This window comes from Pleurodeles waltl, chromosome 2_2, assembly GCF_031143425.1.
Source record: "Pleurodeles waltl isolate 20211129_DDA chromosome 2_2, aPleWal1.hap1.20221129, whole genome shotgun sequence".
Lineage (NCBI taxonomy): Eukaryota > Metazoa > Chordata > Amphibia > Caudata > Salamandridae > Pleurodeles > Pleurodeles waltl.
Window position 1 is genome coordinate 576,660,889 of NC_090439.1, and position 72,089 is coordinate 576,732,977.

A 72,089-nucleotide genomic window follows, 5' to 3' on the forward strand; every position below is an offset into this window, starting at 1 on the left:
GTTCTGACAGGGCATAGACACGACAGTTGGGAAGTATCGCACCTGGGGCTAGATCAATTTGACAGTCATAAGATCTATAAGGAGGAAGCGTCTCTGCTCCTTTCTCATCAAATACATCTTTGTAAGATGAATACTGTTTGGGCAGCTGAATTTCTTTCTCCGCGGCAGTAGCTATGTAAGAGTTACAAACTTTTGTTACTTGAATCTTTTGGAGACATTGTTTGTAACATAGAGCAGATGAGAACATTATTTTTCATTCTGCCCAATTGATCTCTGGATTGTGATGAATTAACCATGGCAAGCCGAGGATAATCCCATATTGGGGAGCATGGATCACGTCAAGAATGATTTTCTCTTTATGTTTCTTTCTTTGATTCTTATCTTCACAAATCATCGACAAGGGGATAGTCTGAAGAGTTACTGGACCTCCAGTCAAGAGTTTTCCATCGACTGCCTGGATGATTTCTGGGGTCTTCTTTTCAATACATGGGATCCCCCATGCACGAACCAATTGGACATCAACAAAGTTCCCATTAGCCCCAGAATCGACTAGAGCTTTTTTGAAATAGATCTTTTTCTTGACCTGAACTCTTATTTCCAGTTTAAGATGTCTAGATTGTGAAGGGTCCACTGTGACACCCAAGAGCAACCCTTCTCTGCATCTTGGGTGTTTTAGTTTTCCAACTCGACTGGTGCATTGGCTGCTACCTTCTGAACTGGACCTTGTTTTTTCTTTGGTTTGATTGGACAATCTTTGGCAAAATGACCCTTCCGCCCACAATAAAGACATTGTCCATTTTTTCTGCATAGGTCCTTTTCATATTTGGTCAAAGGTCTTCTGATGGTTCCAATTTCCATCGGTTCCGGCGTTCTCTCTTTCGGAGTTCTTGAGTCTCTGTTATCATGAACACGCCATGAATATTTTTCAATCTTGTTGCGCGTTCCTTTACGTTCTGCTAAACGATGATCAAGCCTCAAGACAAGGTTTATTCATTCTTGATATTTTGTAGGTTGTGGGTCGATTTGCGCTAAGATATCTTTTAGTTCCTCTTTGAGTCCCTTGTAAAACAAGACAGTTTTTTTTTCTTCAGGCCAGGATGTCTCTGCAACCAGCCGGTTAAAGTTGGCTAAATACGACACTAGGTCTTGATTCCCTTGGCGTAAATATAATAATTCACGATCTGCTGACTGTGTTACAGTTCTACGATCAAAAACTCTCTCAAACTCACGAGCAAAATTTCTCCAGTTGTACAACCAGGGACTATTTTTACGCACAAGAGGAATTGCCCAAGTAGCTTCATCCCCAGCCAAATATGATAACAAGAAAGCTACTTTGGACTGGGCATCGGGGAAAGTATGTGGTCTGCAGGTGAAGTGTAGTCCCACTTGAACCAGGAAAGATTGCGCTTTCAAAGGGTCACCTGAGAAACGTTCTGGGGGAGCTAAAGGAATTGCAGAAGGAACATTTAGGGAAATGTTTGTTGGATTACTTCTAGAAACCTAAGAAGAAGTACCAGGCCAGGACACACCTGTGGGACTTTGTTCCTTCTTCTCTACCTTATCTTGCAACTGACTCACTCTTTCAGCTAAGCTAGTTGTCAATTCTTTGGATGATACCACCTCTGCCTGGAGCTGGGTGAGAGCCTTGACTAACTCGTCCAGCATGGCCATGCTGAGAACATACACAAACCAGGAGGATAATAATTTGTGGGCTCACTATTCTGTCAGAGTCACCAGATCCTCGGGGTCTGCGCACGTTCCCAACACGTCCACCACTGAACAGCTCCAAGACTCTGATAGATAAATCACAGAGGCTAAGAGAGTTCAAGAGGGGAAGAGGGGATTAGGAAGGGAAACAGCTGGGAAGGAGACCTGTAGTAAGAAAAAGGTTAGAACACACAATATGAAAATGATATCTCCTGAAATCAATACTAGACTATGATTCTAAGCATAGTCATTCTGAAAACATGAACAATCTAAGAATTAAGTTTAAAATGACTAAGTTTCAAGATGGCCGAATACCTGTAAGGGAATCAAGATGGATTAAATGAAAACTTGCTTATTCAAGTACTTTCCTTTACATGAGGATCAGAAAAACTTTCTGACTAAATTTTAAACCAGTCATATAAATCCTTTTTTGAGAATGCATACTAGGACCATACAATATTTCATCTAGAAACTCTGATCTTCTGTGTACTCTTAAAATATTTCAACACAAATTGCGCATATTGTAGATTTATATATATACATATAGTAAACACCATAAAATGATTGTGCACCATGAATAACACAATATGGATTCAGGAAAAACAAATCACATAACTTGTCAACTCGAATATTACATGATAAATATCTTAGAATAGAATAGTGGCATACAATAAACAACATGAATTAATCTTGAGGAGAGAATCGTGCGTCTTGCCGATTCGAGTGTCACCATGTAAAAAGCCAAGAAATGGTAGTACGCAATGAATATCAAAGTCAAATCATCATTAAATGAATTGTGTGTCTTGCCGATTCGTAAAACACGATGTAAATGCCAAGAAATAACAGCTCACAATGAATAACAAGATCAAAGTACAATGAAACGAATCACGCGTCTTTTGCCGATTCTTAAGCCACCATGTAAATGTCAAGAAATGGTAGCGCGCAATGAACAACAAAGTTAAAACACCATAAAACGAATTGCGCGTCTTGCCGATTCTTAAGCCACCATGCAACTGTCACAAACAATCAAGCGCATATTTCACACGCGCAAAGTACTCTGTCAAATCATAAAAGAATTAGGCCCAAGAACATGAGAGTTCTCGATAACGTCGTCGGGAGGCCAGCCCAACCACCGTCTTACCGCCCAGAACAAGGATCTCCAAATGAAGAAGGAAAGTCAGATGTCTGGAAGATCAAATAGGCCACCGGGACAGGAGCTCAGGAAGTAGCTGCTGCTCTGCAACGGGACCTCTGAATAGTGAGCATTTGGAGCTGGGCTGGCTCCTTTTTATAGAGTCTTGGCCCAGCCCACAACCACACCCAGGCATGTTGCAGGGAAAGTCTCTAGAAGGCCCTGGAAAGGGACCACACCCTAACACACTCTGAAAGCCTGCAGCAATAAATTGCAAATGAACAGCATTTGTAAGCACATTAAAAATAAGTCTTCAGGATTGAACTCTGCAATGCACAAGGTTAAACAACAACATATCAGCACAATGCATAAATTACGTTGTTTTGAGAGTACTGTGTTTTTGCATTCTAGTCGTCAATAGAGCACGCACTGCCCTGATGTTGGCAAATCTGACTCATTTGAATCCAAAACACTCTTCCCCACTCCAGTTTGTCCCACTCCAATCCAAAACAATCTGCCCCTCTTCAATCCAAACCCATCTGCCCCACTCCAATAAAAACAATCTGCAACACTCCAATCCAAAACAATCTGCCCCACTCCATTCCAAAATAATCTGCCCCACTCCAATTTGCCACACTCCAATACAAGAAATCTGCTCCATTCCAATCTTCTCCACTCCAATTGAATCAGTTCCATTCCAATCTGCCCCACTCCAATACAAAACAGTCTGCCCTACTCCAGTCTGCCCCACTCCAATCTTCCCCACTACAATAGAAAACACTCTGCCCTACTCCAGTCTGCCCCACTCCAAACCAAAACGAGCTGCCCCACTCCATTCAAAAACAATCTGCCCCACTCCAATGTGCCCCACTCCATTCCAAACCCCACTGCCCTACTCCAGTCTGCCCCACTCCAATTCAAAACAATCTGCCCCACTCCAATCCAGAGCAATCTGCTCCACCCCAATCTGCCCCACTCCAATCCGCCCCACTCCCTTCTTCCTCACTCCAATCCACCCCACTCCAACCCACCCACTGTAATCCACCCACTACACCCCCACTCCAATCCACCCCACTCTAATCCAATCCACCTCACCCCAATCCAATCTGCCCTTCTACATTCCAATCCACTCCACTCCAGTACACCTCAATCTACCCCACTCCAACCCAAAACAATCTCCCCTCCTTTAATCCAAAACAATCTGCCCCACTCCAGTCCAAAACAATCTGCCCCACTCCAAAACAATCCACCCCACTCCAATCTAAAAAAATCTGCCCCACTACAATTCAAAAACATCTGCCCCACTCTAATATACAATAATCTGCCCCACTCCAATCCAAAACAATCTGCCCCCCCTGCAATCCTAAACAACCTGTGTGACTCCAAAACAATCTGCCCCACTCCAATCTAAACAAATCTGCTCCACTCCAATTTAACAAAATCTTCTCCAATCCAAAAATATATCCCACTCCAATCCCAACAATCTGCCACACTTCAGTCTACTCCACTCCAATCTAAACAGTCTACCCGACTCAAATCTGCCCCACCAGAATCCAAAACAATCTGCCCCACTCCAATCCAGAGCAATCTGCTCCACCCCAATCTGCCCCACTCCAATCCGCCCCACTCCCTTCTTCCTCACTCCAATCCACCCCACTCCAACCCACCCACTGTAATCCACCCACTACACCCCCACTCCAATCCACCCCACTCTAATCCAATCCACCTCACCCCAATCCAATCTGCCCTTCTCCATTCCAATCCACTCCAATACACCACAATCTACCCCACTCCAACCCAAAACAATCTCCCCACCTTTAATCCAAAACAATCTGCCCCACTCCAGTCCAAAACAATCTGCCCCACTCCAAAACAATCCACCCCACTCAAATCTAAAAAAATCTGCCCCACTACAATTCAAAAACATCTGCCCCACTCTAATACACAATAATCTGCCCCACTCCAATCCAAAACAATCTGCCCCCCCCCTGCAATCCTAAACAACCTGTGTGACTCCAAAACAATCTGCCCCACTCCAATCTAAACAAATCTGCTCCACTCCAATTTAACAAAATCTGCTCCAATCCAAAAATATATCCCACTCCAATCCCAACAATCTGCCACACTTCAGTCTACTCCACTCCAATCTAAACAGTCTACCCGACTCAAATCTGCCCCACCAGAATCCAAAACAATCTGCCCAACTCCAATTTTCCCTACTCCAAACCAAAACAATCTGCCACACTCTAATCTGCCCACTTGGATCCAAAACACTCTGCCCCACTCTACCTCACCCCACTCCAGTCAAAAGCAGTCTGTCCCACTCCATTCCACCTACTCCAATGCAATCCACTCCACACCAATCCAATCCACCCCATCCAATCTACCCCACTACTCCAATCCAATCTACACAACTACAATCCAATCCACCTCACAACCATCTAATACACTCACCCCACTCAACACCAATCCATCACAATCCACTCCAATCCAATCCACCCCACTCCAAACCAACCCACCCCACCCTACCCTACACGACTCCAACCAACTCTACTCCAAACCACCCTACTCCAGTTCAATCCAACGATTCAATCCAACCCACCCCACTACAGTCCAATCAACCCCCCACTCAAATCCATTCCACCCGACTCAATCCAATCCATCCCACTACAGTCTACCCCACTGTACTCAAGTCCAGTCTACCACAATCCACCCCCCTCAAATCCAGTCCACTCAAATCCAATCCACCCCACCCTAATCCAACCGAGCCCACTCCAATCCACCCCACCCAAGTCAATCTACCCCAATCCGACCCATCCCAAACCAATCCAGCCCAATTCACCTTACCCCAGCCCAACCCACCCCATACCACACCACCCCATCTCAATCCGCCCCACCTCACTTCAATCCACCCCACTCCACTGTACCACACAACTCCAATCTAATCTACTCCCGTCCACCCCACTATATCCCAACCCAATCCACCACAGTTCAGTCCACCCCACCCCAATGTAGTCCTCCCCATCCCACTCCAATCCACTCCAGTCCAATCCACCCTGATCTAATCCAATCCACATCACTCTATTCCAAACAACCACACTCCAGTCCAATCCATCCCATTTCAAACAAATAAATCCAATCCACCCCACTCCAATTCAATAAATACAATCCACCCCTGCTCCAGTTCAATCTAATCCACCTCACTCCACCCAACTCCAATTCACCCCATTCCACTCCACCCCACCTGATCAAATCCTCCCCAGTACTATCACTCTATTTCAGTCCACTCATCCCAATCCAATATAATCCACCCCACTCCATTTTACCTCACCTCATTTCAATCCACCCCACTCTACCCCAATCCAATCCACCCCACTCTACTCCAATCTAATCCAGCCCACTAACCCAATCCACTCCAACTCACTCCACCCTATTCCACCCCACTCCACTTCACTCTACACCACTCCACGACACTGCACTCTACGACAATGTCTGCCACTGAACCATTGTACTCTGCTCCCCTCTACAACACTCTACTCCCCTCTTCGGCACTGCTCCCACATTCCACTCTATGACACTCCATGCCACTAACTTTTAGCCATGCTGAACAGCAACCACACTGGTGTACTACATAGCAAAAACACATTGTCACGCCAATAACTCTTGTACAGGCAAACCTCTTGGCTTTGCCAATGCTTGTTTTTCATTGTTATTACTTACTGGATGTGGGACTGCTGACTGTCCAAGTCAGTCCCTTACAAGGGGCAGTTGCCCACTTCCACCATGCCTTAGAACAGATCTGATGAGGCGTCCGTCATCCTAGCTGTCCCATGGCACCAGAGGTGGTCAGGGCAGTGAGGCCCCTAGGAAGGGATGCTTGAAACGGAAGTGCAAGTAACCTATGCCTACAGTTGACCTACAGTTGGTTCGGACTAACACTATGGCCTTCATAAAAACGGAAGGGATGTTAACTTTTCTTAACTCTACATATGGCCACTCTTCTGTGCGAAAAGAGCTTTGAAATAATAAAGTTTGCAGAGCTGCGCTGTTCAAGAAAACGGAATGCATTTATTGAAAACCGGGATCATCTCTCATCTAGACCAAAAAAAAACATAATAAAAAACAGTATTCATTTACCCATAATGTGCCGCGTTTGGTTATTTGTAATATATCACGCGACTGTTCAAAAAATATAGAGAGGGTGTTTCTACATTTTTTTTTACTTCACTCCCAATCTCATCATATCTCTTCAGATAAGGGCGCAACAGGGGGATACAAGCAAATATTCTTATGGAAGCGTCTAGTAACATCTAGGAAAAAACGTGTCCCTATCTGACGTATTAGTGGCCCGTTTCTATCCATACCCCATTCTGGGAGAGGGCATTATTGAATGTATGAGATTGTCTGAAAATTCTATCAAATGTGCGCACTTTTTAAGATGGGGTATCAGTATATATTTGCTAGTATGATTATTTTACAAACAATAAACATATTTTTGAACTGAGAAGAATCTGTTATGTGCTGTAACACCCAGTATACTGACAAAGCCCAGTGCATGCCAGGCAGAGAAGTACAGCTGTTGCCACTTTGCTTGCCAGCTGACGCGGCAGAGCTGGAGGTACTTGAGGACAGGCTGGCTCCGAGGGCCAAGCCTGCTGGTTCAGCAGGAGTCTACGCTGGGGGCGGGGTTGCTGGGGGAGGCCCCGGCGCATTGGGCCCTGCTGGGCAGCTGGTTTCGGGTTTCACGTGCTTGTGTTTACAAAGCTGGCGGCCAAGCAGCTGCCGTTTCACAACAATAGCTCGCACTGCGCAGGACTCCGACCACCAGCAGAGGAGAGGGCAGCGGTGGCACCCAGCGAAAAGAGAGGAGGGCAACTCAGCAGCGACGATCACCCCCAGAGAGGGAGAGAAGGAGGCCAGCTGCGGCGAGAGATAAGAGAAGGGACCCGGGCACGGACAGTGCGGCCCCCTCCACTCCGCTGACACTGTGACCGGAAAGAGGGCAGAGGTCGGCCAGCGCTCGCCAGGAGATGGGCTCCATGATCGGCAGCGCGGCCCGGGAGAGAGAGGAGGCCGAACCCCCAGTCATCTCCTACCCGCAGCTGGGGGACTCCGGGGAGCCCGAGCTGTCCGCCTTCTACTGCTCCGTGTGCCTGGAAGTGCTGTGCCGACCCGTGAGGACCCGCTGCGGACACGTGTAAGTAACCCCTGCTATTGCGCCCTCGTGGCCACCCTCTGCCACCCCTTGGGTTCGTGCCCACACGTGTCTCCGCACCCAGAGCGCGAGGCTGATCACAAAAAGCTGCTATGCGGACTCCATCACTCCGAGTTTTCCACAATCCTCACTCGCTAACTTCTGTTTCCACTTCCCTTTCTCCCAAATCTAATGTTCTACAGTGCTTCCCCGGTCTTCCTTTGTGTGTCTCTTTTGATTGCAGTGCGTGTCTCTTGCTTCTTTCCTACACCTTTCAGTTTCCTTCTCGGGATATTCCATTGTGTATTTCTCCCTCCTCCTCTGCAGCTGGCAGCAGGCCCGGCCCTTTGGGATCGACTGTTGCCTTTGTGTCGAGGCCACGTGGTCACATTGTACAGTAACAGTCGGGATCCTCATCCGGGAGTTTTTAAACACCCTAACACGAAAAAACAAGCAGGCAAACTTTACTTCCTCGGAGTGCTTTAAAAGTGTCACTACTTCACCAAGTTCAGTAAGGTCATCCATTTTAATGCAAAGAATGTAACGTCTCCATGAAAGGGTAAAATTAAAACAGAGGAATGGTGGGGGTTGAGTAGTCCAGTGGCAGGCTTACTAACGCCTGCGCCTTCCCAAAACGCGATGCAGTGAAATAAATTAGAGCGGTACACGAAGGAGAACAAACGATCACTGAAGGTATAGTCTCACAACGTACTTTATATTTATTCGGTTTGGACATCTCCGTGCTGTTTGGTAGCATGATAGGATATGAGGATGACACCTTTATTTTTCTGGGTAAGAAATCATACTTCCACTCTTTTTTTCTAAAAACAAAAAGTATTTTTAGAGCGGGGCAGAAAGCTGTAGCGGCTCATGCCAGCCACCACTTTTTCATACAGCATGTTTAGTGATTATTAGAGTGACAGAGGAAGTTATGGCGGCACATGGTCGGTGCCATTTTGAAATTCCACCTGTTGTGCGTGGCCTTTGTGCGATGAACAAGGAGTCTGCCCATCTATGCTTCCCACAGCTATCACGTGACTGACAAAACAGCCATTATTTAATACGTGCAAAAGCATTTTGAAAACTTTCGACCTGTTAGGACTGAAATGACGAAACCTGCGCAGACCAAGAGGCATAAAACATAAAGGTAACATTTTGATAAAAGTCACTGCCCTAAAAAATTAGGACCAGTTGCAGCTCTTGTTAGACCACTGGCCTACATAGGTGGGACTTTCTGGTTGCGACTTATAATTAGAAAACATTTTGGGACCTATTCACATACTCCTTGTGTAGTACATTTAGTAGTAGTACTAACTTACCTAAAAAAAGCTATTTGGTATCCTACGTGCAGAGGTCTTCGCCTCTCGAATCTTTTTGAGGCCTGTCTTTAAAAGTTGGACATTGGACCTAGCACTACCTTAGTGGCGCAGAAGACGAAACATGTTTTCGTTAGAAACATATGGATTCTAAACAGTGCATGACGTAGAGGAGGTGCTCTGGTTTCTAATGCAAATAAGGTACCCTCCCCTCCCCCAGCTACCATCCCCTGTCTCGCTATTCTGTTTGGTACAAAAATGCATACATAATTGGGCTGCAGTGGGCCCCTCACACCCCTTGTGCTCCGGTGACATGTAAATATGCCTCTAATGGTTTAATTCAATCTGATAACTTGATAGCCAGGACATATTTAATTTGAAACAAAAACATATCTGTGCAACAAAGCGTTAAATACTGTCTCCCCCCCCCCTCGACAATTACATCACAGCTAATTTGCACAGGCATGCACTTTTATTTGTAATATGCAAGTCTTAACAAGATACAATGTTTAAAACTTGACCTGATGCATCCTGCGTGTTTCTTCATGACAGACATGCATCGTGAGCATGGGCCTTGCCTCATGTGCAGCGACTGCACTGAGAACCACGCATCCTGACGCATTCACGTGTTATGCGGTGCTTCCCTTTTTAATTTTCGTGGTGTTTTGTTTAAGTGAAAGTCACAATAGAGAGAAATATTCACCCCGTTCCCACACACTTACACCCAATTGCTGCTAGGGGTCGCAGCTAAATGTAATTAGAATAAAGACAACTTTCAACCCAAGTTTGTCTGTGAACAGCATACATTGTAACGTCATAAACGCCCCCACCCTTGCTGGCTGTGATGCGCTGCCAAGCACTCTGATCATGTGAAGCCATCCTCTTTGTTAAGTCCGTTTTATAAATTAGGAGAAAAGGCCATTTTGAAGCAGAAAGCACATTTATGTTTTTTTTTCTTTTTACAGAAAGCTATGTACAATGGCCCTTTGTGATGTCATTTTAGCACTGTACCGTAACAAAAAAAAGATTTCAGAAAGCAGCGTAACAAAGGGTCTCTCTTATTGTGCGCCGTATGGGCCAATTGCTTGAGAAAAAAACGTGGTTAACTCGTTGATAGGAGGGGAAAGGTGGTAGGCATAGACTCGGTCCCATACCCCATTGGCCTAACACATCTACTGGCACAATGGCTGCACCCTGCAGTCTAAACTCTGAGGTGCGGTACAGCTAACCCGGCCTCTCATCCTTCCTACGTCATTAAATCGACTACAGCTCAGGTGAATTATCGAAGTAACTGTCACCAAAAAGAGCTGCAGTCTAACAGTGCTATCGCAGCAAACACCTCCATACACAGCATAAATATTTTTTAAACAAAACATTTTATTAGCATTTTACAACCTATATAATACCAGAGCGCAGCAAAACGAGGAATGTATTATATTCACAGTTTATGACAACGAACGACAGGGAACAAATAAATATCCATAAATAGTTGTTGTGGCTTTGTTTTACAGCGCTTTACGCTGGGTATTAGCCTTTTTCTAAGCACTTCTAAATTTCTTCAGATGAAGCATTTGATCTGGGTGTGGCTGTCAGTCCTGCTTCCACAGCTGAGCTGTTATAACACGGTTTCGGCTTAAGGATTCACTATATTGGAGAGAAACGCATGTGAAAGTTACCTTTCGACCGTTTCCATGGAAACATCACGTATATGAGCTTTCATGCTGCTCGGATGAGCTGATGCTGGTTGGCGTGCAGCCCGCACTTACGGTCTGCCATTGCATTTTGTTTAATGGGCAACTCTAGGTGTACAAAAGCAACCTTTTCTCTGAACTTCGCTGTTCTCATTTTATGTCTGTTATTAGCCACGACCTTTTGGTTTTATTATTATAATGCATATACTTTTAGGGGCTCTCTTTGCCCATTGCGTTTTTTATCGAGTCGTTCACATTTGACTTCTTTTCTGCCATGGACGCAAATTTACCAAAATGACAGGGGTGGCGGAAGTGACATCACACGCCGTTTGACCTCCACTTTCACTCATACACAGATACACAAATTCACACTTCCACACACTCTCACCCGCAATCACGCACACAACACACATTTAAAGTATTTTTCACTTACCTCAGCTGCCATGGAAGGGCATATTCCAGCCAAATGTACTCAATTTCTATGAATAACTTATTATTATTCATTGTCAGTGTAATAAACCGTTGACAGAAAACAAAGGGAGTGGAGCCTTTTCTTGCATCCATAAGGACGAGCTGCCAGTGTTCCTAGCATTGAGTTTGCCACCTCTAATGCCAGGGGTGGCAAAGGGCAAGCCGGGGTCGCAGCTGCGATGTCTGGCGACCCCTAAATGACGTCCATTCCTACTGCAGCATAAAGCGTGGGGAAATAGCACAGCCCATTTCAGTAGTTGGGTGATTTCACTGCGAGTGATTCTGCATTCTGCCATTTCACAAGAAGTACAACCCCGAACAAAGTGGTGTTCACTTCATTGTCAGGGGCTACTATGGAAATGCACATTATTTTTGATTTTACCCAATTTTTTTATACCCAGTTTCTTCCCCAATAATAACGTTTTACAAAAAACCGTCAAAACAATAATTCGAAGACAAAAGACTGCCAGTCACAGCACAGGCCCATTGACGTTGACAATGCTTGTTTAGTCTTGGCTCTGTGAGCAACGTTCGCAACGTTCACATAGCAAGGCCTAACGAAGGCAATATGGGTTGTGATGCAGGATGGGGAATATCTGGCTTTGATTTATTCCACGGGGACGTTGGTTTCTGCTGTGAAATCGCGTAGGGAAATAGAGCAAAGTAAATTAACATATGTCAAAGTGTTATTTTAAAACACACCCATTGTAGTTGTTCAGAATGCGAGACACTGAAAGGGCAGTGTCAACTTTAAGACAGCAAAAAAGGAAAATTTTCAAAAATAGTTTTTTTTTTTTCGTGCATGCTTTTATGTAGCTGCCAAGTAGCCTATGGTGTGCGTGACACATATACTATTCTTGCTTTTTATCCAATTTAATTTTGCATTTTGGGGCTTTTAGTTTTCTGTTTACCATTAAAGGAACAAGTTTAAAAATCCGAGCTTACAAAATAATGCTGTCTAAAAAACCCAGAACTCATTGAAGGTGGCGAACACAGCAAGGGGTGCACCAACATATTCCCGCTATTATGCAACACAATTTTATCTCCTTACCCTGTACCTCCTTATGCACATCATCCATCCAGTGCTACATTGCCCAGTGCTTCCATTAGGAACATCACCCAGTGCTCCTTTGAAGCATATCACCCATTGCTCCAATGAGGCACGTCTCCCAGTGCTTCCATGAGACCTATCACCATGTGCTTGCATAAGGCCATGAGGCATGTCACCCAGTGAATGCTGCCTTGAGACACATTGCTTGGTGCTTCCACGAGGCCCACCACCCAGTACTCCCATGAAACCCAATGCTCCCATGATACACATCACCCTGTTTTCCTGTGGGACACATCCCCTCTTGCTTCCACGAGGCACATCACCCAGTGCTCCCAAAGCATATCTAGTCGCTTCTTGCAATAGGGAATAGGGGCAGTGCCTGGCGGGTGGGGCCCAAAAAAACAAAAATAAATAAAACTTTCCTTTTTTCCTGCATCGCTCCATCCTATCTGCTCCATCGTTGCAGGCACAGGCTCCAAGCTTGCCCTGCGGCCAATCCTGACGCTGCTCAAAGCAGCATTAGGATTGGCTTGGAACGCCCCGGCTGGGTGCTCCCTGGCATACAGGGAGTCGGTGTTGGCTCTCAGGTCGAGACGGCCGTCCAAACATACTTGTGCACTGAGGGGGAGTGCCATACACTCGCCCTCCGTTCACGTCACACCCGTGGCTCCGCCATCTTTTATAAAAACAACATAATAAACTGTGTTTATTATGTTTTTTCTATAAACGTTATGCATCTCCTGCTGTTGGCAGTGGGTGGGGGGAGGGGTGGAGGTGTGACGCTCCTCTGCTCTAGCGGAGGAGACGCCCCAAGCCTATCTACCAGCAATTCCATGACAGGAACATCACCGGGTGATTCCATGACTGCCATCACCGAGGGCTCTGAAGTGCACCACCCAAGGTTCTCCTAAGGTGCATCAACAGTCCTTTGGCAATCATCGTTCTGTTTGAACCTTGGAGTTCTCCACATCGCTGTTGCTTGATCATCTTAAAGTATTCCTACACTGAGTAGGTGTATCAAGATAATTATGAACTTCTTTAAAGTGTTCCTGATCTTGGACAGGAAAGGCGTTTTTGAAGGGGACAGGGATACTATACTCCCTGGTAGGTAGATATTACCAAAAGCTTTGCAGAGTGGCTTTGATAGCTGGAGTTGTTATCATGTCATAAAAGACAGAATATAATACCTCCCTTCCTACTGTATAACTATAGTTGCAGTTTAAGCAAAAAAAACAGCAACTGGCTTTCCTTCTTCTGATGTCCTTTTCTAAAAAGAAAAAGTGAACAGCAAAAAGGAGATATTAATGACTCGTGCTTACTTTTCGACATCATAAGTCACTGCAGGGAAAATAAAATCTGCATGTTTCACCACAATCTGAACTATAGCATTTTTATTTAACAAATATACTAACTGCTTTTTGGTGTTTTTATTTCACAGTACAGAGTCTGCTTTTCTTTTTCTTTTCTGCAATGAACATGAAAGAGAAAGACACCCAGGATTTAAGCAGTTTGTGGCAAGGGTGATGGTATCACCTTGTAGTATAAGGAATACATCCCTGTCATACATTATTAGGATACTGCAAGTCACCTTCTGCCTAGTTCCTCTGTATGGACATGAACTCCTCAGTGACTTGCAATATGCTTATAATATATGGCAGGATCACGTTATCCCATAAGCCACTGATGCCCTTCTGACTTTATTAGTGCCAATGGAAAACAAATAGCAACTCATTTGGGGGGATTTGCACAGTAGTTGAATGCCAAAGAGAAGCCATCAATGGAAGTGACCCTTGCACTTATTCTAAAGGTCTGATGTTAATCAGTTACATTCCTGATGCACAAAAACCAGCACGTCTGTTGATTGGTTACTCACTAGGCCTCCCGTTTCCAACTGCAGCCAGTGCAACTGTTGGAAGTTTCCTTTCCAGTATTCTTACCTCGCGCGCCACCTAGCCCTAAGTCTAGGAATTCACAGATCAGCGACAGCACTATAGACTGGGGTTTTGTCTTTTTTTAAAGACGTGTTATTTTTGGTGGTGTTGAACACATGACCGTGGAATATCTGTGTTTGTGGTGGAATGGAATCACGGTGAATATTTGGGGACGAGCAGCACATCCATCTGTCAAGGAACCCAATGTTCCCATTTGTGTGAGCACCAGCGACTGTCCAGTGTGTCAGTCAATGTCTGTATTTTCCGCGGAGTCAGTGACACGCAATTCTCTCTCCGTTTAGTGTGAAAAATCCATCTACCTTAACTGCGTGTATAATCTGACCAAACCACCCTTAAAACGCAATGAGTGCTCCACACTATAAGCTGTCTGCGGGGGCCGAGAAGACACGTGTGTGTCAGCTTCGTCGTTCCGTGTTTGACCCCTGGTTCACTAGTTCAAATCCTGATGGGTTCATTCAGCCTTTCACCCTTCAGAGGTTGATAATACGAGTGCCGTTGAATTGTGTAATAAGCGCCCATTGCCTCTCAAGAAGCCAATCTACCCCTGAGGATGACCTTGCGTTCTACAGCTGCGGCTAGGGTTTGTGGCGTGGTGTCGCTGTCAGAAGTACATGCGAAAGGACGGCCAAGTAGGCCAGGCGCAGAGGGAGGGCCGCTCAGCCTCTATAAGCCTCTGCAGCCAGCTCCACTGTGCGCAGAGTATGCGCTTCTCGCGTCTGGGTCGCCAGAGCCTCTAGACGGCGGATACAAAGCATCCAGGGCGTGGCGCGTGCAACTCGGCGCTACCTCAGCCTCGACTTTTGTTCCTAACGTTGAGTGCTTTGAAAGCACCGGCAGTGGCGACAGTGAGAGCCCACACCCTGCTTTCAAAGGGCAGGGCTGGTGTGGCAGGACCCTTTCCTTTCAATAACCTTCTTATATTGTGTTAAATAAAAACACTTCTCTTGTTTCTATGCTCTATAAAGAACGTGTTACTCCCACCCAGTCGGTGGCATTCATTGTACCTTCCCCGGAGGTATCGAAGACTGGGACTAGAACTCGTGATGTCCAGATCATCCATTTGTCAGCCGAGAGCTGTCTCCTCGGCAAGGAAGAATACAGTTTCTTCTCAATATGCAGCAGATACTTGTATCATGACACTGCTATCAGCAGACCCCAATACCTTTCATGAGACATCAGTGGCACTTAACCATCAGGACTCTGACTTTCTGTAAGAGACCATCACTGTCACTTCACGGAAGGGCTGCTACACCGGTGAACAGGCAGTACCCCAGCCATCCAAACGGGCCAGATGGATTTTAATGGAGTAGAAAATCGCTTGTCACTTTGGCTCAATGTCTGCACTTCTCTAGTGGGATTTTTTTTTTTTTTTACTAATAATTGATCAATACAGACATGTTTATGAAGGGTGCTGATTTTTAATTGGGCGTCAACAACACCTGTGTGTGAAGCTGTGCCCCTGTTAATGTGAGAGCAGGCACTTCTGAGCGAGATTCCCTTACTTTTAATTTTAACAAGACTGTAGTAAAACTTGTATGGTGCGTTACTATGGTTCGAATAGCACAGTACAGAACGATTTGATGCAGAACTCGTATTTTAATGTGGTGGTGCCACTTTGAATGAGAGGTTACCGCCATGGCTACTTTACCTTTACTGGGCTCGGTGGCAACCTTTTTCCACGTCTGTCGGGGCCTTTCTGGCCCTTGTCATCGGGCTACAACGTTTTTATTGAATTATTGCAGTTTGGGCTGGACTGTTTCCATTGGATTAGGGTCAGTACTGATTTGCATGTGGCAAAGTGTGCAAAATAATTCGGACTGGAATGCGGGCCGAGAAATTACAGATGGCTGAGTTTAATTCAAGCATTCATCCATCACTTTTTGTATACTCCAAAACTGGTTGATATTTGCTGAGGCGTTTCACTTTTATCAGCGCTTTTGCCAGCAGGGCCCTTATAATTGTAGCTAAAATGAGAGCATTGTTCTCATCAGAGCTCCAGTACTTGAAATGGGTCGGTACTGACATTTTGACACCTCCAGTCTCACAGTACTGGCACTTCTCATAAGGTCTCGGGTGTTTTAAGGAGCCATCAATGACAGTTTGTGGCAGAGCCCAGATACTTTGAATCAGGCAAGACCAGCACAAGTTAGGTTAGTATACCGTGAGCCCTTTATGGCACTTGTCAGCAGGCACTTCTTGCGCATAGTTGGAGCGTCCCAGCATTTTGCTGCAGGATTGCTATAATTTTATAAGTCTTTAGTGATTCTTCCAAGGAGGCCCTTCCATACTTCTGTTTGGACAACATGACCACTTCACTTCTTTGCAAAGATGCCTTGCCATCAAAGGGCCCTGCAGGGACCTCTAGGCTGGGTCATGGTTCAGTCAAAAAGGTAGTGGGGCTCTTCTCAGCAGGACCCGAACTTAAGTGGGACATCACCTGCACTTTTCTCCTGGGTTCCTGTGCCCTATAGCACCAGTAGCCTTCTCCAGGGTTACTCTATTTTTAAGGGACAACGGTGGCCCCTCCCACCAGACCCCCAATATTTAACATGGGACTGGACCAGCACTTCACATCAGGACCCACACACACTTAATGGCTAGGGACCTGCACTTTTTGGGGAGTTTACAAGAGCTACCTTTTCTAGCAGCACGATCTGCTCCTAACAGGACCTCTTTATTTTTTCCTACGAGGTCATCAAGGTCATCACTACATTCTGCTGGCCAGGATAGCAATGCCACTTCCCACCATGTGCCAGCGCTCCTAATTAAACGGTATTAGTGCTCCCTGGCATAGCGCTGATACACAATGCGACAGTTTAATCACTGTTCTGTATTGCTGTTTTGCTTTCAATGTGCGAGTCCAGTCGGTTCTCTGCAGGCCTGCTAAGCTTTTACTGGGCCAAGGCCAGCATTTATCTAGCAGCAGAAAGAGACGTGTGAAGATTGATAGAACCCCACCCTAAGCCCCCACAACTCAGACGAGAAAGAACAACACTGCAGTCAAAGCACTAACCGGGCTGGACAGGTCAGCACTTATTTGCGTGCCTCCAGACAGGCAACAAACAGCCCGGTGGCAGGTCGGTGTGTGGCTAAAGGAGAGGCCCACTTTGGTATGTTTTGTATACACTTGACTAACTCGTGGTTTAGGTGTAAGCAGCATCGAGGATGCACTGCGGTACACAAGAGCTTAAGTGGCAGCGACCCACAGCCTGTTGCCACCTTCGTGGTAAAAACCACAAACCCGTTTGTTTCTGCGCTCCTTTTGCTTGCATTTCCTTTCATTTATTGAAGTTAAACATCACGATCTTTTGCAAGATTTTTTTTTCATTAGAGAACACAGTATTGTTTTTCATGCATGTGTTTCGATTTAATTTGATTTCATATCCATGGACTATGCCATAAAAACAGCATCAATAGGAAGTTTAGTTTTCAGTTCATTTTTGTGAATTAAATAGGGCATTTTCCAGTGTTTTCGTATAATCTGAAAACCATTAAATATCTGCGGTTATTCGTCTAGGCGCCACACAAATTAGGCAGATAACGTCTCCTTGTTTAGCAAATACTTTCTCAGATAGCTTCGAGGGTGGATTAGCTAGTCCCTTCCTTAAAACGTCCCGCAAGAACTGGACAGTTCCACCAGGCACAGACAGAGAACATTTGTACTTTCCAGTTAGTATGTTTAAAGAAAGATGGTGGGCCTGGGGGGGGGTCCCCACTGGCAGCATGTAAGCCCTCCTTGGCGGAGGTGGTTGCTAAGCATCCTGCTTCCATCCCTCGGCACAACATGCCGACCTGCAGTCACTGCAAGGAGCAGGGAGGCAGGAGATGGGGGTGGGTGCTGTAGGGTAGTGGACCCACCTCCTTTGAGGAACTGCGCTTTGTCTCCAGTGCTGCTGCTGTGCTCACCCTTTCTTATTGGGTTTTACTTTCCCAATATCAATAAGCTGGCCACCGCACCTTTGGTTCACGTTATAAAGTTTGGGATGCACAACTCTTGCAGGGTGTTTTTTATTGTAATTCCTTTCCTTTCTTCAGACAGCCACCGACTCCTTCATCATATTAGGGGATTTTCAAGGAAATCTTAACATTAGTTTCCGTCTTGTTGGTTTTATGTAACAGCAGTGATATTCTTTCCATTTCAGATACTCCGGACTTGTTTTTTTTTGGTTATTCTTTCTCTCTTCTGAAAGTATTAAATATTTTTGTTACATTTCTTGGGAGTTTCTTTTGATCCTAATATATTCTTTGGTCGGGGCGTTGTATTTAACACTCCATGAATGAGTGTCTTAAGGGGTGGACTTTGCTGCATATTTTCCAGATTGATATTGTTATTTGGATTTCTTTCTGTTTGTAGGTCCTTATAATCCAAAACTTCCCCACTACTGTTATAGATTCAAAGTCAAGCTATTTTGATTCAGTTCCTGAACACCATCGCCTAATAGTTCTTCTCCCATCAAAAATGAGAATATTTATTTAGCCATATCCATGCAGTTCAGTTTTTATTGAGGATTTTTGTGAGATTTTCTCCCTGTTACTCCTCCCTGTATTCAGAAAAAGAGGCCCAGTGACAGTGTACTGCCCGTGCTGGATAACAGGATCAGACCATTATTTCAACACTTGTAGCATCCCTCATCCAGAGGTTAAGTTACACGTCACTAAGAGGACACTAAGTCACAACATGATATGCTGCTTTTCGCTAATGTTTATTTGTTGTCCTTGTGGACTTTATTTTTATAGCACTTTAAGCAGAGAAATCCAGGGGTTGGTTGAGGGGAGCGGAGGGGAAGGTAGGCCAAACAGGCGCTTTAGGGTTGAGTGCACAAGCACTCAGTCCCTGTTGTAATCTTTCTTTGGGCTTTTAACCACGCCCATGTCACACATGTCACTTTTATTGGTTTGTGGGCTTGCCTTTTAAAATCCGCTTGATTTCATTAGTGAAAGTCATGCCTTTTCCGGTGTTAAGCCCTCCTCAAGCACACCGGCCAACTACTGAAAACATATGAGGCTCCATGTTTTCAGTCTGGTTTCTGCACTACTTTATCTCTTTATTTTCTACGCAGAACGATCGTGCTGGGTTTTACACAGTGCGATCGCGCTGTTTTAAAAAAAATAATTATTTGTTCAATTTATGTGACAAGAAGAGTCCGGTTAGGAGTTTACAACGTTAATAGCACTAATTTGCGCAAATGTGAGATCCGTTGCATTGCAAATGGTTGCTTAGTATGCGAGGAATAGGGTGAAAGGACTGAAAGGTGGGGGTAAAGCACTTACAGAGTTTGGTTCCCCCATGTATTCTCTCCCGCCACACAACTGATACAGCTGATCATGGGAGTGGGGGCGGTGTCTATATATATAAAACACATAATTATAACCAGTACTCATGAGTTTTCTATCTCAGGATTCAAATAGACATCATAGACAACACTGATCTTTGCTCTTTCATTCATTTTTTTGAAAATGTTTTTAAAAAACATCACATTTCTCCACATATCACAGTTCATGCGGTGCATCCAAATTATACATAGTAGTGAGCAGGCTGTCTACGTTCCGCCATCAATATATGAGGGTGAGGCGTGTCAGGGAACGGGTACCTCCAATCTCCCCCCCTCCCCCCACCACCAACCTTCATGGTGGTTTGTCAGAGACCATGGCAGGGCAGGGCAAGGCAATGTTCCAAAGTAATACCATGGGCATCAACCTAGCCCTGCCAAATCTTGAAGTGCTTTTGGAACATCCGCATGCCAAGTATATGGGCTTCTCAAGAGCCATACAGTGGTCTATACCATTAGCCCACTGAGCAGTGCATTGGGCGGACATCGATTTCCTTCTGGGCAAAATCCCTTTTTGCCACCACCAGCCCAACCAGGATAGCGTTTTTTTGGTATCTATTTCCCCCTAGATCGTCCGCTACATGTAGAAGTATTAGTCCTTGGTCTCTTGGGATTGGCCAGCCCAATACCCCTCCCCCAATGTATTAAATATGTGTTCCCAATATGTCTTGCTCTTTCATTCTTAGAGGGGTTTGTATAGGTTTCCAGTTTATAGGCTAAAAACTGTAATCCGGGTAGTAAAACACATTTTCAAAAGAGCTACCAAAATGGTTGTGGGAGGGAGAGCTAGCAACTATCCTCTACCCTTTCTTTGTTTTATCCACAAATCTCATTATGAATGGATTTTTATGCTTTCTTTGCTTTGTTTTAAAGATTTTGCCGATCCTGTCTTGCTGCAAGTGTTCAAAGCAACTCTTACGCCTGTCCCTACTGCCGAACCCACTTGTCTGCTGAGGGAGCACCCGCCTCCGACATCATCAAGAAGATGAAGACTGTGTTCCAGAACTGCGAGGAGTGTAAACAAAAGGTAAGTTCTGTTAACTGTTTTGCTAGCAGGAACTAGGCGTGCTAAATTTGCATGATGAGACGTTTATCCATCTCAGATATATACCAAAGCTGATTTAGTTGTTGATTTGGTGCACGTGGCTTAAATGACGCCACACCAGTTACCTTCATTTAAACTCCCACATGTGTATATCAGTTACATAAGCCGTTCGGAGTGGGTGATGCAGTAAAATGGGACAGTCTGAATAATAAGTGATGAGTTTTTCAACGATCACAAGGTAATTGCATGAAAGCACGATCCAGGGTTTTTCTGCGTTGGATTACACCCAGCCTCTCCCTCAAAGAAAATGGTGCGATGCACAGACAGCAATCGCTATATGTACAGGCCAAGGTTGTCTAATCAAGTCATCCTACATGAATATGAAATAGAGTTGCAGAATTTTCCTAAATTGCACCTTAAGCTACCTAGATATTGCCACAACATGTGGGAAATGGTCATCTGCCTGTTTGCAAACGGGCGGGGTAAAATCTGTTCGGGCGGGCATGTGGTGGAAATGTGCGGTCGCACAACGGGTGATAATTTCCAGAGCCTGTACAAAGAAATGGAGAGCTGATCATATGGTACTGACGCATTATCTTTCGGAAGGAAATTGGAAGATCTGTCGACAAAAGGACACCAAATAATGCCCTTCGTTTCTACCTGGGATAGCCAATGTGTATCCAGGAGACCCAGATGTGTGCCATATTTTCACATTACTTACATAGGATAAATGTACATACAGTGGATCTGCAAAGAGCTCATTTACATAGCAGTTATCCTTAAAAACTTGGTTTGAATCTGGACCTGTGTTAAATTCTCATGCTTTAGACAGAATGAATTGCAGAGATGTCCCCTAGACAAACGCCTCTGAATTGCAGTCCCATAAAATGTTTTTGGCTTTTTTCGCATAGGTATGCCTGAGCGACATGAGGGACCATCTAAACATGTGTGAAGACTATTTAAAGAAGTATGGACCTCTCCGGGAGCTTGGGAACTGCCTAGCAAGGTATGGTGTCCTGTACCTAATAACAAAATCAACCAGTAAATCGTAACCTCTCCTCTGTCATGTCGCAAACAAAGTAGTCACACTTTACCACAACATGTGTTTACGCGCTCCAGTGGCACATTTTAAGGAGAAACTTGTAGAAGTACCTGTTTTATCTACATGCTTTATAGCTCCACAAAACATCCTGCACAAGTGCACATAACAATGAAAACAAGGCAGTGGGGTTAAAGTGCACCAGGAAGACATAGCCCAGCCAGAGACAACTCCAACATCAGAGGGACACTTGTGACTTCTGTTTTTTTAATTTTTCTCTAGTTCTTTCGATACTATTTTGATGCTGGTGGCAGAATATTTCATGCTGCATACCTGCGACTCGTAGGCCACCTTCCCCACTCACCTTTTACATGCTGCTGTTGCAGTGTTTCTCAAACAATTTCCCAGTGGCCTAAATACCCAATAGAGCATTTTCATCCCTTACATATTTTTAATATCGGACCCGCTTCACGGCGTGTTTGAATTATAACCTCCTGGAACGTTTTGGGGATGTCCCCCAGCATCACTTCTTTGAAATGTAGCCAATGGTTCTGTTGACAGCACAGTTTTCCACACACATTTGCCAAACGCAGAGAGTTTTTACAGGTTTTTTCAAAGAGAAGCTGGTGAAGTATTCCATTACAGCAGCTGGAGGAGCTCCCAGGAGTAATATTTCTTTGCTGTAGCATATATGTTCTTATAGAAAAGTTATGTACCTGTCGTTCAGGGTTGCATACCGGGTTAACAGGGGCGTGCCAGGCGCGTAAAGAAACTTGACCCCCCCTCACAGTACGTGGAGGCCCCCTCCCAGGACTCACTTAGAGGCTGTCAGGCCAGAGTGCAGTGCCGAGGAAGCCCCCTGGCGCTCTGCATCTCGCAATTAGGGATAACGCAGTAACGCTGAATGTTATATCTGTTCCCAGGTGGAAAACTAAGAAAAAGTGGAATTTTCCCTGAACAGTTTCCACCAGGCAAAACTTCTGTGGGGGAAAATGTATTGCTGCACAAGTAGTAATCCGGGTTTCAGTGCAAGTGTGCACCTGAATGATGATACCCGAAGGGCTCAGGATGAATCCCTTTATATTCACATTGTTCCAAGTACATATGGCTGCTTGTTCTGTCTTTTGGAACTTTTATTTCCTTCTCTGACTACGAGTCGTGTCAGCACCTTGGGTGGCGTGACTGACTGTGGGGTCAGACGACACTTACAAATGCGCGCACTATTGGATTCCTGAAATTGTAGTTTGAGAGTGAGGAAGCTACGTCTTGTTACTTTTCTTCTCATAAAATCAGCATTTTTTGAGAGAGGTGTTTTGCAATTGATGATAACAAAAAGTAAAAGCTGCTTGTGAGCTGTAATGCCTTGACATTACTCCCTAATTAGGAATATTTTATGACAAGTGTTTTACAATTCTTAATGCTCCTGGTTGTCATGTTTGCAAAAGTTTTGCCCAATTACTTTATATTTTGTCTGAATATGTCATCACAGTAGGGTTTGGGTCTCTGGCACTCTTATCATCCGAAGGAATATTGTTTCTTCGACAAATAGCTCAGGGCCCCTTCTTGTATGGATTGCTTTATACCAGGGTTAGTATCATAAAACAGATTTTCGACATATTTAAGATACAATGTTGGTGTTCTGGACTTCTCTTTATTCTCTTTCTGAATGTTCATTCTATAAGGACAGTGTCTGCTTTTCCCTTCATTACAACTGCTTGTGAAGTTGAACCTAAATTAACTATCCTTGGAATTCAAAATGGATAAGTCACAAAATGCAAACGTTAGGGGCTAGATGGACTAAAAGGTAAGTTGCAAAAAGTGGTGACCAATTATGCTGCAACTTTATGCAACATGACTTTAATTTTGCAATGTAACCTATGTACTACTAGGTTGCTCAGCAAAATCTACACTTGCAGAGAATTGCAGCACACCCTACCTAATAGATATTAATCAGGCAGGTCGCTATTTGTGGCTCTGTTTGGCTATAAATATAGGGATGTTGACCTGCAAGGAACAGCAGATAGTCATCACTGCCTTCCCATTCCCAAACGAGAAATATTTTTTTTTAAGTAGCCCATATTTCTTCAAGGGACTGGTGCTGATGTAAAAAAAAACCCATAATTTTTGGGAACACATCAGGGGGAGCTGGCAGTGGTCCACAGGATCACTGCCTGCTCCCTTACTACTCTCCTGAGATCACCCAACACGATTGACAAAGCACAGCTTCCTTCCTGCAAACCCCTGACCACCTCCTATGAGCAATCGGCAACTGTTCAGTGGTTTATGCTGCAACTGTTGTTTCAAACCATTACAGTTAGCATGGAACGCCTCTTTCATGCTCTGCCCTAATTGAGATTCCAAATGTGTTGGTAAACCCATTTTGTGAGTCAGAAAATGCTTTGCCATCTTGCAAAATGGGCTTTTGCTTTTTCGGTTCTTGTGATTTTGAGAGTCACTATGTTTGCAACTGCAAACTTGGTTTGTAAATCTAGCCCCTAAAGAGACAACCATCTTTTATTCTTCACACTGTTGTAATTATTGAGCTTTTTACTTTTCAGTCCTCCTTGCATGTCACTGTAACTGTAACTTGGTGGAACACTGGTTTCAAAGAGTGTTGAAAGATTTAATGTGCCTCTGTAAGGGCTCAGTTTGCCACCAACATTCAGAAACTAAACTCAACCCTCTCACTCTTCTGAGGTTTAATCAAGAACTATAGTGACAATGCTTAATTAAGAATCCGATTACCTAATGTTAACTACTTAAAATTGTATTCTCATAATTGAATCCAGTTAATAGAATGTTTTTTTACCCCTGTCTATTGGATCAAGGAAGCTGATGCAAAAAAATAGGGCCTTATTCACGAACTGCACTATAATTAAGTTTACAGTTTTTAGTAAGTTTACAACTTTTCAGTATTCACAAGCTGCATTTTTATAGTAATATACACTTTTGTAGTAAGCTACACATTGGTAGTAAGTCTAACACCATACCTGCCCAACCACTGGTACTCCTGCCACAGAAAATAATGGAGGTAGGGACTTAAAATAAAACCAATAGAAAATAAGTTTGAATTAAATTATTTTGAATAGATAAAATATTTTTAAAAATGCATTTAACTTATTGTTGCACTTTCCAACTTCAAAACATGCCATTACATATTTTATAATTGAATAATAAATGAGGACTATTTTATATTGTTAGCATTAAGTTATATTTATTTACATTTTAACTAATTTAAATAATGTAATTTAACATTATTTCCTATGGGTTTTTATTTTCTGTGCAATGTGTTGCAGTACCAGTGGTTGGCCATGTGTAGTGAAAAACTAACTACAAACATGCAAGTTACTTCAAAAGCATGAGTTACTACAAAAGTGCAGTTTGTGAATACCAGACAGTAGTAAGCTTCCTGAAGTGCAAACTTTCTCAAATACATAAGCATTGTTTAGGACACAAAAGGCAGTATTCTGACTAAATTATCATGGACCAAAGCCCCACAACATAATCATACATATGTTTTTATATATTTCGAAGAGTCATGTTTCACATTGCAGGTGTATCCTGGACTGAGAGAAAAATTCAGTGATGTTCCTCCCCTCAAACATCTAAAAGAATCACCTTTATAGGCTGAGTTCATAATAATGGTGTTGAAGCTTTCTTAAGACTGTTCATAAGACAGTGCTTTTAATCTGTGTTTCCCTGGTAGTTATCAGTGTGTGTATAAGTTTCGTACAACTTACAATGAGATGATAACCAATTTTCTTCAACAGACGGTACTCAGTGGTCTACTTTTGCTCTCTTGACCCATCAAATGTTGAACCATGCATCACTAAACCTATTCTTTTTGTCTGTAGTGAGTGTTTCTACGCGTGCCCCTACTGTCAGCCTGTGGTAGAGCTGGATGAAGATGGGCTGGTGCAGCACTGCCTCTCTTTTCATGGTACAGAAAGAAGACTTGTGGTAAGTGCCCTATCGTTGACTATTCAGCAGGGGTTAGGGGCGCCACCTGATTGCCCAACTAGTTAAATGTCACTGGAAACAGCCCTGTAGTGTAATTCCATATGTACAAATGGTACACATAGAATTATATTGTAGGACAAATGTTTGTTCATTTTTTTTACATGCTCCAAAGGCAGCGATTGATTTTCGTGTCAATGAAAGCCAAAGAAAGCTGCACATGTATCTTGCAGATTATTAAATTAGCTTGACAGATTCTTCATCTTGCAATACATTAATGCTAACCTGCATAGATGGGTGAGGAAAGGCGAGAGTGAGAAGAACAGAACAGATACTTTGACCGTACCCTTTTCCAAAACACATCCCTCTTGTTAGAACTTTGAATGCTTTCTGTGCCCTTGTTTGTATATGATACAGCATGCTCTTTAAAGTAAATACCACCTTCTTTCCATCGTGTTGGGAAACAATCAGATGCCACTTGACTGCACAAGGAACCTGTTAAGGCCAGTTTCTTTGGACAAGTGGAAAAGACTCCTAAAGTGAAGGCATTCAAAGAGCTGTTTTATGCACACAGAAAACAGCTGCTTTAAGTATGCAGGTGAAAAGTCCAAAACAAGAATAAATATAACCTGCTAATCAAATAATCGTGAGTGAGTCAAAAATGTATTTATCAACCTCGGCTGCCCAGGTGAGAAGGCATGACAAAAGGGCTCGAACATTTAGGTCCTGATTACGACCCTGGAGGATGGGAAACTCAGTCACAAAAGGGACGAATATCCCACCCGCCGTTTTACAAGTTCCATAGGATATAATGGAATTTGTACTAAAGCGGATAGGATATTTGTCACATTTTTACTGAATATCCCATTCGCCAAGGTCTTAATCAGGCCCTTAATGTCTATTTATGTAATGGTTTTAATCATATCAAGTGAAAGAAAGGATTTCTAGACGTATAGAAAATATTCAGACATCAAAGAGCTCTCACGAGTAAAGCAGACAAAAATGACCTTCAGTGTAAAAGCGAGCTAGAGGGAGAGGCGTCTTGGATGCTGAACCCTAGTAGTAATCAAGATGCTCTTTCACCTGCTGAGGTGCAAATGAGGTTAGTTTGGCTCCCAAAAAAGTTATTGCGTAATATTTATAAGTGAATTAGTGACTTTGTTGGGTCGCAAATGAACTCTACTCTCTTGGTATATGCAGCAAGCATGCAGAGATTTCTATTATTAAGGACTGCACCATTTCCAGAGGTTTTGTGCCAGATTCATTGAAAAATGGGTACATTTCTGGTTGCACGGATGAACACATACGCATTACACAGATTTACAATTGTTTTCACAATTCCAAACATTTATACCCTTAATGATGAGGACTTTCCTTGTGTGTGCATGCACCTCTGTTGTCTAAGAGTGGGCGAAGAGGAACGCATTCTTAACCTTTTTTCAACACTCACTGCTGGTTGTTTTGCATCTAAATTTACAATAGGGGCCAAGGCCGAAAGATTCTTTGTAAACGTTTATGAATAACCAAAAATTAAGTATTTACCACATCTGTAGTGACCACGATAATGACATACCGCAAGGCTTGCTAATTAATGTTCACATTCAAGACCACTTTCTACACATATGCACTGAAGCAGTGTTGACTCCAGTCATTATTGCTGGTTATTGGCCTTCAGATAAGTTACTGACACAAAGTGCTTGAGATGCATACAAGAAGAGTCAATTAAGATTACTAGATCTTAGGTCAATAATACTGTTTGCTCCTGAACGTTTTGGGGTTTCACAATTTCCTGTATTCCCCTCTTCCTGACAGGTTACCTTTTAACATAATTTTTTAATTCAAATTGGTCATATACATGTGCACATTAAATACAATATTATGAACGCTGTATAAAGTAAAGAACGCACAGAGCTAAGTAAAAGGATATGTGCAAGAAAGGGCTCACCTAATACAATCAGTAGGCCTACTGCCTAAAGCCTACTATGCTCAATACGCATTGTGAGAATTACAAAGTTTAATGACATAACTCTTATGTATTCCTGACAAGGCTGGGTCAGTTGATGATGAGGCAAAGGACAGAATGTACCAGCAAGGTAGGCTTCTTTTCTGCAGGGCAGTGAAAACTATAAGCCAATCATAGCACTCCTCAGAGTTTCCCCGCATGTCATGCAATGTGGCATTGGGTTCTCAATCTTGCATGGCCTTCTACAATGACAGCAAACCGCTGACAACATTTAGCCAGTCACAATACCTGACCTCAATGTCCAGAAGTAAAATATCTGTTCTTTCAAACTTTCTGCTGCCCAGTGATTTTCCCCAGCTCTCAGTGATTCATGATTGTTTTCACTTAAGGCTTTTAATTCTGGCTGCTGGCTCGATTTTATGACAGGGTTTTCTCTGAACGAACACCACAGCAGGAATATTAGCATTTTCAAAAGTGTGAGCCTAGTTGCATCTGCCTCATACCCCAAGCCTGATGTTGTGTAGGTTAGCTTAACAGGAAGGACATAGTGTGAGTGTCTTCAGCTAACGGAGATATGGGTTTGGAAGAGATTGAAAGTACTTTAGACATTCAGAAGGAGATGTTATTCTTCTGTTTCTTATCTCGGATTCTCTGTGCAATACTTGGTTTAGTCCAGCCTCCTAGCACGGGTTTCACTAAAGTAGGCAGAATCCTGCAGAGTAATTGTTCAAACAAATACATAAACCTTCGGCAATTGGTTGTGAGAGAAACGTACATCAAACTCTGTTAACATATTTAGTATTTGGCAAGAAATTCACTTACATTGTTGGCAAACAGCACATTCATTATTGTAACTGAATGCTAGTTTTTTTTTAATTTCCATGTGCAGTCTGTTCTGATAAATGGTCTTTTATGAAGAACTTCAGGGCTATACAGTCACTCGATTCAGCCCCTTGCCTCAAAACGTCTTACTCTTTTGCCCCCTCGTGCTCATAACCTTATTGCGAATAATTTGCTTGAACCATACAAATTTAAAAAGTCCTGAAATGGTAATGAGTTGATACTGCTGAAGGTGTAAACAGGATCCCTCTGGCACGATAATACTGAAATAACACTAGAGTGACAGTATCTGCTACTGGAGGTGAATGCACAAGGTAGAAAGCATAGTCTAAGCATACCTGGGTAATGAACCACCACTGGCCCTAGAAACACCATCTAGAAATGATTCGGAGACAGTGACATGCTGACAATTTCCTTTTACGTAGTAATTGATTCAGTGGCAGTAATGATGCTGTGACTGGATTATCCTGGCGCATGAGAAATTTACAAATTTACATATGTCAAGGATTTTCACCATTCCCCCTGAGAGAATTTGAGGTGTCCAGGGTATGTGTGGAAGGATGACCCTTTTCCCTTAAGGGACTAGTGTGGTGTAGTAGCAGAGCGACTCACTAATTCATTTATTTGGGACTTCAGGGCTGTATGTGAAGAGTTTTATGTGCTTGAATTGCTGTTTTTTGTTTCTGCTTGAAAAAGGGATCAGTTTCTTGCTGAAACCTAAGACTTAAGGGCTAAAGTAAGCCCGGTTCTGAGTTTTTGGGTCAAAAGACCTATTCAGAGGGTGCTGGGTCTCAGCAATAAATCCACCTGGTTTTGGGGCTTAGCAATAAAAGGAGTGTTTCATCATGTTGTGAAGTTTGGTACGCTGGCAGAGCATGTAAAGCAGTGTAAAGCACCTATGAGACGCTTCGTGTCTGGAGAGAAGTGCATGATTTGAAACAGGAGTAGGGAAGGGGCGGATTTCCAGAGCGCGCTGCCGCCGACTTCGATACCTGCCTTGGCTTTGCAACAGGACACTAACTGAGCTCGAGGAGGTGAGCAGAGGGGAGTGTAATGAAGATAGAAAGAGGAAGCATTGATTGAGTGCTATCCAACACTAGGGAGCACACCAAAACCCCGGCTGAGAACTGTAATAATATGGGGAAGGGTTGGGGGATTTCTGTTTAAACAATTTTAAAGTAGAGATTACTTTTGCAAGAGTCAACGAAGCAATTAACTAGTGGAAACAAAAAAAACAATCTACACAACTTACTAATGTAACACAACTGGTCCAAAAATGAGAGTGAAAAAACACCTTATGGAGTAAATAAATTAGGTTGAACATGTTGACTTAATAAATCAATGGGCCAGACTACCCATACAAGAAGTTAATGGGACTGGTCCAGAAAGGCCTTTTATTGATGCTTTGAGGGTGTCTGCTCCAGAAAACCTGAACACCTTCACTGAGAAATTAATTGTGACGTTTCCAGTGTTCTGGGGCGGAGTGTGATAGTGAAAAATCCGAGGTTGACATAACAAACACACAGCCAAGTATGCTGGGTCGTTTGATGGCTCACAGTCTGAGCCAGGACTGAAGGTATTGAGGTATGAATAGGAAGTAGGACAGCCAAAGAGAGAGGATGAGAAGAGGTAGAGGACTGAAGAACAAATTGAGGAATCAGAGAATGGGGAAGGAGAAAAACTAAGAAGAGAAAAAAGAGGAGAAGACAAAAAAAATACAGAATTGGCACATCAGTGAAACTTGAGAGGAAGAAGGATCTAAATAAAGGAAAAAGAATATTGGAGGCCTCAGTTGCCTATACGCTGTAGAATTGTAGCTTTCTCTGTTCACAGGGTGCATCATCTAGAGTGCTGTGTCCATAAATTGTAAAATTGTCATTAGCGTCTGTAAACTGGAGCACTGAATCCTCTTCCTGCCTGGGTCGTTGAAAGCGGTAGAAGTGGAAATTCCTTCACTCCACTCCCCCACACATACTGATTCGCCTACAAACTTGTATTTGCTCCTGAACTGGTATTATAAGTGGGATAAGTGGTAAGATAATAGCACACTGCAGTTTTCTGCTTCATATTTTTTGTGCCGGCAAACAACACATCTTCCAAATTTGCACACCTCAGAATTGGGAAAATATTCGGTAATACACCATTTCCCCTTGTAAATACACACCACAAGGTGTCTACATTTACTGGTTATAAAATAGCTGCAAATAGTATCAAGTAACTGAAGAAGAATCCTCCTGTGAATGCAGGTTATAGTAATAGGTCCCTGTGTCCACATCTTGTGGGGTGAGAGTCTTCAGTGGACTCTTGCTCACTCCTCCAGTTCCACTGGTAGAATCTTTGGTAGATGGAGCACTCAGGTGGATGTCTGAGCAATAGTGGGTCCCCCTGAGCCTGTAATTTGTAACTGACCTGGTCTCTCCCCTGTGCACTGTAAAACGACTGTCTCTTTTGAAGTGTTGCAAATAAAGGAAACAGCATTGTTGAGGTGCACCGTAGCCCCCCCTTATTAATTCTTTCTGCACCTTTGCATGAGTGTGACATCTGTGTATATGGTTCCATAATATAGAAAATTGTACAGGATTGTCCCGTATCTTTATTGAGAACGCTGTACCTACTTTAATCTTAACATTGTTTTCAGGTTTGTCCAATTTGCCAATTAATACCGGGTGGAGATCCAAGCTACATGAGCACCTTGGCCAAGCACCTGCACGACAGACATTCACTTTATTATGAGGATTACATAGTGAGTGTGCATCCTGACCATTTGTCTATGACTGTATTAACCAATACATTCATTTCAGGAACGAAAGGTCAATGATGGCTGCAACTGTTTTGTAGTTCCACAGTCTAAAACAAAAGAATGACCATGTTTAGGCACAGATTCAAATTATCTACAAATTCGCCGGGACCAACATGGGCAATAACTTTCCAACAAAAATACTGTACATACTAGTATTACTGTTTCCAAAGCACGTTTACCTAAGCTTTGAAGTTTCTGAGTCTATAAAAAAACAGTTTGACTGAAAGAATAGATACAAGTATTTTACATTTAAAACCAGCCTTTAGATGTGGTAGAAGGTAAACATAATAGAAATCACCAAGTGAAAGGGAGGTTAAGTGGGTAAGCACCAGAGACTTAAATACAGTAAAAGGAATTTGAGCTAATACTTGGGAGTTGGGAGATGTTCCTAGGCAAATTGTGAAGGGACAAGATGCACTGACAAGGTAACTTCTAGGGTTTAATGGAGCAAGAAAGAATAGCAATAGTTGTGAATTTGGAAGTCATGAAGAGCATTGTTTTGATGTGAAATAGACAAGGGAGAGGAAGTTATGCAACTGCCCTTGAAGAACATGATCTGTTTAGTTAAAAAAAATGTTCAGCTCTAGGTGAACTTCCCTTATATCGCAGTGACATGGCTGTTGCTGGGATTCAGTGTTTTACTGATGAAGAGATGATTATCATTAGTATACATGAGATGCTAAAACCAAAACTAAAATAACTCTAAAATACAGCTGTTGATATCATAAGGAGGTGCCACCATAGAACTTAAGGCCTCATTACGAGTATGGCTGAAGGTCTCCCTCCACCCCCTCCACATCCCTGGGCTCTATTACAATGTTTCCACAGGCTGACCGGTGAAAAACTTATATGTTAGGAGGTTTCCACCAGTCAGCCCGGTGGAAACAGTGCAGCAGCATTGGCCTCGACTCTAAAGGATCCGAGGCCAATGCTGTTGCACAGAGGGTGCCCCCCGCACCCTAGGAATGCGCATTGGCTGCAGTAGTAGACAGGGTGCATTCTGAGGGTGTTGGGCAGCGGGGAACCAGCACTGCCTTTCCACCAGCCTTTTCATGGTGGGGACCCCTCCATGAAAAGGCTACTGGAAAGGGAAGTTGTGCTAAGCACGCCGGTGCTGAACTCAGCGCCACTGTGGCTGACCACGACTTTGACAGCCACCAACCTGTTGGGATTAATGATCCTGGCGGTGATGGTGGTCCCCCTGGTGGTCCGGGTATACATATCAGTAGGTGAAGATGGGTGGTGCACTGCTGAAAAAAGTTGCAGAAACATCCAATGACATCATTAACTCGCCCTTGGGATCCTGTAGTAAGATGGCTGTCACAAATTCAGGAAGGATGGATGCCTCTTGAAAGGGTGAACAGGAGTATTGTTATTTTTTAATGGTGTATGATCTGCACAAATGTTGAGGTATCCAGGATAAGCAGTGTTTTAGTGTTCGAAAATACATCAGATGACTCATGATAAGGTGGCTAGAGAGCTGAAGTTTTCCAATGCAGCTTTGAGGTTGACTGTGGATGAAAAATATCTTTCAGAGATAGAGGCTAGACAGAAATCCACTGAGGTGGGGAGTTGGTAGTGAATTGACAGTAAAAGTATGCTGTGGAATAATATCAATCTAACTTTTAAAATTCTTGGTATGGGATTTGGTTGTAATCAAGAGTACTATGATGGCCTAGGTAAGACTGTAGCAGGAATTGAAAATGGCAGCTTTATTAAGTGTTGATAGTGTTTGCACGTTACATTTAATAGATTCTTTCATGGAAGAATGTTTTTTTCCATAGTCACTCAACAGTTCACACAGCTATGCATATTGGCAGATAAAGGGATGCAAAATTTGAGTTCAGGTGTATATGATGGGCATCTTTGCTAAAGGTCTAAGTTTGCCTGAAAAAGAACAGGGGTCTTCAAACTGGGGGGCGGACCACCCTAGAGGGTCCCCAAGTGATCCAAAGGTGGGTACCAGGGTGTGACCAAAAGAAGCATTATGCCATTAGGCTTTGTTTTGAGCTGAAAAAAATGAGCAGCAGCAAACTGCTCTGTAATGGGCTATTACTAACAAGTTTTGTCATTTATATCCAAGCTGGGTGTACATGTAAAAAAAGAAGCAACTCCAAATACTTTTCAAAACCCCCACTTCTGATAATCATGCTGTGGATATTTTTACACATTAGTAAGGCCTGCCTGTCCAGAATAGTATGCTCGGCATCATGTTTTTTAATGTATTTTTAAGAGCGTAACAATGTAACTTCAATGTTTTAATAAGTGTGGACATATTTAAACATTGACAATTTCATAGAATAACTGTGAGAAGTACATATGAGGGGCACCGAATGATTTTATAATTGTGAACATTACGTATGGGGGGGCTGATGATTTTGTTTCACTGGGGGTGGGGTGCGGTATTAAAAAGTTTGAAGACCACTGGTGTAGATGGAGCAAAGTTTTAAAACCTAGAGTAAGTAATGTTAAGAGCAGTTTCAGCTAGGTGTCCAGTGTCCAGAAGCTGGTGGAAGGGCTTAAAGGAGAAATGGTTTGGAGGTAGTGAATGGAAGAGTACAGTGTTTCAAGAGCAAATAATTGGTAGTGGTGAAGTGTGAGAGTGAAGTGTTTTATGAACTGAAGACAAAGTATGAGTATATTTCTTCTTTAGTGGGAGAAGAAGAATATTGATGATGTCTGACAGAACAGTTCAGGGCTGTTGATGTGGGATACACATTATAATAGTGACATTTGATAGAAATTAGAGCTAGAGTATCAAAAGAAAGAAAATAATAAGGAAGAATTCAGGACTGAAAGGGTTGCTGCCTTTCAACTGAGGTGAATTACTTTTACTGGAAGATGACGGGGTTAAAAATGATATTTATTTTGAAGAGTTTTTCAGTAGTACATAGGAGATCTGAATGCGAAATGGTGAACATTGTGAGCAGGAGTGAATTACATTGGTTTTGTACACCCCATAAAAGGCTATTTTGTTACAGCCATTGAAAACCTATTTTAGTTATTTATGATGAAAAGACCATTAAAATTGTTTTGGCCATACCTTTAGGCGGCTGACAGAATTGATTCGGTAGACATGACACCCATTTTAGAGGTGCAGTTTTACAAGGAAGCACTATGTAAGAAGAGTTTTTGGAGTAGCATGTAGTGTTAGGTAGGAGAGGAGTGAAGCAGGATGTGTTAGCCTGTGTTTGTGAGTGCAGTATGACCAAAGTGAAGCTTGAGAAGCATCCCATAAGAAATTGTAGAAACCTGCTTCAATAGTAGGACTAATTAACGAATGGCATTAAATGAGAATGCAGTAAAGCAAGACATGCAAGCAAAGAGGAAAGAAGAGTAAAACATGTAGAAGTGTGTGCAGATTTCATGTAACAAGGGTGCAAACTTGGTACCCAGGTGAATCAAGAGATCAGTGTAGTGTATGAAGTTAACAACTAGAGGCAGATGAAGAGAGGAATGGAGCACAAGAAAGCCAACAAGTACCGACCCCAGTAGAGTATTACTGATTTCAATCAAGCAAAATGCTAACCAGGTTTAATTTATAAAGCAAGCAATAGCAATAGTGATACCAATTTACAGAAAGATAGAGTTTATCTAATATATGTATCCAATAAGGATGGACTTGTGTTCAATGCTTGTGGCTAACTCCCAAGTAGATTATTAGTTTGAGCATATTAATTACTTAGCTGTCCGAGTATTAGGTTTTCCCTGGGCATACTTTTGTGGTAGTCTTGTTTGCCATTTCGTAGTGCAGGAGAATAATAGCTTCCATCATTTAATCTTTGTTACAAATGCAGAAATAACAAAAAGTAGCTGCTTTTTTCTTTTGATGCAGGAGAAGCTGCACGAGCTCAGTGCTTTTTACTTGTAGAACTGTTGTTTAGAAAGATTATAGCAAAACCAATCTATACATTGTAGGATAGGCCTTGACTGAATGGTTATGCAGAAAATGTGAGAAATGTGACAAGCACACCTGTAATTATCTTATGCAGTTGATAATTGGCAGGTTTTAGGAAATAGAACATTTTCTGTTTTTCATAACCAGTGAGACAACATTTGCATATGTGTTTTAATAGCAGGACAACAGCATCCTTATCTATCATTTTGTGCCTCATGCTTATTGGTTTATTGTCGGCTTGTCAAACCTCTGAGAAGCTCAGCATTAGCAAGCTGTGCTCAAAAGAGGATACAGGATTCAAGCCTTAGCTGTGCAAGCAGCATATTATTGAACTAGCTGGATAGAGATCACACCAGTCACTTAAGATCTGATCTGTTGACAGGACAACTCTTGTGAGATCCTTTAGGGCAATGGCAGAAGATCTAAAAGCACAACTGTTGCTTCTTTTAATTAGCACTGGTATATATAATACATAATCTGTCATCCTGCAACGCATATCAGTAGTCTGTGTTATGCCTTTCCAAACACTAAGGGCATGATTCACAAAGGTAATTTACACTTTTGGGTAAGTTTACTACTTTTCGGTATTCACAAATTCCATTTTTGTAATAACTTACATTTTAGTTGTAATTTACACTTTTGTAGTAAGTCCAGCACTACATATGGCAAACAAGTGGTACTGCAACACCCTCCCTTAGGAAATAACGAAGGTAGACACTTGCTACAAAAGTATAAGTTACTACAAAAGTGTAAGTAACCACAAAAGTGTAAGTTACTACCAGAGTGCAGTTTGTGAATACTGGAAAGAAGTAAACTTACTCAGAAGTGTAAGTTATTACAGAAGTGCAGTTTGTTAATCACACTTAGTTGTATGGTTTTGTAGCACTAATGTGGGGTTACAAAACATAGAACACAGTTCAGTTGTGAATCAATCAGTCTTTTTTAGACAGAGTCACGTTTGGTTTTGTGGAGTTGTGGGGCTAGTAGGATGAGTATGAGAGTGTTAATTGGTGGGTGAATGCTTCTTCCTTGTCAGTGTTACCCCTTATAGCTGCTCTTCTGGCTTTCAGTTCAGTCAGGATGTGGTTCTCTTCACCAAAGAATGGAGGAAAACTGCTGACAGATAGCAAACATGGATTTGGTGGAAGCCCAGTAGATGTCAGTTACGGAAACAGTGTTAAATATAAAAATGGTTAACATATTAAGATTACACTAATGTGATCTATGTTTTCCATGTATTTCTATTTTTGCAATAGATTCAAAGTAAAACAATGTTTAGAGCCTCCAGCATGACTTTTATCCCTTACTCAGCTGCTGTACAAAGGAGTAGAAACAATACTGAAATGTTATCTCAGAGATTTGATTTGAAATTAGTTTAATACCTTCAAATTTAGTGCTTTGAAATCACAGATGTCCCTCATCTATGTAATTGTCCATGTGAGGAGGCAGTAAACACCATAAACCAGACAGCCTTTGTCGCCCCCTTTTTACAGCTAGGGCTAACAGCGCAGCATGTTGTACTATTTGCATGATTTTTACAACCTTTTTTGAGCAGGTATTAATGTCTTGCTTTATTTAACCATGTTTCTATTTTCTGTCTGCTTCAGGATATTAGCATAGTGGAGGAAGCACTGATTGAAAGGGTTCTTGATCTTTCGCTGCTACAATACGCAAGACATACAAACAGACCCTACTCTGGCCAAACCGAGTGAAGGTGAAATGCCGGGGTTACAACCATACTCTGGACTTTTAGAAGCATGCACGTTTTTCATGAAACAGGAACAAGAGCTTAGATCCTTTTTTAATTAACTTAGCTTCTGCTCTATGGTTCATCCTGAACATCTGCATCCTGTTCCTTCTGATACCAGTGCAATACAAAAGTGTAGGAGGGCAACCCAGTCACTGCCTGCCCAATACATCATGAACATACCCAGGAGGAAAGGATTCAAGCACCACTGTTTTTTACAATTACTTTTGTAACAGACTTTGTATTTCAGTAATACATGCATGTTTCATAGAATAGAAAAACACTGAATAAATCAAAGTAGACCTAAGAGAATAGAAGAGTGATTTTTACCGTCAAAAATGTACTTGTTGCTGCTGAACCTTTGCTTTGTTTTTTAATCTAAATAACCCTGTGTACAGTTGCATTTTTTTAACTAATGTTTTAAAACTATGATGGAAATGTTTTTCATACTAAAGAGTGTCAAAATAAAATCATTGTATCTAAAATGCCTGATTTAACCAGTAGTCCTCTTATTAAATATTTTACTGTGAACCTGCAGGTCACTTCAACAGATCTTATTTGTATGTAGGAGAATAACACTGAAGTGCCATTATACCAAATGATGACTCAGATAAGGTGCTCAGTACAATGCAAAGTATTTTTAATACTTTGTTCTTCTTTTAGCAGTAAAAATATTGTAAAAATTCCAAGTGGAATAACGTGTGCTGTGAATAAACAAGACAGTCAACATGCTTTCATATTTCAGAATAGTTCTGTCATTATTTACTTTCCTATCACAGTCAGGCCAATAATTTTACTGAGTCGCTTTCACATAAATCCCACTTGGGTGTGCAAGGTACATAGCACATACGCAGGACCGTGGCCCGCAGAGAATATAAATAAAATATGCACAAATCACTTTTGATCAATTCTGTAGTGTCTTGTGAGTTAGTAATGAAGGGACCCTTTTGGTTCCTGATGGGCTCCTTAAAATTGTGATGTAAGTGGTAAGGTGTGTTGAATATATTTCATGTTCATGGCAGAGGAATAAAGACATGTAAGACCAAGCTCAGTGTGCGGGGTGTTCATTTATGAGTACCCAGGCTGGGGAGGATTCTACAGCTAGCAACAAAGTAGGGAATACATAACTCAAAGAACCAACATTACTCTCCCAGCAAGCTTGCTGTGGTCTCAGTCGAAGTGAACATCCTTGTTTGGCATATGTGGAGTCAAAGTGCCACTCCAGTGACAAGCTTTCTAAGAAGATGAAGGTCCTACAGAGAAATTTGTGTGACATTGGCCAGGAACCTGCTGGTCAGGCCCTGAAAGAGATACAGCAATGCAAAGCAACACAGAGCTATAAGATATAAGGAACGATAACGCAAAACGCAGCGATCACCAGGTACAGAAAATGTGCTAGAGGCAGCGATAGCTGAGTGCAAAGAAGCACTAAAAGTAGTGATAGCCCCATACAAATAAATGCTCAAGGCAGTGAAAACCAGGTACATAACATACAAAGCAAAGAGGCGAGAAGGATTAGGAACCCAGGCAAGAAACAAAGCTGCTACTCACCGCTAAAGAAAAAGATAGTGCTTCACAGCAAGAGAGCAGACATGATGACCCAGGTGGTAGCACGCAGCTAGTGCGTGGTGAAGGTGCCAATACAAACGGACAGTGCTGGAGAGAACCCTGCTTTCAACACCAATAAGTTGCCCAAATGGTTATAATGCTGCTTCCTTCTTAAAACCACCCCTTCGATTTGATACCACCAAAAAACAAAAAAATTGGTGACAGGTGCACTGCATGGATAGAAAATGTTTAGGATTTCATCAATACACTGGAAGAAACCGATAACAATAAGATTGTCAAACAACTCACGAATCTTGCCGGAGGAGTAAAAAATGTAATAAAGAAAATACCACATGCTGATGTATCATACTGTCAAATCAAAGAAGCGCTAAATGTCAAGTTCAATCCAATGCCGAATGTTGATTACGAAAGTTATATTTTCAGTCACGAAAGACAAAGAGCTGGTGAAACAAGGGGCAAATTTGTTGAGAGAATTGATTCACTCATCAAACATTGTAAGTTCAATTATTTCAATGATGAAGAAGCAATGCATTGCAAAGTTATAGATGGATGTTTGTCAGATTCATTCAGGCGAAGAATGCTTAGAGGAACACCTAGTCTGGAGGGTGTACTCATGGCTGCCAGAGTTGAGGAGAGTTCAGATCAAAAGGCTGCTGACATGAAGGCTGGAGGTGCCCACAGTGTGTCAGTCATGAACATGAAAAGTAAGCAAAAGCATAAGGCCGAAGAACACAAGGTGATGTCTCCAAAGAAAAAGAAACTACTTCAGGTGTGGATTTTCATTTCCACATGAAGGTAAATGTCCCACCATTGGACAAATATGCAAGGGCTGCGGAAAGGAGAACCATTTTGTAATGGTTTGCAAGGCGAAGGAAAAACTAAGTGTGTCATGTCAAACACAAAATAGAGGCCCCATCGTTCCAGAAGCGGCATTTTACTCAAGTCCACAAGGCCAAGTGGCAACATCAGCTGAGGCAAATCAACACTGAACAAAGCTCATCGTCATCTAAATCTTCGTCCAAGAGTCTTTAGTTTCAGAGTCTAGTGACAGTGAGGAAGATGGATGTGCAATGTCAATGTTTACTTCATGTTGGATTGGCCACATGCAATAAAAAATACGAGTTGAAAAAAAGTTGACGAAAAAAATCACAAAAGTCATTCAAACATTGTCCGAAAATTACACTAAAGATAAACGGCGGATCCATATCTTCGATTATTGACAGTGGTGCATCCAAAAACACACCTGAGGAGAAATACAATGAGCTATCTCTCTGGCCCCATTTCACACCGTTGAAGACCAAAGTACATACATGGGCTGCATCAATGCCATTAAAGAGTCTGGGTTCATTCGTAGCCACCATAAAGCACAAAAAGACAGACAAGGATACAAGCACTGATTCACGTACTTCAAAGTACTGCATCAAAAGCCTGTTTAACCAGTTTCAATACTGAGGATCGGACTGAGATCTGTGAACTACAACATCAAAGCTAATCACAAAATAATAAGTCAATTCCCTTAATTGTTTCTTGGATTGGGAATGCTTAAGACCATAAAAGTGAAACTGCATATTAATGGGGACGTTCGTCCTGATGCTCAAAGTCATAAATGGATTACATTTAATTTACAAGAAGCTGTTGAGAAGGAGCTAAACCATTCATTCACCCATAGTGGTAGTACCCAAAAAGGGAAGTGAATGAGCTGTACACATCAGTGTTAATAAGCATCAAGCTAACAAGGCAATTGAAGGAGAAGAACATCTTGGTCCACATATTGCAGACATGGTCACACAGTTAAATGGTGCCAAAGTCTTCTCTCTCCTTGATCTGAACAAAAGATATCATCAATGTGTCAGCAGCTGCAGAACTTTTTCAAGATGTGATTTGACGTATAAACCAGTCACAAATGCTTTCAACTACAGTGATGACATATTAGTCTTTAGGGCCACACAAAAAAAACCATGATAAAGCCCTTACACAAGTTTGTTGACTACGTGCTGATGCAAATCTGACCTTGAATGCAGAGAAGTGTGAGTTCCATAGAACAAAACTGAAATTCTTAGGCCATATCTTTTCTGACAGGGGTATGACGCCGGATCCAGCTAAAGTACATCCTTGTCAGCCACCAAGATGTTACCATGTTATGTTCATTCCTTGGCATGACCAGTTACTGTTGCAGATACATACATGACTTTGCCACAGTCGGTGCTCCCCTGATAGACTTAACAAAAATAAATGTTCCATTTTACTGGTCACACAAATGTGAACAAAGTTTTAATGAAATCAAACATGCAATTGAGAACGACACTGAAATGGCCTACTTTGATCCAAAGCTACATACAGAGGTTGTTGATGCAAGCCCCGTCGGGTCAGGCGCGATGCTTGCCCAATACAATGGACACCGAAATGCTCAAAGGCATATTGTGGCATATGCAAGCAGAAGGTTGTCACAAACTGAACTTGCTCATTAACAACATGAAAAAGACAGTTAAAAAGTTGTGTGGGCTTGTAAACATTTCCACGGATTCTTATATGAAAAACCTTTCACTCTTGTTACTGATCTTCAAGAATTGCTTACCATCTTTGGCAATCCAAAAGCCAAGCTGCCTCCCAGAATTGAACATTGGGGTTTGCGACTAAAGCAATATGACTACACTAGCTTGCACTGACCAGGGAAAGTTCAAAAAACCTGCTGACTCACAAGTGCCACTACAGTGTCATGGTACCCCTTCCAAAGTGGCTGGAGCCTACACTAATTTAATGAAAAGTCAAACACCCCTGCTGCTATTTCTTTGCGGCAAATTATTACTTAAATGAGCAAAGACCGTGACATGTTGATACTGAAGGACCTTATTGCACATCAGTCCTGGAAATACCACATGACCTCTCACACATGACAGCGTATATCAGAAGTTCAAGAATGTAAAAGATGCACTGTCTGTTTGTCAAGAAGGTATTGTCTTACATCGTTCAAGAATTGACATACCAGAGAGTCTGTGACAACAAGTAAGTTTGATGGCTTGTGTGGCTGTGCATTATCCTGCCATTTAGTGTTGGGCTCGGAGTGCTGCAGCTTGTTTTTCTTTAAGAAGGGTTTTTGAGCCACGGAATTGAGTGGTTCCTCCTTCTCTGTGCTATTGTGCATGTGCATTGAGTTCTTTGTTAGATTTTTTTCCCTCTGCCGTTAGGTTCGGACGTGTTTCTGCTTGCTCGGTATTCACTCACTTTGGTTTGAAATTCTCTTTCTGTCTTTACTTTCCATCAATGTTATTGAATTTCAATCACTTTTCTTAGTCATGATATACATCGACTCGGGTTGAATTTAAAACATGTACCCTTCATGGTGGGCCTCGCCCGGCTCCAGGACTATTTCTACGTGGCACTGAAAAATATGGCTCCGTAATTGAACGGACGCAGTTTAGATTTTGTCCTTGGTGCCATGTTAAATTTCCAGACACAGATCACTATCAAATTTGTAATCTCTGCCTTTCTCCCGACCATAAAGAGGCCGCCTGCAAAGTGTGTCGATTGTTTTGGTCCAAGAAAACACTCAAAAGAGCTTGCAGGCTGGAAATGACACACTCAATGCAAAACAGCAGCCTGGATATTGTCCGGGATGAACATGCACAAGATGAGTTAGAGCAACAAGGGGCATTCTTGGTTGAAGATTGATTCTGATGTGCAATCCGACATCAAAAGCCAGGACATCACTTTGGCGCAAGTTGTGAGTAAGATACCTGCCCCTGCTCCTTCCACAAAGACATTTAGAAGATTCACAACAGAGGTCACCGGACCACCACTGCCTTCGGACCATGGAAGGTCATGGAAACTTGATTTGAGTCCCCGGCCCTCAGCTCCGAAATACAGAAAGACTGAAGATCAGTTTTCACAATCGACCTCTATTTCTTCGGTCCGACCAAAACAATCCAAAGGTTCAGAACTGAAAACGTCTGCACCAGTCACTTCGGTGCCATCAACTTCTGCACTGAAAGTTTCGCACCAAATGAAAGTACACCATCTGCCCCTTCGGGATTGAAGGTTGTACACCGACATAACATTTCGGCGCCAAAGCAAGCCGACTCAGGCCCATTCTTCTTTGTCTCCAATTGAACTAATTCTAGAGACTATGGATGCTAAGCAGCGGAAAATGCAAATTGAAAAAGACAAAAGCAGAATTGTGGCGTCTCCCACCATTCATGTGAAGAAGAAGCTTTCTTTTCAGGAGTCTCTCGAAACCTCACCACCACCAAAAAAGCCACATAAGGAAAAGGCTTCTACCACTGCACCAGCCGTTCCTTTACAAGAGCTTACACCGCCTCTTCCATCACTACCTCCTCTCTCTCTTCCACCTTACTCACCTAGCTCTCAAGTGGGTGGGGATTACACACCACAAGGTTCATCTGTATATGGGAGGGAAGGACTAGAGGAAACTCCACAAGACCTTGACCCTTGGGATACTTATGATAAGGACCCTATTATGGATACAGATCTCTATCCTGCCCACCCCTCACCTCCAGAAGACACCACTGGCTATCAACAAGTAATAGCGAGGGCTGCTGCATATCACAATATGCAATTACATAAAAAACAAATAGAGGAAGACTTTTTATTTGATACCCTCACTTCAACACACAAGGACATACAGTTCCTCCCTATGTTGCCAGGAATGCTTAGACATGTCCAGTACATGTTTAAAGACCCTGTGCACTCCTGTATCATTACACCACAGGTAGATAAATAATATAAAGCTGCCCCATCTGACCCAATATACATCTGGTCCCAAGTGCCACCAGATTCCATTGATACCACCAATTTTTGGGAAAAAAGTAACTAGGCTACTGGAGATTCTCCTCCTCCAGATAAAGAGAGTCGAAAACCTGATGCAGCAGGATAAAGGGTTGCTGCACAAGCGGCCAATCATAGGCGTATTGCTAACTCCCAGGCACTACTTGCTAGATATGATAGGGCACACTGGGACGAAATGAAAAAATCCTTCAGCATCTCCCAGAAGAACACCGTAAAGGTGCACAGCAGATTGTGTCTGAAGGTCAGACAATTGCGAATAATTCAATTGGATGTGCACTAGATGTGGCTGACACAGCTGCATGAGGGGTCAATACCAGTATACTTCTTAGGAGACATGCCTAGTTAAGATGCTCTGGTTTCAAACCAGAAGTCCAACAAGCTGTCCTGAATATGCCCTTCAATGAGGAGCACCTACTTGGATCCCAGGTTGACTTCATCTTAGAAAAACTAAAAAAAGAGACCAACACTGCTAAAGCCATGGGTGCCTTACAAAACCAACCAAACAGGGTTTTTGTTTGCTGCTCATTATACATGGGTGACTATAAAGCAACAATGTTCTCTGATCACTCAATTTTGCAGCAGCGTCAAGCCTCTTCCTCATACTCCAGAGGTTTTTTCAGAGAAACTTATAGAGTAACGGTTAGGGGAAAAACCACCAACACTTGTGGTTCACCCTCCACAGCCAAACATTGACTACCTCCACATTCCCCCTCCTCATTCTACTCCAGTGGCGGGGGCGTCTTCAATTTCACCACCAACAGTGGATAGACATAACATCGGACCTATGGGCCCTATCCATTATCCAACATGGCTATTGTCTAGAACTGACATTAACACCCCCAAATATTCCACCTCACAAACACAAGATGACAACAGATCATCTTGCTCTTTTAAACAAAAAGGTTCAATCTCTACTGTCACAACAAGCTATAGAAAAAGTTCCTATACAATACCAAGGAACAGGAATGTACTCATTCTACTATCTCGTTTCCAAACAGGACAGCACTCTCAGGCCTCTTTTAGATCTCAGACCCCTAAATCAATATATTATCTCAGAACATTTTCACATGGTCACACTTCAGGATGTGATTCCATTACTACAAAAAGGCGACCTCATGACCGCTCTAGATCTGAAAGACACCTAATTTCATATTCCAATTCATCCTGTACACTGCAAATATCTAAGGTGTGTAGTGGCAGGACAAGGTTCTACCTTTCTAAGTCACAACCGCTCCCAGAGTATTCACCAAGAGTCTAACTGTAGTTGCTGTACATCTAATAGGGCAACATATCCACATATTATTTTACTTGGAAGATTGACTAATCAAAACCAACACTTTAAGTCAATGTCCCCAGTCTCACACTCAAATCACAGTAAACCTTCTTCACAAATGAGGGTTTACAATAAACTTCATAAAATCACACTTACAGCCCCTGCAGATTCAACCATATCTGGTGGCTATACTCAACATACAATTGGGCCTTGCTTACCCCAATCCAGTTCACGTTCACAATTTTCAACAAATAATCTCTTCAATACAAGTCAATCAAATCTACACAGTCAAAACATTGATGCCACTCCTAGGTATGATGGTATCCTGCATTGCCATCGTCCCTCATGCCAGATGCAATGTGCGTCCCCTACAACAATGTCTCTCTCACCAATGGTCACAAGCTCTGGGCCATCTTCAGGATCTAGTGTTGGTAGATCGTCCAGCTTACATCTCTCTCCTATGGTGGAATCCCAACAACCTACTCAGAGGATGGCCTTTTCAAAACCCAGTTTCCCAAGTAGTTCTGACCTCAGATGCCTCCCTTGCAGGATGGGGAGCTCATCTCAACAATCTCACAGTACAGGAATCATGGGACCCCAGTCACCAGACCATGCACATCACTGTTTTGGAATTTCAGGCAGTCTTTCTTGCCCTAAAGGCTTTTATGCCTCACTTTATGCACAATCTGTCTTGATCCGCACAGACAACATTACAACAATTACAACAATGTATTATTTACAAAAACAGGGGGTCACACACTCTCTCCAGTTGTCTCAGCTAGCACAAACAATCCGGAGGTGGGCTCATCATTACCACATTCATCTTTTGGCAGAATATCTCCCAGGCACAGATAATGACTTTGAGACCTGCTAAGCAGGACTCATCAACAAGTCCATGAATGGGAACTCCACCCAGTAGTCCTTCACAAATACTTTCAAAAGTGGGGAACATCTCAATGTATTCTCCACAGCAGAAAACTCAAAATGCCAAAACTTCACATCTAGGTACCCACAATCCCAGTCCAAAGGCAATGCCCTATGGATCAACTGGTCAGGGATATTTGCTTACGCTTTTCCTCCTCTCCCACTTATTCCTTTCAAACAAACCTCTCTCAAAATGATCCTAGTAGCACCTACATGGGCTCGCCAACCGTGGTTTACAAGTCTGCTAGATCTCTTACTAGTACCTCATGAGAAACTCCCCAACAGTCCGGATCTTCTCACACAAAATCTCCCACAAATAAGGTACTCAGATCCCAAATCACTCAACCTTGCAATATGGCTCCTGAAGTCATAGAGTTCAGTTACCTGCAGGATGTCTGGATATGTTAAAACATGTAGGCTAACAACTAGAGCCTTCTATGCAACAAAATGGAAATGTTTTGTCTGTTACTCTCAATCTGAACACATTGATCCATTAACACCATCAGTCAAGACATTCTTTGTTATTTGCTTCACCTGCAAAAAGCAAATCTTGCTTACACATCAATTCAGCTATACATAGCTGCGATTGCAGCATAGTTACAAAACAGACAGCATAATTCAGTATTCAAAATACCAGTCATTAAAGCTTTAATGGAAGACCTTAAAATAATAAATCCACCCAGACTACATCCAGTGCCTGCCTGGAATCGTAATATTGTACTCACTAGGCTCATGGGTCCTGCCCTCCATTTGAGCCTCTTCACTCTTGTCCTATACAATTCCTTTCTTACAAAGTGGCTTTCTTAGTTGCTATTACATCTCTAAGACGTGTTAGTGAGCTACACTCCCTTGACATTGGAAGAGCCTTTCCTTCAGATACATAAGGATAAACTAGTCCTGCATACAAACCTTTAATTTCTACCAAAAGCTGTCTCAAAATTCCACATTAATTAAACTATTGAGTTACCAGTTTTCTTTCCACAACCAGACTTTATGTCAGAAAGAGCACTCCATACATTAGATGTTAAAAGAGCTCTCATGTATTATACTGACAGAACTAAAGAGTTCAGGAAAACTAAGCAGCTTTTTGTGGCTTTTTCAGCACCACATAATGGAAATCCTATTACAAAAATAGCATACCTAGATGGGTAGTAAAGTGTGTACAAATATGTTACGCTAAAGCAAAAAGACAATTAACATTTACTTCTGAAGCACATTCCACAAGAAAAAAGGGCACCACAATTGCACTGTTAGGGATCATCCCCTTAGCTAACATTTACAAAGCAGCTACTTGGTCTACACCTCACACGTTTACAATACATTACTGAGTAGATGTTCTGGTTCGTGAGCAAGCCAATGTAGGACAGACTGTCCTAAACACACTTTTTCAAACAACTGCAATTCCCACAAGCTAGCTACCACATTTGTTTGTGAGGACTGCTTTACAGCCTATGCACAGCATGTGTATCTACAGCCACACATGCCATTGAATAGAAAATGTTACCAGTAGACATCAGTTCGTGGCCTGTAGTGCTGTAGATTCACATGCTATCTCCCTCCTCCCCAGAAGCCTGTGGCCATTTCAGTCAGTTTCTATTTGTATATAGTTATATATATATTTCCTTATACTCACATGGACACACTCTTTTCTATACTTCTCTATACTCTATCTCTCACCCGCTTGCGGCAAAACAATCTTTTTTTTTTTTAAACATTTTTATTAAATTTTCAATAAAATCAAACATTTCGATGCATCCATTTAGCAGCAGTGATAGGATGTTTACAGTTACAATAGTTTGCTGGGCGCTTATTTATTAGATTTAACAAACAACCAATAACTTTCGTACACCGCTAGATCCGCGCTTTTATGTCTGTACTTACAGGCATTGCTAGTTCGCGCATTTGATACTATCTTTCGTGCGGAGGTTTCGATGCCTGCAAGAGTTCTAGTTCAGGACGAACCCTAAGATGGACGGGAGAGAGCGGGGGGCGGGGGAAGGGGCTACTTAACTTCTGAAGACCCTGAGTTTACTAGTTGGGGACGATGGGCTGTGTGTATTAATTGGCTAGTGTGTATTTGGGGGTGCAGTGTATTTATATCTGTGCTTAGGCACCATTGGCAGGTGTGTGCGCTACTCATGATTACTGTGGTATTGCAACCGGGGTGAAACCTACAATTGTCTATGTTATCGCGTCTGACTGCTATTCAGGGAGGTTTTTCGTCATTCTTTGTTTCTAGTTTGGAGACCAATGTGCCCCAGGTTTCACAGCCCGAGTGTCGAGGACCACCTCGCGCCAGTTTCGTTAGTACCTGATATTCAGCACGTGTCCAGCGAAGCGTAAGAGCGAGCCAAGCACCATGGTCAGGGGCCTTAGAGGCCTTCCAGTTCATGGCTATTAGTCTTTTGTACATTGCATAAGCCAGGTCTACGAATCTGTGCATAAATTTGCTCCTTTTTGTTCTGGTCCTGAGGCCAAGTAGACAGGATTTGGGGTTCGCGTCCAAGCCCAGGCCAGTCATTTCCGACAGTGCAGTGGTCAGCGCGGTCCACTCCCCCCTTACCTGCGGGCACTCCCAGACCATATGATAAAACTGTGCTGCTGGGGTTTTACATCTAGGGCAAGTTGGGTCCGATCCAGGGAACATACGTTTAATTCTGGCTGGCGCTAAATAAGTCTGATGTAAGTAATTAAATTGTGTGTATCGGAATCTGGGGTTCCTTGAGACCTCGCGTGTGTGGCTCAGGGCTTTTGACCATTCTGTCTCTGTGATCGGGTCAGGCAGTACGGCATTCCACCTTTCTCGGGCTTTCTGCAGATTAGACTCCGGGGGCTTATTTAGTAGTTTGTATGTATTTGAGACTACTTTTTCACGTGTGTCGTAGCTCAGCATATGGTGTAGGTTTATTGAGATGTCTGGCTCAGCGTCCCCGGGCCCCCATGTACCTCTAATTGCATGACATATAGCGTGGTATGTCAGAAATTGCCCTGGGCTGATCTCTGTGAGGGCCTGTATATCTTCGAAGGACATTAGTTTTCCTTCCTCGAAGCATTCTCCTACCGTGCTTATGCCCGCTTCTATCCAGGTTGCGGATAGGTGAGAACCAGTTGTCACCCATCCAGGGATTCGTTCTAGTGGTATGAGAGGTGAGTAGGGAATTTTTTTGGCATCTTTTTGAATATACTTCTTCCAGTATGCATGTGCTGCTGCCATCAATGGGTTTGCGCATGTGCTTTTAGTTTGCTTGCTCGAGAGCCACTCAAGCAGGGGGACTCCCCGGAGTCGGGTTACCAGCCAGGCAGCTTCCGCCGACCCCGAGTTATGAATCCAATTTGAGATCCACTGCAGCTGTGCTGCCGCAGAGTAGAGCTCAAAGTTAGGGGCTCCCAGTCCACCCGCCGCCACTGGGTGATATAGTGTGTTGAGTGCGACTCGCCTTCTGCCATCACCCCATACCAGCTGCACCAATGCAGAATTTAAACTGTTGAAGAAACTTTTAGGAATTATGATCGGCAGGGCAGCGAAGTGATATAGCAGCCTGGGCAGCACTAGCATGTTGGCTATGGCAACTTTTCCCAATGGTGAGAGCGGTAATTTATTCCAGAAACGCAATGAGCTCTTTATAGATGTCACCGCTCTCCCCAGGTTGCCATCCCTGAGGTCTTCAGCACTGTGATAGACGTTAACCCCGAGATATTTGAATGTGTCGAAGCACCATTTTAATGGGCCTGGTGAAGTGTTCTCTCGTCTCGCTGGGGACCGGCCAACCAGTGGGAATATACAGGATTTCCCCCAATTAACTATCAAGCCCGATATCTCTCCAAACTCGCGTAGCAATGACATCACCGGTGGCAGTGCCTCCCCAACACTGCGTATATAGATCAAAGCATCATCTGCATACAATGATATGACGTGGGATGTGCCGTTCCTTACCACCCCCCATTCTTCTGTTTTTGCACGGACACGCGCGGCCAGTGGTTCCATCGCCAGGGCGAACAACAGGGGGGAAAGGGGACAGCCCTGCCTTGTTCCCCTGCTAATTGGGAAGCTCTCTGATATGACTCCTCCTGTCTTCACCCTGGCCTGCGGGTTGGTGTACAGTATGCGTACCCATCTTATAAATTTTGGGCCTATGCCCATTCGCTGCATGGTGGCAAACAGGAAGTCCCATTCTAGTGTGTCGAATGCTTTTTCGATGTCTAGCGAGATCACTGCTTCCTCAGATGCACTCGGGGGGGTATCGCCCATTATGCTTAGTAGCCTACGAATGTTGAGAAAGGTGTTGCGTTTTGGGATAAATCCATTCTGGTCTTCGTGTACTAAAGTGTGCATATGAGGAGCTAGCCTGTTGGCTAGTATTTTGCCAAGTAGTTTGCAATCTAGATTTAGTAGAGACAGGGGTCTATAGGACCTAACGTCAGTGGGGTCTCGCCCCTGTTTCGGGAGGACCACTATCATTGCCTCTCTCATTGTGGGGGGGAGACTTCCCTTGATCTCTGCTTCTTCCATGACTTTTAGGAGATGTGCGACCAGGTGTGTTGCAAAAGTGGAGTAGTATTCTGATGGCAGGCCGTCTGCCCCTGGAGCTTTATTTCTAGGTAGTTGTTCAAGAGCCTTATTTAGTTCTCCTAGTGTGATGGGGGCCTCTAATGTCTCCCTGTCATTTTGTGTGAGTTGGGGCAGAGAGGATTCCACCAAAAAGGACTCGAGTTGTTGGGGGGTGCATGATGTGCGTGTGCTGTATAGCTGTGTGTAGTATTTCCTGAACGCATCATTAATTTCATCCTGTGTGGTTGCTATTGCGCCTACGCCTAACACTATTGCCCCTATTGGGGGGCATTGCCGTTCCTCCCGCAGGAGCCATGCGAGCAGCCTACCCGATCTGTCGCCTTCCGCTTGTAATCTGGTCAAGTGATATTTGTAGTCATGTAGGCGTAGTGTGGCGTCTGCAGCTGCGTATTCTGCGCGCGCATCTTTTAATGACGTATATGGTGTTTCGCTGCGGGCCACTGCGTTTTCTAGTGCTCTTAGTTTCTTTTCCAGTTTGGTAACCTCTGCATGGAGTGTGCGTCTTACCCCCCATGTAGTGGAAATGCAGTGCCCGCGGGTCACTGCTTTATGTGCGTCCCACTCTACTGCTCTTAAGCTTGTAGTGCCAGCATTCAATTCCCAGTACTGCTTGAGCGCTGTACTCAAAGCGTCTTTAAATGCAGGGTCCTGCAACGCTTCCACTTGTAATCTCCAGGTTGGGATCGCTTGTCGCCTCCTGCCCCAATCTAAAGTTATTTTAAGCGGTGAGTGGTCTGATAGTGACTTAGCTAAGTATTCAATCCCGTTGGTTACTGTGCAAATGTCTCGGGTACCCCATAGCAGATCTATCCTAGTGTATACTTTGTGTGGTACTGAGTAAAATGAGTATTCTCTGCGCTGCGGGTGCTTCATGCGCCACAAATCGCAGAGACCCATGTCACTGGCCCATGTCACCAGTGGGCACCCGGGGCGTCTGTTGGCCGCTGAATGTGTGGGGGGGCTTGACCTATCCAATGTCAGGTCCGGCGTATTATTGAAATCACCACCCCATATTGCAGGTGCTGCAGGGTTAGTCAATAGAGCTGGGGTGAGCGTGTTCAGGAACACAGGCAACGCAGTGTTCGGGGCGTATACTCCTATGAGTGACAATTGTTTTCCGTCTAATTTACCCTCCACCACCACGTATCTACCTCCCTGGTCTATCCTGTATGATGTTAGAAGAAATGGAACACTCCCTGCCATCCATATCAGGACCCCCCTCGCAAAGGTTGAATAAGATGTGCCTACGATCTGACCTCCCCATCTATTCCGCAGTTCTTGTAAGTCTGGGTCCAGTAGGTGGGTTTCTTGTAAAATTGCAATGTGTGTGCCCTGGCGTTTGAGTCTTGCATGCACCCTGGACCTTTTTCTGTGGTTCCCTAGACCCCTGACATTCCAGGTGACTATGATATATTTGCTTACGTTGTGGGCTGTTTGCTGGGCCATGTTTGTTTCGTAGTGGTGCATCTAACAGTCTGGTCCCTGATGGGGTCCAAGCAGTCCTCCCCCTCCCCATCGCCACTACAGCCCGTTCCCCAACCTCCATCTATGTGTCTTGTGTTATGCGCAGACCTGCGGTGTACAAACTGGTAATTACGCTCCCTCCCTCCCCAACTGGATCCCGACCCCAACTGTGAACCAACAAAAAAACAAACGCACACCCCAGAGAGGTGCGACCTAGGCAGTGTCCGTGTGGATGCCTGCGGGGGAGCTATAATACTATCCGGGTGCGGCTCATTATAGGGGCTCGCATCCTTCTGCAGATTCAGCCTGCAAGTTGTGTGGGGCATCCCCGGGGCGCAGCAAGCCAACCCTCCCCTGCCGCGCGTCACCTCCAATTACACGCAGGCTAAATACAGGAGTTGACTCTGAAAGCAGAGAAACAAGGATACATAATTTCAAGCGATATATCCAGCCGCTGTCGGCGGGACACACAATATTCAATCCTGTTCTCCTTCTGTGGCAGCGGGTCCCGCCCTGGTGGTAGGTCAGCATCAGTTGTTCAGAGTATGTCCGCAGTCCGGGGAGTAATCTCCGGGCCTTTCAGCGACCCCGTCAGTGTGGAATCCGAGCTTATTGAATCCGATTCCGAACCCTCCTCCGGATGGGTTCTGAGTGTCTCAAAAGCATTTTGTGTCAGCAGGGGAGTTTCCTTCAGGACCCTGGCTCTCTCTTCCGCAGCCTGTTTCTCCGTAGGTTGACCCCCGGGTCGTCTTTTGGGACGTTTCCGATTGGATGCTGTGGACCAGTTGTCGTTAATACCGGTTTCTTCTCGGGGTTGGGCAAACCCCTTGGCATGTAGCCATGTCCAAGCGTCTTCCGGAGATGTGAACACGTGGGTGCGTTCATCTGTTAGTACTCTTAATTTAGCGGGAAATAGCAGAGCATACTTTATGTCATGTTCACGGAGACGTTGCTTAATTTGAGCAAAGGAGTTGCGTTGTCTTTGCACTTCCTGAGTGAAGTCTGGGTAAGCGTGAACAGTTGAGTCCTCATATTGAAATGGACCATTGCTGCGGAATTGTTGCAGTATCGCATCCCGGTCTCTAAAGTTCAGGAACCTGGCTATCAGCGGTCTTGGGGACTGGCCCGGTACTGGGGGGCGCCCGGGAGTCCTGTGTGCTCTTTCTACTGAGAAGAATTTCGACGGGGCTCCGTTCAGGACCTCTTTGGCTAACCACTGTTCCAGTTGAATCTCTGTGTTTTGTTCTATTGATTTTTCCGGGAGACCAAGAAACCGTATGTTGTTGCGGCGTGATCTTCCCTCCGCCTCTTCTGCTCTCCTCAGCAGTGTTTTTACCTCTAGGTCCAGGCGGAGAATTTGTTTTTGGTTGTCCGTTACTTTGGGGCACATGTCATTTAGCGTCACTTCCGTTGACTTCACTTTTTCGGATAATTTGCGGTGGTCCGCTCTAAGAATATTTAGATCTTGCGATACCGTATCTATTCTATTTTCTAATGAAATTTTAGTGTCCATAATTGCTTGGAGTACTCTCTCGAATTGTGTAGAATGGGCCAAAAGTGTAGATTCCAGTGATTGTAAGGTAGGAGTAGGTTGTTGGTCCCCAGGCGCTGGTCCCTGCGTGCCCCGGTCCTGATTCCTCGCTGATTTTGATCTCCCGGCCATTTTGACTCGATTTATGGGTCTCTGTTTCTACTGCGCTTACATGAGCTCCTCGAGCCCCAGGTTGGACGGATATGGAGGGCTGTGTGTACTCACGGATCCCCACCGTCATGCGCTTTAAGTTTTTTGGATTACAAACTGCCTAATATTCCACGAAATGAGTTCCTGCTTGGTTGCCCGTTTCCAGGTCCCTCACCCGGCGCCAGCGGGGGGGGCGACGGATAGCGGGATGATCTCCGAAGTCAATCCAATATGCCCATCATGTCGGCTCCAACGATTCAGGGCCTGGGCGTGGGTCCCCCACCCTCACAAGGTCAATTGCCATATGCACTCACTTCCAATTGGGCTTCCATGCAGGGTTCTGCTCCTCTTACCGGGGGAATGGTGGAGTCATAATATACTTCGGGGGGGCCCCACTCGTAGCCCGCAGACGTTCATGAATTGCAGGAGCCACTAGGGGTGACCAGGGGGGCGTGTAGAGCAAACCGCCAGGGCTCCAGATGCGCACAGTGACTTTTACTGCGCGACCCCCCTAAGTCGAAGGGGGGGGCACGCCTTGCAGCCGGAACGCAGGCCAAGGGGGGGGGAACCGCCAAAGGTCCCCAATCACGGCTTCACTGCCCCTCCGCTCCTCCCCACCACGGCAGTGGAGAGGGTTGTTCAGCGGTAGAGGGGGGGGGGAGGGAGAGCCCCGAGGCAGGTCCGCTGCCCTTCCGCAGCGGGATCCCCCCACCGCCGCACCCCCACCTCACCTCAGGGGCTCCGGGACGGAGCTCCGAGCCTCGCACCGAGGCAAAATGGCGGCCGCAGTCCTGAGGCGATGTCGTCCCTCGGCGGCTCCTCCGTTCAGCCCCGTGACTTTTACTGCGCGACCCCCCTAAATCGAAGGGGGGGGGCACGCCTTGCAGCCAGAACGCAGGCCAAGGGGGGGGGAACCGCCCAAGGTCCCCAATCACGGCTTCACCGTCCCACCGCCCCTCCCCACCACGGCAGTGGAGAGGGTTGTCCAGTGGTAGAGGGGGGGGGGGGAGAGCCCCGAGGCAGGTCTGCTGCCCTCCCGCAACGGGATCCCCCCACCGCCGCACCCCCACCTCACCTCAGGGGTTCCGGGACGGAGCTCCGAGCCTCGCGCCGAGGCAAAATGGCGGCCGCAGTCCTGAGGCGATGTTGTCCCTCGGCGGCTCCTCCACTCAGCCGCCCCAGCGCCCCCGTGGCCGTCAGCAAGGGGAGAGAGGCTCCTAGAGCGGGTTACTCCTCTGTATGAGGATATTGGCGACCCCAGGGTGCCCCGCAATCGTTTTGGAGGCGAGCCCGAGACGGAGCGCTTTACGAAGCGTCCTTCCCGGTCGCCATCTTGGCTCCTCCCGCGGCAAAACAATCTAACAAACAACTCGATGCCCCTACGCGGTAGCACCAAGAAGAAGGAGCCACTCGATCCTGTGACTCGAAAACCCTTCTAGAAGAAAAACAAGTTGCAGCACTCTGAGCCCAATACTAGATGCCAGGATAACGCACAGTATGTGAATCTACAGTACTACACGCCACAAACAGATATCTACTAAGAATTAACATTTTCTTTTACGTAGCCCTTGAAGGACATCATGGAATTCTTGCCACTAAACAAGCTCTTTGAGACAAAGTTTGGTTTCCTCATCATTTGTGCAATTGCTTATCTCCCCAAATCATTCAATATATCCTTAACATGTCAGATTTACCAAAATTATATGGGAGGGAATCGCTGTTGATTTCTTTGGTCCTCTTGACAATGGACATCACCTTTTTGGTGATTATGGATGATTACTCAAGAAAAAGTAATTGAGAGAGTTGATGGCATTTTTGCAATATGGGGTATTCCTTCAATTCTAAAGTCCTGCACTGATCTGCCTTTCAGCAGTCAAAAATTCTAAGACTTTCTTAGTCATCTCAATGTGAAGCATCAGAAAATCACACCTCTGTTGCCACAAGCAAATGGTCTTGTTGAATGCTTTATGAATATATTTAAAAGGTTGTTCAGTGTAATAAATTAGAGAAGCTTAATCGAAGTCAGCTCTTCATGCTACTCCTCAAGCCTATCAGTTGACTCCTCATTTAACCACCAGTGAAAATCCTGCCAAATTGATGTTTGGGAGAACCATGATGACCACGTTATCAGTTGACTAGGAGATCTACAACAGCTAATGAACTTTGTTAAAAAGACTTGGGTTGTAAGCAAAAGATTAAAGTATTTGCTGACGAACGTTGATATGCCAAGAACATTACTTTCAATAAAGGAGATCCAGTATCAGTGCAACAATAGAGAAAACGTAAATCTGATGCTCCCTTTGGTGCTGCACCTTTTGAAGTTGTGACTAGCAAGGGGCACTTTGTGACTGCTCACCATCCTGGAAAGTCTATTACACAAGATTCTTCACACGTCAGACCTTCTGGCATGTTTTTTCCAGTCATACAGAACCCAGGGAGTGAGACATATTTGTATTTTGGTGTGTCCCTCATAGAACCATTTCTCCCACTTAGCTTGATCATCTAACAATGTTACTGCATGCTTCTTCTGGGTTGCCATGTAGGAGAACTCCATGCTTTTAAGATCAAACCAACCTTCATCACATGGCAATGTTAAGATTTCCAAACACTGCTGTGCTTCCCTGCCCAGACCAGAGAGATATTAATAATTGATCCCGTTCTTTAAATGCCCTTCAGAGAATATTGACTATAGATCCCTGCAGCACATAACAAGAGTGGGACAGGAACATCATCTTGGTTAGGTAGAGCAAGCATGTCACAATCAATGGCAGTGTGTTACAGAACTCAGTATACTGCCTAAGCCCAAGTACGATGCTCCCTATATTGAGCTTCCCTCAAATAACAAAAAAAGACTATCTCGCGGCAGTCAATCACTAAGAGCGACACACTGTCTGAGTCCACCCAGTAAAGAAGACTTCCACATAGATCCATCAACTATATAAGTATGTCACCTGCATACATGGACACTATGTAGTTCAAGTCTCCAGTCTTTATCCTCCAGTCACTAAGTGCCATACACATCTGTCAGCCCAGTAGCTCCATTGCCAGTGCAATTAGTATAAGTGGTAGAGGACAGCCTTGCTTTGTTCCTCTGTCAAGGTTTCAACCTTCCGAAACCAGCCTCAACCCCTTGTTTTATCCCTGGAATTTGGTGCTGTACATAGCAACTTGTACCAAAGCAAATGGCCAATCCCAGATGCAATCCAGAACAATCTAGTTTAATCAAAGATAACATGCCTTCTGCCTTAACATCTCTGGGAGTTCTGCCTGGCTTCTGTATTAAAATAATCAGTGCCTGTCTTATGTGAGGCAAGAATTGACACCTTTCATATGCTTCCAAATATACTAACAATAAAGTCTCTGAGAGCAAACCAGCAAATGCCTGTTGTAGGTCTTTTGGAAAGCTGTCATTGTCAAGCGTTTTCTCCTTTTGTTTATCTTTTATTGCTGCACGTAGGTCTGCTTAATTCATGGGGGCATCAAGTGTGTCAATTTGCTCATCTGATATCTGTGACAGCGGAATACCATTTAGAAACCCCTTAGTTTGATGTACATCAGCCCCATCGGGTTACCTGTAGACTTCTGCCAGACAGGAGTAACAGGGCTCACTAATGCCCTTCTAATCGACTATGTGCTCTCCTCTATTTCCTTTTGAGGTATGTTTGGTGACAGTGATTTCTCCCTTTTTATTAACTAGGTCAAGAACTGACCAGTCTTGCCTCCTTCCCTACACAGGTGCTGTTTGTGGCTCATGGATGCATATATGTGCAGCTTGTCCAGTCTGTCATATTTATAGCCCAAACCATTTCTGTATCAATAAATTGCAAAATCAGCGTGAGTAGGTCAGCAACATTTTAACATCAACATTAGGATTACAACATTTTATCATCAATAATAGGAATGTATACATTTACAATACACATATCGACCAACTCTGCTTCTCATGTTACAACAAACCAACAAGGGTAAGAAGTCAAGAAAAAGGGTGAGTAATGGTGTTAGAAAGGGGTGCACTTCTCACACGTTGAGCAAGTATACTCAATAGAAGTTCATGTCGAAAATCGTGCAAACATGGGTTGGGCTATGGTGATATGGGGTAAGCTGCTCCACTACCCAAGAGCAATAGCTTCAAAGAAACACTAAACATGAAATTTAGCACAGAAGCCACAGCACTCAAAACAATGTTCATAATAAAAATGTCCTCCAGTTGAGTTGGTTGTAGTGGGTTCCTTTAATTAGTAGCCAAGGACATCAAAAGAGATTGGTTGAGCATTGATCCATAAATATAGCCAAGTAGTCAGTTGAGCATAGTTCCATATACACAGCAAACACGTGTTTTGTCACAGCAGGTAACTTTTTCAAAGCTATGAGATGACACAGAAAGTAAGGAAGTAAGTAGGGTCATTCACTAGTAAAATGAATAGGGTGAAGGGTAAACCCTGCTGACCAAGACCGTGGTAAGTCTTGTTCCTGGTCTTTGTCGACCACATCTGTGCAGGAAATGGAGTCCGACCTAAAGAAGTCCGTTGATGGGCCATACCTGTCTGAGAAAAACAATGAAGAGGAGAGGATCTGGAAAGAATTCTAGCCAAATTCTAGCAATTTCAAGCAGGAAATGTATTCTTACCAGACTAAAGGTCTGATTTAGAGTTTCGGGTCAGGTTACTCCATCACAAATGTGAAGGATATTCCGTCTACCTTAAAACTGCATTTTGTCCTACGGCACCTGTAATAAAGAGGACAGAATATATGTCACAATTGTGAAGGAGTATCCATCTGCCAAACTGTAAATCAGGCCCTCAATCTTAATGAAATAATGTGTAGAATTAACATGTAGGCCTTAGATGAAAATGCAATATTTTAATTCAAAGAAAAAGCAGTAGGCAGAGACATTTACATGTATTAAGCTTGATAAACTGTGTGGGGGGGGGGGGTAAGTCAACCACTATACCAAAACATCCATCCCACCTATAATGCATGTATCACCCCACCCCTCACACTACCACCAGGAACCTGTCCCCTGCATGTGAACATCACCCATATCCAACTATCCTGCATGCCCACTATCCCACAAACAGACTTCCATCCTGCCCCCTGTGCACAGTCACCTACCCCTGCATGGAATCCCAGTGGCACTACAGCACCCACAATGCACCTCCACCCCCCCATATAAGGCAAATAAATGTACACGAAGGGACCTTGCATGCCACTATGGGGAAATATAAGCACAAAATGGAGCAAAGCAGTGCATCAGTGGTCCAAAAAGTACCTGACACCCACATGTCCATTCCCCCCCCCCCCAGAGGCACCACCACCCATGCCACCCAGACGGAAATGCCAAGGAGTGTCAGTGCCCCACACGAAGACAGAGGCCCCACTCAGAAGAGTGCTGAGGGATGTATGGAAATTGAGGAATACCCAGGCCCATCACACAGTCCTGAACTGTCACCCTACAGCAGCCCCACCCAGGATACCACTGACAGCCCTACCACCCAGCCACCATCATCAGCTTGGCCAAATGACCCCATACCAGTGTCTCCCGGCCACAGGCTGGTGGCTCACATGTACAGAGGTCAGAGTCTCCACCCACCAACAGGCAGGATGATGACGAGCCCAGTGCAAGTGGGACTGCCAGACCTGTGCAGGGAACACAGGCACCGGGGGCTAGGGCCAGTGGAAGGACATCAGTGGCCCAGGGCGGTAGCCAAAGGATGGATGCAGCAGCTCATGTGGTGATTTCTGAGGTCCTAGGAGAATACCACTATACCTAGGACAGGACGGGCCAGATCCTGGCCGACCCTGGAGCAGAATCAGAGGCTGCAGGTTGCACACCACCAGTAGACCATGGAGCAATGGAAACAGCTTAATGCCACCATGGCCACCATTGCAGGGGTGCTGCAGCACCAGTACCACAGCCAGCCTGAGTTTTCCACCCATCTGGAAGCCCCCACCACTAGCCAGGACACTGCCCTGCCCTCTACATCTGCAGCAGCTACTGGACTGGTGGCACCGCCAGGGGAAATGCAGGAAACCAGCACCCCTGCCCCTGCAGCCCAGCTCCAGCCACACAAACGTACCCTCAGACCCAGGCATGCCGCAGAAACACCAGCCAAGATCAAGTCCACCGTTAGGAAGTGACTGTGCCCTGAACTGACTCCCTTGTGTGCCACTGTGCTCCCTTGTTGACTTGCCACTGCCATTACATCATCTACCAATGGCCACATGGAACTAAAGCCTGTGCTACCAACACTGGAGCATATGTACCTGGGCATGTTTATACACCATATGCCCACTCCCTTTCACTGTCCCAACACTTATGCATATTTTGTCACACAATAAATACATCTATGCACTTAAATCGTATGTCCATCGTCAATATGATTTAAGATTTGTGAGTGTGTATGCATTAGCCAGTCAATTTCATAACCATGCCTTTATTGCAGGAGGCGATCCAACATACTGTACTGTCTGCAGTATGTCACACTGTACATAATATTGGGTTATTTGGCACATGCCATTTCAGTCATCAGTTAACAGTGTCACTGACTATAGACACCACATTACCAATTACATTAGTCAGACTAAAATATGCAGTGAAGACATCAGCATCATTGAACAATACCTTATAGTCACTGGAAATATAGGCGGATCAGCTGGTTCCTGGAGGTTATATCTTCCCCCTTTTCTTCCTCACCATCACTCACATCCCCTCTCTGAGGTTTCTGGGCTGGTTGGACAGCACCCTCCTCTTCTAGAAGGGGGATAGCTTTCTTCACAGCCAAGCTGTGCAGCTTGCAGCAGTCCCCCACAATCTTACACACCTTGTCAGGGACATAGCACAGGGATCCCCCAGAGAGATGGAGGCAACGTAATCTAGCCTTCAGGAGACCTATAGTGCGCTCTATCACTCTCCTAGTACGTCTAGGGGCCTCATTATAATTCCTATCTGCATCTGTTCTGGGATTCCTCCCAGGTGTCAGGAGCCATTGCAAGTTGGGGCAGCCAGAATCACCTGCAAAAGTAGGCGAAACGGGACCCTAACAAAATGACATCACAAGCACATTGGCTGGCTGTCAGCTATATACAGATCCAGTGTCATACACACTCACCTATGAGCCATCCTCTGTCCCCTTGTAGTTGTTCCATTAAGTGTGGTACACTGCTGTTTCTCAGGACAGAGGAATCATGGACTGAGCCTGGGAACCTGGCATTGACTTGTGATATGTACTGGTCAGCAGTACACACCAATCGTTTATTCATGGAGTGATAGTTCTTCCGATTCCTGTATACCTCTTCATTCACCCTTTGGGGTATGAGTGCAATGTGGGTTCCATCAATGACACCAATCACATGGGGAATGTTAGCAAAGGCATACAATCCAGATTTGATGGCAGGAAGTTCAGCCCTTAGGGGAAACTGGACATATGTTTGTACGTGTTGGACAAATGCATCCATGAATTTTGACAGGCTGAGGCTGAACATTGGCTGTGAGACCCCAGCACCCATGCCCATTGTCACCTGAAATGAGCCTGTAGCCAAAAAGTGGAGTACAGATAGCACTTGCACAGTTGTAGGTATGGCATGCTGATTATGATTAGACAGTTTCAGTACAGGATCCATCAATGGGCAGAGGTCATGGACAGTAGCTCTATTGAGTCTGTAGGTGACAATGATGTAACGTTCCTCCATAGTTTCCAAATCAACCAGGGGTCTGTAAACCGATGGGGCCCTCTCTCGCCACATGGGTCTGTACCTATGGGGGAGGAAAGAACACATATTGAGTGTGAAAATGCACGTGCATCACATGATGTCACTGTATCTCTGTAAGTGAGACACGTAGGTAAAACACACTGCTGCAAATTATGAAGTACACCATCAGGCATATGTGTGCTGAGGGAAATCTGTCAGAATGGCATCCCAATAAGGACACAATTCCAAAGATAGGTGCATGTCAGGATTCTAGACTCATGTCAGCAGGCGACTAAGGTCGGAGATTTTGAAGCCCTGGATGAGGCCTCTGGCCAGGCTATGGTGATGTGGTGGTAGCAAAATAGCAGCCTACTGCCATCCAGGTATGAGAGAGTGGAAGTGACTTCATTCCGCTGGCGTTAGTCGTCATGGCGGAAGGCAGTGTTCACTGCCGTGCACCTGATCATTGGATTACATGGATGTCAATGGGGAACCTGGGCCAATCATGATCGTCACTGGCAGTGACGGAGCACACCGCCGTGGTACCAACGCCATTCGTCAGACCCTTGACAATTGACTTATGATTCCCGTGCAGGGTAGTACTCCACTGCATGTGCTGCTGTGTCCTGACTCTGGTCCCTGACATGGGGCGGGTCACAGGGGAACGGGCTCTGGCTTTCACCGCAGAGGAGCTGGAGAAGCTGGTGGATGGGGTCCTACCCCTGTATTCCAAGATGTATGGGCAACCAGAGGAGCAGGTGAGTTGCTATATGTCGTCCTTATATGTGTGTGAATGTGCATTTCTGTTTGCTGTGTGACTGCTCATCTGTAGTGTGTCTAGCAGTGTTTGTCTTGGGAATTGTCCATATGTATGTCTCAATGGGTCAGGTTGAACGGGCATGGCATTTGTGTATAGGACACCCACACTGACATCTGTTTCTTTACTCTGTGTGTCCCATGCAGGTCAGCGCCCATCAGAAGAGGGGACTGTGGCAAGCTATCGCCAAGGAAGTGCAGACCCAGGGGGTCTACAACCGGCGGAGCACCAACTGCAGGAAGCGGTGGGAGGACCTGAGGCGCTGGGCCAGGAAGACCGGAGAGGCCCAGCTGGGGAGGCCCTCCCATCGAGGAAGGGGTGCCCGTGGGACCCTGGCCTCCCTAATGACCCATATTCTGGTGGAGGCCTATATGAATTTGGATGGGCGCTAGAAGGCAGCACAGCAGCCACAAGGGGGTGAGTACCAAAACTGTTGTTATAACGCTTTGATGTATGTATGTTGGTGCTGTGGTATGTCTGCATTCTAGTGCCAGGCCCAGGGACAGGTATGTTCCTGCAGTACTACCCCCTCAAAGTCCCTGGAATGGTGTGAGGACTGGTTTGGGCAGTCTCCTTAGGCACATGGGGGGTCCACTTATTGTCATCCGGTATGCTTTCTGGCCTCATGGACTTGTAAGTGCATTGTCTGGGCATGGTCTCTCATGGGTGTACTCCACACAGTGTATCAGGTCTGTGTTGTTTCTCTGGGTAATGTGGTCTATTCTAGGGTAATGGCCACTAGTCAGGGGCACAGTCATGACTAATGTTGTAGGTGCTGCGTGTAGGTGTGTGACCTGGATGGGAGTGTGTGTGGGCCAGCGATGTACATATATTCAGTTTTTGACCACGTTGTCCCTTTGTTTTGTCTCTCCACCACTGTGCTTTTGTGTCCTTTGTGTACATTAGCATAATCTGGCGAGGGAGCAGTGGCACCAGCGAGTGGGGATGCAGCAGCCCACAGTTCCAAGAAGGCAGAGTCGAGCGACGCCAAGGGGACCAGTGGGTTGGAGGGCGAGGGGAGTACCACGAGGGAGGCAACTACCACTTGAGGTAGTGACTCTGATACCTCCTCCGATGGCAGCTCCCTGGTGGTGGAAGACCCTACTCGACCCACCCATTCTTTACCATCTTCCGCCATACCATTACTGCTCTCCCAGTTGCTCCCACCGAGTTGCCCGTACCCACTCACCAAGGAGGGTGGATGTCTCCTTCGCCCTGGCACCTCGTCCCCTGCCCCATTCAGCCCTGATGCCCTCACAGAGGAGGCTATTGACCTCCTGAGACCATATCTTTAGGGCAGACAACCATTGTGAATGCCATTCAGGGGCTAGCATCCCAGATGCAGCAATGCAATGCGTACCTGGAAGGCATTCACGGTGCCATGTCTGGCCTACAGAGATCTTTTCAGGCTCTGGCATCCTTTTTGACGGCAGCCAGTGTCCCTGGTCTTTCGGTCCCACCTCCCACCAAATCTACACCTTCCAGCAGCCCATTCCCTTCACCCATCCAAGCACACGTACAGACAGCTATGTACACAGATCCACACACAAGAAGCACACAGAGAAACACAAGCACCACACTTCCCTCCACAAGCATGCACACACCTAACATGCCAATGCACACACAGCAACAACCACTTCCTCCAGTGTGCCTACCTCCGCCGCCACCCTGTCTGTCACCTCACCATGCACTCCCATTAGCACTGTACCCTCAGTCACTGCTGCTGTCCCCATTCATGCAGTCACCAAAACATCTGACATCCAGACATGCACCTCAGACACCACACCTGCACTCACCACAGTACATTTACAGACACTTGCAGCACACTCACCAGACCTGCAGACGCCCAGACAACATTCATGTACACTGGCAGCCTGTCTTGTCCCACTGTGTCTACCCCCTCCTCCCAAAACACTCAAATATTCATGCACATCCACACCACATACATCCACCACACATCAGCATACTTTACAAGCACCTGCATCCATGTCCGGCACATCTACACCTCATACAAGCACTCCCTCAACCTCCACTCCCAGACCTGCCTCCAAATCCCCTCCAACTGCCCCTAAGAAGCTTTTCCTTTCCTGTATTGACCTGTTCAAACCCACTGGCCCACCCCATCTCATCCATAAACGGGCCCATCTCCTTGCCCAGTCCACCCCTTCCACACCCAAGTCCGCCCCAGTCCGCCCTTCACATTCCCATGTCCCTTCCCCGGGGAGGAAGAAGCCGTGTGGTGGCCCAGGCAGGTCCCTCTGCCACCCCCAGGTCCAAGCCCACTCCCCCTCCTTCCAAGGGCAAGCCCAAACCCCCTCCACCTCCCAAACAAAAGCCAAAGCCCCCGCAGATGTATGTCCCCACCCCTGCCAGCCCCTCCCCCTGTTCCCTGAGGTGCCTGGCTGCCCCATTGATGCCCCCTTCAAGTTGAGTACCTTTTGCACATGTGGGATTCAAGCTCGGCCTATTTTGGCCCTTCAGGGTCTTTCACATGGACTGACCATTGGCCTTATTTGGATAGTACGTTTTTTCCAGTTAATAATTTTCAGTGCCCAGTAGTGCAGTTGGCACATTATAGTGACGTTGTTTCAGCGTTCCACTGTGGGGGGGTGTTGTGCACATGTGTGTACTTTGGTGCAGGTATTTGTTGGCTTGTGTCTGGTAAGTACATCTTGTTGTGGTATGTATGGCTTGGGATGTGGGAGGGGTTGGGAGTGCGTTGCAGGGTGGGTGGGGTGTTTGTGTAACTGTGCCCTTTCTTCCCATGTGTACTAGGTTGCGGGACATACCGTTGTGGTCTTCGTCGTCGGTCACAGTCATGGAGGTATATGGCAAGGAGCAGCACTGGCATTATTTCCAACTCTCTCTCCATGTCTGCGTCGCCGTGTTGTGTGTGCCTCCAATGAGTGTTTCCTTTTATATTGTTCATTTCCGCCACACTTTGTGTGGTGGTGGTTCCCGCCCCGGAACTGATGGTGGTCTGGTCTACATTATTTGGTGGGCGGGTAGGACCTTTCCGCCGGCCCGTGGGCGGCCTTCTCCATTCTCATCGGGACTACAAAGATGGCGGTGTGTGGATGGACCGCTACTTGTTTCTCATGTGCTTCATTATTTGGCGGTCCGGACCGCCAGCCTGGTGACAGTAGTTACCGCCACCGCCAGCGGGACAGTGTTTACTGCCATGTTCATAATGAAGACCTTAGTTTCTCTAGGTGCGGGGACCCTGAGACTAAGATTCTGTACAAGCGGCTGTACATGTTACGTGTAGGCTGACAGGAATAGACTGTCTGCTCAGGGTGGTGCAGTCTCCATGCTTCTACAAGCTCCAGATTGTGCATCACTTCCCGGAGCGTGTTCATCATGTGAGGAATTGCGCCATTGTTTGAGGTTTATCTGCCCAAGGCAGGGTCAAGTACACAATTAAAATCCCCTAGCCAGAATATTGGATGCCCTTTATCCTGTATCAATAGATCCTGCATGCTGTGGAAGAAGCCTGAATCATCGTTGTTTGGAGCGTAAGTGTTCAATATGGTCAGTGGGGAACCACCCATTTTGCACTGCAAGAGGACAAACCTCCCTCCCACGTCTGCTTCAGAATATGTAAGGGTGAATGGAACTCCTGGCACCAACCAGATCAAGGAGCCTCTGGCGTAGGAGTAGGATGAAAGGTAAAATTGACCCCTCCACTTTCTGGCCAGCCACTGGGCTGCCATGTCGGTGAGGTGTGTTTCCTGCAGGAACACTATATTTATTTTGTGCTACCTCAAGAATGAAAGGATCCTGTAACGCTTTTTTATAAGTTCCTAGTCCCCTCACATTTCATGTCAGGATACATTTCCCTCCACCCCCACCCATTCTATTTCTAGTAACATTTGTGTGCTGAAATCTGACATATGCTGTGTTTCAAAACAATTGAACCAACCAAACCTTCCCAACCCGTAAAACCCTCCCTCGAACAGATGTAGACCAGCCATTGTCCGACAAATGTCCCCCATCTATGTGCACCAGGAATCACACCACCACCCAGCCTATCCAACAGGGACCGGCGAACCATACAATACAAACAAAACCCCCACCCGACCACACCCCATCCATAAAACTTGCAAAGACTTGTAGGCCACCAACAATCATACCAGGGCAGTCTTGTACTTCCTTCCTATAATGCACAATAGGTGACATCAGTTTTTCTCCCCGAACCAGAGATAGGGTCATTGCGTGTCCACCGCCCCGGTACATGAAGGAGTGCATCGGTCAAGTGTCTAATCAATGTTCATGGGCCTCTGCTGTTGACGTCATCACAGACAATGCCACAAGAGAAGGGGAACTGTCCCCCAGGGCAACACACACAGGCCGTTCCTCATCTGTCATTGTGCCCTCCAAAGGGTGGGCTTTGTCCAGCTGCATGGTACCATCCTCTGTGACGGTTATCCTTTGGGACCAAATGGGGGAAAGGTTGGGATTGTTCCTGTTCATAGGACACTGCTGGGCACCCCTACAAAGCCTGTTTCTCCAGAACTGTTTATTGCTGGGGCGTGCAGTTGGTGCTTCAATTCTACTCCAGTTCGTTCGAAGAAGTGGGCTTTGTCGTGGAAAAAGACCTTCAGTTTAGCAGGGTACACTAACATATAACAGCTGAAGAGAGCGCAACTTCTGTTTGATGCCTGAGAACGTTTTTTGCTGCACTTGGACATGCCTGGTGTAGTCAGGATATATGGCAATGGCATTGGCCCAATATTGAGGGATTGTCTCCTCAGCCACTTTGAGGACGCAGTCCCTGTAGTTCAGCAGTTTAGCAATTATGTCTCCTCTTCAGGTAAGTGTAGCAGTAGGCTCTGGGTAACATTGTAGGGACCGGAATTAAGGTCCTGGAGGGCACAAGTGCAATATAACTCTTCCCCCCACCTGCCCAGGTCCCCAACCAGCAGCATCAGATTCTTCTATTATCTTGCATGCTCATTATATCCGTAGGTGGGGGGAACAGGCATGGGGCTGCGCAGATGAGCTTATGCTGTCCCTTTCATGGTCTGGCGGGGTGGATGAAGGGCATCAGTTAATGCCCCTGAGCAGAATAGGTGGAGGCACCATGTGGGTATTAGGCATTGCCTCATTCCAAGAGGTCCTCTGGGAGCCCTCCTGATCATTGGTATAGCTGGCATAAGACTTATACCTTATCATAGAGTCCAAAGAGTACTGCATAAACCAGCCGGGGGTGTTTTCCCTTTCCAGTTGTGGGACTGTGTAGGCTGGGGAAGAATCTTTGCGCCAGATTGGGTGGGGAAAAGAGGGGCCCTGTATGAGGAGTGTGGGGAACTGTGCTCTCGAGCTCATCTCTGTACCACAGATCATACTGCCAAGCAAGTCCTTCAGGTGGCCAACCCCCAGAGGCTCTCTGCGGCAGTGGGCCCCTCCAGTTCGTCGACGTCGGAACCAGGCCACAAAGCAGGCCTCCATGCAGCCTCCAGAAGCTACAAGGGGCGCCTCCGCACAGGCCTGCGCTGGATCCAGCAGCCCTGTGACCCGCTGGAGAAGTGGAGGCAGAGGAGGCCTTATAAGCGACCGAATGTCGCACCAAGACCAAGGGGTGGGCAAACTGCCTTCTGGAGCAACTCACTCTCCGCAGCCCTGGCGACAATACTTGATGGGGTAGACAGGTCAGTTCTTCAGACCCGGAGTAGGGTCTGGGGGTCCCTCCTGCATATGTTCGTCGCTGACATTGCATCCTCTTAGCAGCTGCCGAAGCATGTTACAGGCCCCGGGAGGCCCACCAGCACACAAACCCTGGTGTGGCTCAGGAGCGGCAGTTGGCAGCATCATTCAGGGTCTCCTTGAGTTCCCAGGGGGGTAGCAGGGGTTAGGCGTTTGGATGCGGGTCTGCTTCACTCAGGATTCTGCAGGACTGGTGTGTGATGGAGTCGGCCATGCTCCCAGGCCACGTCCCCGCAGTTTTGCAAGTTGACTTAGGTTAGGAATAATGAAATGTTAAACGTTCGATAAAGCTAATTTGCTGAGAAATTGATGACTTAATGTAAAAGAAGTTAGTTTTAACCTTCCAATAGGCATATATTTGAATCTTTCAAAATTAATAATAGCTTAGTCTTAGAATCAATAGGTATCTGGTAATTTAATAGAATGATGTAAAAGTTTAACCCTGACTAGACGTTTTCTTTAAGCTGAGACAGTGATGGGAAACTACTTTGAAGTATATAAAAATTTGATTAAAATGTTGCAGATAAACAGTGTTGTCTATTGGCTATTGTTTTTACTGTGAGCCGACAGTGAAATGTTCCTGTTCCCATGAAGACCCCGTTTGCTGATTGGCTGAGATAAAGAAGAATATGATACATGTTGCAAATGTTTAGAAATTATGTTTTTATATCAGTGTGTGCTTCTTGCATAGATTAGACCATTCCTCCCCAGACTTTCTGCTGGAGGCTTTCTCTGTGCACATTCACTTTTTGCCCGAATCTTTGCTGCTCCGATACTCTACTGAGTTTCGTGAACTTTTCTTTATGAGAAGTTCTGCTTTCATTGGTATTTGAGATTTGATTCTAAAGCTTTATGTTTTAACCTCTCCGTTGTAAAGTGCCTCTTTTGACATGGCCACCCCCCACTTTTTGCATGGTTTCTGGTGCAATTTTGACTGAAAGTACAATTGGTTCATGCTAAACAGCTCCCCGGTGCCAGATCTCTTTCCCCAAAACTGCACAGTCGTTTTTCCCATTTGGCAAACCTTTAGTTATCTCTATAAGTCCCTAGTAAATGGTACCCCTGTTACCTAGGGCATTGTGTACTAAAGGAAGGCCCCTGAGGGCTGCAGCACAAATTGTGACACCCTTCGTGACCCCCTCACTAAGTGCACACAGTGCTGCTTTCGCAGGCTTCATGTCTTGGTGCAGAACCAAAATGAAAACACAACGTGGCACACAGCCTGTGTGCCGGTCCACATTCCACTGCATGCAATATATGTAAGTCACCCCTCTAGCAGCCCTTCCAACCCTAAAGGCAGGGTGCATTATATTAAGTGTGAGGGCATACCTTCATGAGCAGGTATCCCCCTGTCGATTCTCAGACATAGTAAGTGAACAGTGAAGTCATTTTAAGTACATGTGCTAGACACTGGTCATTAAGAGTTCCCAAGCTACATGATGGCTTCACTGACAATTGGGATGCTTGGTATTACACATCTTGTCTTAATAAACCCTCACTGAATCTAGTGATGGATTTATTAATACATGCACTCAGAGGGCACCTTAGAGGTACCCCCTGAAAAACCTACCAACTCCTAAAATGGGCACTGACTGGTCAAAACCAGAACAGCCACCTTAAGGCTGAGTTCTGACTCCCTGAGGTGAAGCCAATGCTCTCAAAGGCTCAGAACAAAGGCCTGTTCTGGAGACAGGTGTGACCTCCTCTCCCAGGCAAGATAGACATTCCAGGGCAGGGAGCTTCAAAGGCCTTGCCACCTTTTAAGTGCAACCCAGGCCTCCCCAAATGGAGGAGGAAGGTGACCCCCAGTTTCCGACCCCACTTTTGGTGGCAGGACTGGTGGGAAAATTAGGTAAATTAGGAAGAGTACACACTTCATGCTAGTCCCACCCCTAGGGTGAACAAGCTGAAGTGGACACCACATTTTAAATTCTTCCATCTTGCATGGGAGGAATTAGGCCAATAGAGTTAGGACTATGCCCACTTCCCAAAGGAAGTGGTCATAGGAAGGGTGTAGTCACCCTATAGGTGAGTAGGCCACTGGCTACCACCTGACACCTCCTGTAATAACCCTAAATTGCGTAGTTAGGTGGCACCCATGAACCCTAGAATCAGATTCCTGTTGACCTAAGAAGAGCCAGACAACACAGAAGTCGCCCAGTAGAGAAGACTAAAGACACCAACTGACTTGGCCCCATCTGTACCGGACTGTCTACTGGCTTCAAATTATGTGCACTCCGAAGACAACTTTTCCTGCAGCCCAGCAACCTCCAAAGCCTTGAGAGGACTGCCTGCCTTTGAGAAAGACCAAGAACTCCTGTGGACAGGGGACCTGTCCAAAAGAAACCATCTCTAAAGAAGAAGAAGTCTGTCTGAGGAACCGGGAAATAGCTGGCTGGAGCTGCCTATGCACCCCACGCCCCTGGCCCGAGTTCAAGTGGCCCGCCAGTCCAGTGGAGGTTCCCCAGCACTTCTGACCAAAAGTCCAACATGTGATGACCCCTGCCGGACTCCACAGCAATGCCTGCAGCCTAAATCCGAGGACTCCCCAGACCACGACCTGCCCAGTAAGCTGTTTCTGATCCCAAAAGACATCCTACATCTGGACCCCCTGGGCTTGGGGAGCTGGACTGTTGGTGTCACTAAGACCCTTGGTATATCTACTTACCTGGGCAGCTGTGGATTGATCTCTCCCATGCTCCTTGCCAGAGCCTGCAACCCTTTTCTGAAAGTGATCTCCTCGATTGAATAAAATTGGGAGCCCTACACTGTGCACCTGGCTGCCCCAGTGCCTCTGAGGGTGTAAGTTTGGTCCTGTCCTCTGGCCCCCTTGTACTTACTTCAATTCCAGGAGATTGATTCCTTACCCTGCTTTACTCACCCGTAAGCAATGCTTCAGAGGATAGCCCCTGTCTCCATTGGATAGCTTTGGGCGCCCAACTCTGTCTTAGTACTCTGCACTCGGCTGCCCCTGCGCCGCTTAGGGTGTAAGTTTGCCACTGCCTTGTGCCTCCCCTTGGGCTCGCCTCAAGGCCCCAGAGACTAACCTCTGACACCGCCTGTACTTACCCGGTAGCAGCTCATCTTTATCTCCCCCATCTATATTGATTAACATTGGGTACGACTCCAACTTTGACATGTGAACCAAGCCGCCCCAGTGCCGTTGTTGGTACCCAATCTGAACCTTGCCCAGTGTTAGTCTAAAACCCTGAAGACTGGGATCGTAAATTGTGTACTTACCTGTGAAACTGCATTCTTGTTTTCCTTCCATAGGTTAACATCAAAGACTCTAAAAATTGTGATTTTTGAAACAGCAAAGTATTTTTATTATAAAATCTGTTTACCTTATAACAAAATTCTTTGGTTCAAAGCATATATAAAAGCAACTGTTATTTTTTCTAAATTGGTCTCAGATTTATTCTTGGAGTGTGTGTGTCTCATTTATTGCCTCTGTGAGTAAAACAACGACTTAACACAACTCCTTGATAAGCACTAGACCTATCTATTTCTGCCTCTGCAAGCCTTTGGGGATCCACTGGACTCTCTGCACAGTGTACTTTATTTCAGTGCACTATATAGAGAGCCAGCTTCCTAACCTCTCTACATGGAGCTCTTTATGGGTTCTGACTGACATAGTTTCTCGTCTATCCCAAATCCCATTCTGAGATTTAGATCACAGATTTTTCCTTTATGGAATGCGCTTTATCCATTTGCTCTGATGACATTTTATTATATTGATTTACTATTCGACTGAGAAATACTTATGCAGATTCAATAAAGATTTAATTTACTAAAAGATTTATAAATAAAGCTTTGGAACACACACTAACACTCATCATTGACAGAAAAATAAGAATTGAAATTGTGACGACTGTTTGATGTACAGCTCCTGGTTAATCTCATCTATGACCAAGGTCTATTGGCCTTTGACGTGGGGTTCTCTACCCGGAAGAATTGGTAAGTCTTGCATTGTAAACCAATATTTAGCTGATATCCCCACGCTCCACCACCCTCAATCTCAACCTGCCATGCTGTTTTAAAAAGAGCATCTAAAACCTGTGAGGTGAAGATGGAAGAAGAGGCAGAGGAATCTTAAAGCAACATTAAGCCTCATTAAACATGAGTAACTTTATTTCACTTAGTATCATACATAAAAGTTGAAAAATTTCAAAACCCCAGTGATGACTAAGTCACTGTCTCCAAAGTATAGAAGTTATCATCTCGACAGATCCTTTATGTCTGCATTACATTTCATGAATCAACAAATTTGCAATTTAGGCAACTGTGTGTAAGTGAATCACTAACTCTGCTTTTACAATGAGATCACCACCTAAGATGGAAAGGACAAAACCAGAAGCTCTTTAATGCAACAAGAGTGATGAACTGTCAAATCTACTAAATTGCTGAGCAGACACAGACATAGGCAATGTGAAGATATTGAAGATCTTAATACCTCCCAG

General features: G+C 44.9%; 1 protein-coding gene across 2 annotated transcripts; it reads left to right on the forward strand.

Annotated features, from left to right (window-relative positions):
* The first annotated feature begins 7,423 nt into the window (after nt 1–7,423).
* Nucleotides 7,424–38,180, forward strand: RNF125 (ring finger protein 125). 2 transcript variants are annotated; one of them, XM_069220085.1, is made up of 6 exons: nt 7,424–8,036; nt 20,718–20,871; nt 21,801–21,895; nt 25,783–25,888; nt 31,327–31,431; nt 36,994–38,180. In XM_069220085.1, the coding sequence occupies exons 1-6, from the start codon at nt 7,870–7,872 to the stop codon at nt 37,096–37,098; spliced, it is 732 nt and encodes a 243-aa protein (XP_069076186.1). In that variant the 5' UTR covers nt 7,424–7,869; the 3' UTR covers nt 37,099–38,180. The 2 variants fall into 2 exon arrangements, with proteins under 2 accessions (XP_069076186.1, XP_069076187.1); XM_069220086.1 differs by lacking the exon at nt 31,327–31,431 and having other exon boundaries at nt 7,440–8,036.
* The last annotated feature ends 33,909 nt before the right edge of the window (nt 38,181–72,089 follow it).

Coding starts and splice junctions, on each gene's coding strand:
- RNF125 (XM_069220085.1), top strand. CDS start 7,870: ATGGGCTCCATGATCGGCAGCGCGGCCCGGGAGAGAGAGGAGGCCGAA. Junction 8,037..20,717: donor AGGACCCGCTGCGGACACGT/GTAAGTAACCCC, acceptor TTTGTTTTAAAG/ATTTTGCCGATCCTGTCTTG. Junction 20,872..21,800: donor GCGAGGAGTGTAAACAAAAG/GTAAGTTCTGTT, acceptor TTTTTCGCATAG/GTATGCCTGAGCGACATGAG.